The 72,089-nt window shown below is 42.6% G+C and overlaps 2 long non-coding RNA genes across 2 annotated transcripts in view; both read left to right on the plus strand.

The window, feature by feature from the left end:
• The first annotated feature begins 24,258 nt into the window (after nucleotides 1–24,258).
• Nucleotides 24,259–56,308, plus strand: LOC125090979 (uncharacterized). Its single transcript, XR_007124538.1, has 3 exons — nucleotides 24,259–24,300; nucleotides 27,537–27,602; nucleotides 56,059–56,308. It is a non-coding gene; the product is annotated as an uncharacterized LOC125090979 (long non-coding RNA).
• A 7,253-nt stretch (nucleotides 56,309–63,561) lies between these two features.
• Nucleotides 63,562–72,089, plus strand: part of LOC125090901 (uncharacterized) — a 17,278-nt gene continuing 8,750 nt past the window's right edge. The window contains exon 1 of the long non-coding RNA XR_007124515.1: nucleotides 63,562–63,677. This is a non-coding gene — a long non-coding RNA (uncharacterized LOC125090901). The remainder of the gene's footprint in view (nucleotides 63,678–72,089) is intronic.

The following is a 72,089-nucleotide window of genomic DNA, read 5'->3' on the forward strand; positions in this document are numbered from 1 at the left end:
GGCATTCTCCTTATATGTGACAGTGGGAACACGCAATGTTATGCTCTGCTTTAGGTTAAATGCCAAGCCAGATAGTTTACACACATACACTATTTCCAATCACCCCGGCAGTCCCTTTAGGTAGTAATTGTTATCCCAATTTTACAGTCAAGGAAACTGAAGATCAGAGATTATATGGTCAGTCCAATGATATAGTCCCGATGCTCAGTGACTTAAAACCACATATGTTTAATGAGCACTGGATGATGTATGGAAGGGTTGAATCAGTATATTGTACACCTGGAATTAATATAACACTATACATTAACTATACTGGAATTAGAATTTAAACACACACACACACACACCCAGATTTTTACTTATTTTTCATGCTACATATCTACCAGGTTTGGTGCAGGGCTCTCTCACTAGTCAACAGGGGACTCAGGATGACGGGGAAGTCACCATCTTAAATAATGCCAATCTCAGTGGTTGAAGGAAAGGAAAGTTCTGGAAGGAGGTCTTCCATAAGCAGTTAAATTCTTGCCCTGGAAATGACATTTGTTACCTCTGCTTACAGTTCATTGGCCAGTACTGGTTACTAGGTCCCAACCAACCAATCATGATGCACCAAATGTCACCCCCAGCCACCCTTGTCTTCCCAGCTGAGGCCCTAGACATCTCAGAGGAGACACAAACCATTCCCAATGCACCTTGCTGTGCTCCTGGCCCACAAATCCAGGCCCACAAATCCATGAGCACCACAAAATGGCTATTTTACACTGTATTTCGGCATGGGTCATTCCACAGCAATAGAACACAGTTGAGAAGCCTCTCTTCCAGGCTTAGTCAGACCTTGCCTCCTCTTGCGATCAGGACACACATCTCTTCTCCCATTCCTTCCGGAAGCCCCCTGTCCTACCTCATGGGCCAGGTATGTGTGGCACATCATGGAGGAGGAGTATGGCCCACCACCGAGGCATGACACTCTTCTTATAAGTCATTCTCAGGACTACTTTTCTAAGACCCATTTTGTAGGAGAATAAGTCCCGATCTCAATATCCTAGCACTATGTTGTTTTCCTCCAGAATCTCTCAGAAGATACACATTTTGAGGCTCTATTGAAGCCCTCGTTTCTTCAGTGGTAAGCTAGTGGTGGCTTTGATGGTAGATTTAAATGAGCTGCCACATGCGAAGTAATGCCACTGCGTCCAGTTCTGAAGGAATGTTGGCTGTCGTCCTTATGTGCTCTTCTAATGACACCCCTCTCCTTTTCTGGAGGCTTTAAAATATCTTTGACTGTCTGGCATCACCTAGAACTCTCTAGAAGCCTTAACCTCACATTCTAAGCACCGGAATTTCAGCTGTCACTTTTGGGGAGGTTGAAACCAGGGTGTGTGACATCAGACTAGGTCTGTTTTTAAAGACTGACAGAAGAATGACCGGGGTGAGCTCCCACAATTTAGGTCAGGAGACACTTTCACACCTTCCTTCCTGTGGATGGGGCTCCTGTTAACCTTACAAGAGGCTCAGGTTTAGGTAGTGTCAGCAGATTTATCAGGGGCACATTGGAGGCTCGTGGGAATCAGCACTTTTGCTTCACCAGGATTTCCAGGAGAGACTTCTACTGCTTCATTTCCTCTGAGTTCACTGGAACGGAATAATTTCAAGGAAACAGTCATTCAGACCCTTGAGCTTCTCATGGCCCTTGGACTAAATCGTCAATCAACTCCTGCTCACTCAGAATGCAGCCCCCCACCAGGATCTTCGAGAAACTTCTGAAGACTATAGTAGACATTTTGGTTATTTCCAGACAGGGAGCTTGTTTTCTGCTTCTCTCTTTTTTATTTAATCCATGTCGGTAAGGGCTGAGAATAATAAAGCTTGTTATATATGTGCATTTCTGAAATGAGGAAACAAAGTCTTAGGGAAATGAAAAAACTCTCTCAAAATTAAAAAAAAAAAATCTGTTAGTGCAGTGGAGGAGAGACCTCAACGCAGTAACTCGGTTTCTACTCCAGTGCCTTTCTGCCATGCCATGCTTCCATTTCCCAGAAAATATTGTTGCAGATCCTGTACCAGGATTGGAGGTTGATTTGTGAGAAGGGAAAAGGTGGAATCTAAACATGCATAGAGAGGGGAGTGCCTGGGTGGTGCTGTTGCTTAAGCATCTGACTTTATTTCAGCTCAGGTCATGATCTCAGGGTCATGAGATCGAACCCCACATCGATCTCCACACTGGGTATGGAGGCTGCTTAAGATTCTCTCTCTGCCCCCCACACCTCTCTCTCAAGCTCCCTCCCTCTCAAAATATTATAAAAATAAAAAATAAAAATGCATGTAGAGATAGGATTAAATAAGCCATATTGGATCCAATGACAGAGTGAAAACTGGATGGCAGTTGTAAGGTAGTCCGGTCAAGCTGGTTGTGTTTAGGCATGGGGACTCATGGTTGGAGGACAGGAAGGAAATGCCCCTGTGGGGTCAATCAGGTACATACAAATGGAAGAACATGTGTAATGTCATTCTTGAAGAATGATGACAGTCTTAATGTCAGGGAATTATGATAATCTTAATGCTTCTTTTGGGTAGGATGATAATCAGCCAGTATGATTGATAGTTGCTGCCCTTGCTAAGTGCCTTTCTTTGCTAAGTTCCCTCCCCTGGATCACCTACCACTCGCCCTGCCTCTAACAGTTAAAAGGTTAATATGTGGCATAGGAGGAAATTTCCAGGACCCTTTTCTGTGTGAAGACTGGGCTCTGATCTGAATATTGTATTCTAGTTTGTGATTTTAATGTATGCATTTTTATGCTGTTTTAAGCCCCTTGCCAAATGGGGTTGTATATTAATAAATGAATTAAAAATACATTGTTTGTCCAATAATTTCAAAGAAAGATGTGTTGTATACCTTAGTGTGAAATAAACATTAAAGCCTAGTATAACCGTCATTTTATCAAAAGGTGAAGAAAAAGATTCCCATGACACAAATTTGGCATTTAGTTACTATCCTTTAACAATGGCGGATAACTGAACAGCCCATCACCCTACCTTCTGTCAACTTTCCCACATTTAACTAATAATAGGGACCCGAAGGCTCCTTAGTGTTCATGGTGTAGATTAGACCCTGGATACGGTCTATGATTGAAATGTGATGTGATTGAAGAAGAAAACACAAGAACCTTTTCATCACAAATTCCACGTACACATTATCAAAGGCAGGACTCTTGGCACATTTTTCAGGGTCTCTGCAATGTGTAGGAGGATACAGCCATCAGCTTATTTGTAGCTCTCAAACTTGAGTGGGCATCAACGTCACATGGAGGGCTTGCTAAACGCAGACTGCTGCTCTCCACACCTCCCCCGCCCCGAGTTTCTGACTCAGTAGGTCTGGGATGGGGCCTGAGAATTCGTATTTCCAACCAGAGATGTAGAAGCTCCTGGTTCTATGCCTGTGCTTTGAGAAACACGGGCTTATGGTAATGTGGCCACCAGGTGAGTCCCTTGGTGGGAATTAAGAAGATCAGTGCACCTTGGGAGGAAAAGAATTGTGGATGAGTCGGAAGGCTCCTTTCCTGAGGTTTTGTCAGAAAGGCCAAGTTTGGAGAAGTCACGGGACTAAGAGATGCCAGGTTCATCCTGGCATCTCTTAGGACTTCAAGTGCAGTTGGACTTCAGCAAAGGGACATCTGGAGATCTGAGTTGCTACCAGGGGTGACCTATGGGAAGTGGTCATGTGTGAAGCTTGGCAGGACTGCAGGCACTAGGCTGTCCTTACTGAATACCAGTACCTTCCTTGTAACACCAAAATCTTCTGGTTCTTTCTACTACACCTGGAAGGTCGCCTTCTCAGTCTTGTTTTGGGGTTCTTTCTCTTCCATACATCCCCTAACTATAGGTATTTTCATGGCTTAAATTGTCCGTCTCTCTGGGTCATCTTGTACATTCATGCTTTTAATTATCACCTAATAGTAACCTCTCTCATGAATTTTAGAACTGCCTTTTCTAAATTCTTCAAAAATATATCTTAGAGGGCCCCCAAATTCAATGTATCCAGTATTAAAAATGCTGGACCCACAATGAACCCACGATGTGTCTTCATTCATGGTGGTTTCATTCACCAAATGGTCCTAGCAAGAACCCCAGGCATCCTTTTAGATGCTCCCTTCTCCTTCCTTCTGCCCCCTCCACCAGTTCTCCACACACATAACTCTACAACCTGACTGTCTCTTGACTCTCTCTCTTCTTCTCTATTTCCATGGCCACACGTGGCTCTGAGATCCTTATCAGTACCTCCAGAGACTACTGAACCTCCCAGCTTCCTGAACCGCCCTCCTACTGAGTCTTCTGTAATTCCACATACGTTCTATTCTTGCCACAAAAACCTAATTTTAATTTTTCCAGCTCAAGAAATTTGAATTGTTCCATATCTCCTTCGTAATAAACCCCAAACGTTTTAGCAAGGCATCCAAGGCATTGCATGATATAAACCCAAGCTACTTGATCAAGCTTCCTCTTTCTCTTTGGGTTCACATGCCCCAAAATTTCAATTATGAACTAGCACTGTTGCTGAATTTGCCATGTTCTTTTATTCTCTTGTCCTTGGCTAGTTGCCTTTTCCACGTGGAATATGTTTCCTACCCTCATCTTTCCCATCAATCTTATTTGCCCTTTATTTTTAAAAAAATATTTTATTTATTTATTTGAGAGAGAGAAAGAGAGAGAAATCACAAGCAGGGCAGGGGGGAAGAGCAAAGGGAGAAGGAAAAGCAGAATCCCCGCAGAGCAGGGAGCCAGATGTGAGACTTGATCTCAGAACCCAGAGATCATGACCTGAACCGAAGGCAAGCACTTAACCAACTGAGCCACCCAGTTGCCCCTTATTTGCCCTTTTAATACCCAGCTATGAAGGCTTCCTCCACTGTGCCAGACTGAGTTGGTTATTCTCCCCTCGTGGTTTCTTGGCAAATCAGAAAAGGCTTGATGATAGCCTACAACCCATTATAATTACTGTTGTATATCTGTATCCTTCATGGTTACCTCTAGGGCAGTGTCTACAGCTGTCCTGTCCCCAGCATCTAGCATATCTGGCACAAAGTGGATGTCAATATATGTTTGTTATAGGAATGCTCTCAATTTCATGCTCCAAGAAATACAACCCAAAGGGATGTCAATACTATGCCATGGTACTTCTTTGTGTGAATAAGAGACAAGTCAATATATAATTTTCACATTTTTTAGTCGCATAAAATAAGCAATGTTGGGGAATTACCTAGGAAATGTATTCAATTTTCTTCTTTTCTGGATCATTTCCAGCATGTATGCGTGTCAACTAGTCCTCTTGTCTGTAATCCTCCTCTTGGAATAAGATGTTCATTTCATACTTTTATTGCATGCTTGTCACGAGTTGTAAGCTCTATAAAAGAAGCACCCTGCATTTATCATAAAACCGGAAACTATAATTAGGAAGAACACAAATGCACTGGGATTGACTCCAGACAAGTGACTACCACCGAGAGGCAAACCAAGAACCTGAAGAGCCTTTTTATCTGAAAGGGAGAAGGATCCCCTCATCTTACAGGTGGGTCAGGGGTGGCTCTTAGCAAAGCAGGACCACTATGAACAATGGTGGGAACAGCCTGGTCTGGAACCTAGGGTTTCCGGACCTATTTACGGGTGAACTCACCATAAACTTTCCTGCTTGGTGCCCAACCTCCAACAAGGTAAAGACATTCTTTGCACCACCAGCAAGTTGAACTCTCTCGGGCATTAGATGCCTATTACCGAACACTTGAATGGCAGTCAAGTACAAGGGGGAGTGATGTCATTGATGACCATCCATTGGCCCAGAAGTCAACATTAGAACAAATGAATGGAATTTAGAGAGAGGCAAGATTTCACATTAAATCAGGAAGATACTCATCTTAAAAACTAAATCAGTTACGCTCTGCTTGGTGTTAAGGCATTCCCAGGATGGGAAGACAGCATGGAGGGAGGGTGATTTGCCCTGAGTAATATGAATATAATTTATGTCTGGGGAGGAAGGGGGGAAGGGGTGACCTGGGATTCTGTGAGGAGATCATTCTGTACAACCCTAATCTCCTTACCTCATCTTGCCACTGTAGAAAATGCCGCACCCTGAAGACCATGGTCAATGGTCATTCTTTGGAGAACCACCATCTTGAATCATGAGCAACCATGTCAAGCTTCCCTCCTCTGCTCCCTTATACAGGGCTTTGAGTGGGTGTTCAAGGGAGGAGCCTCCTGCAAGAATTCTCCAGGCAGAGATTTGAGAGAGGCGGATTGAAATAGCAGCAGAAATGCTCAGTTTTGTCCTGATTTTCATGGCTTGTTGAACAGCCATTCACATGTTTCTTTGTATGAGCGATATAATAACAAGCTTTCAAAAGGACAGACAGCATAATGAATGGATTGTAAAACATGCTCATAAAAACAGTAGAGTGTGTCTAGAAGTGTGTGTTATCTGCTTTTGATTTACTGTGTACCCTGTTTTGCATTTTCACATCATTTGCAAGTTTTCTATTAAAAATAAGCATTTAATGGGCATGCAATTAATTTTAATTTTTCTTTTTCTCCCCGAAAGGTGATAAAAAAGTGCGGGGTGTGTGGGGCATTTTGCAGTCCTGACAGAACGTTGATATTATAGCCGTGGAGTTCATTACAGTGTAATTAATGCATGTTAAGTATCTTGTAAATATTATGTGGTAAGAGCTCTAAATAAATACACACTCCAGCTGGAAAGATCTGCTCCACCCCTGCCACAGGGAATGAGATGTTCCTAATTAATGCCTTTAGAAGAGGATCCCATGTCACCTTGGATCGTCTTGGGAAATTATAGCTTTGGTGTATGGAAGGCGGCCGTGAGTGGTTAATTGTGGCGACTCGGCATGCCGGGTGCCTGTCCCACCTGGGCTAAGAGGCTTGGACAGACCCACCTGGCCGCCTCTCTTCTGAAGCAGCCTTTGTTAGAAAGTGTGCTGGGCTATTACAGTTGTGCTGCCGGGAGCCCTTCCAGCCCCAGGATGAAAGGCTTTCCAGGAAGATCTGCTGGCAAGGGCTTGTCCCTTCCTCTTGGACCCCGTACTGAGCTCTTCAAGCCAAGACGTGGGGCTCTGGTGAGCATGGAGCATTGCTCTTGTGGATGGTGTCTGTAGGCGTGAGTTTCAATGATATGGCCTGTTTGACCTTCTGCTTGGTCTATAGATGACCTCTGCCAGGTATGGGGGTGTGGCACTTGGGATCTCCTTTTGGTCATTGCCAAGACCCTGAATATCTCCATGGTCTTCTCCCCCAGAGCCCTTTAGAGTAGAGGAAAGAGACAGGTAGACTCTTGCTTATGTGGATCTGTTTCTTTTTTCAAGTCAGCTGGGCTCAGGCTGGGCTGATAGGTCATGGACCGAGACTATGGCATTAGGAGAGTTCTAGGGGTAAAAGGTTTAACATAAAACAGCTCTCGGTTGTACCTAACGCCTTCTGCACAGGGCATGGTGACTCTCCCTTTTTACAAATATGTTCACAACTCAGCCGTTGGGACTTCTGTGCTTTTCCTGGATGTCAGCATTTGCAGACGGGCTTGGCTGTATGGAGGGGCATTTCAAAGGCTCTGGAAGATTCCTTCTCTCCTACCTTCAGATCAATACCTCCCCCAAACCTCTCATCTGGTATCTGTACTTCCTAAAGATTAAAACCAAGTCTCAACACCCTCAGTGAGAGGTGGTTTCACATGTAAACCTTGGGAGTTGAGGTTCAAACTCATGTAAATGCAGATATAGAATAGATCTTCTGGTTGAAATGAAACCGTAGCGGGATGATCATGAAGTTTTTAGATTCCTGGGAAGACTAATACCTAGAAGAGGGGACAGGGTCCTGCTAGTGTAGCTGAAGAGACCAAAGACAAACTTGACCCACTTCAAGCTGAGGAAGTCCAAATACATATCCTGAGACCAGGGACCTGGATAGTCACTTCACTGGCAATGCCAACAAGAAAATGTATGAATTTCCTGAGTATCAATAGCAATAGACAAACCAAGGGAGGGTATTGATCTCATGGTGTCAGTTGCACGCAGGGTCTGTTAAAAGTCTGGGCAGAAGTAGGGGCAGGGAGATGATCCTTATAAAGTACTAAGGGCACAGCCTGGCAAGAACGAACATTCAGTACCTGCGGGTGTTGTCATTATTAAGGAAGATGCTCTCTTCTCCTACAGGGTAGTGATGTCAGAGAAATTCAGAGCTCTAGTTCTGAGGGAGCCATCAAGGGGACCTCTTGGATATAGGTTAGGGCTGATTTTTTTAATAGTTACATCCACAGCTATGATTTATTACAGTGAAAGGATACCAAGTAAAATCAGCAAAGGAAAAAGGCACAGAGGACCAACTCTGAAACCAGGCACAGGCTCCCAAGCTCTCCCAGTGGGATTGAACATGGCGTGCTTAATTCCTCCAACGTTGAATTGTAACAATGTGGGTGAAATTGTGTCTACCAGGAAGGCTCATTAGATACTCAGTGCCCATGGTTTTTATTGGGGGCTGGTCCCATAGGTACCCTTTTCCTAGCATATACCAAAATTCTGGACTCTCTGAAGGAAGGCTGGTGTTCAGCACAAGTTACAGTTGATAATTTTCTAAAAGATTTTATTTATTTATTTATTTATTTATTTGAGAGAGATAGAGAGAGCAAGGGGGAGGAGGGCGGAGCAGAGGGGGAGGAAGGTAGGATAAGCAGACTCCTTCCCAAGCATGGAACCCAATGTGGGGCTCGATCCCACAACCCTGAGATTGTGACCTGAGCCGAAACCAAGGGTTGGACACCTAACTGAATGAGCTACCCAGGAACCCCCAGTTGGTCCTTAAGCAACATGGACTTGAACTGTGGGGACCCACTTACACATAGTTTTTTTTCAATAAATACCGTACAGTATTGGTAGCATATTTTCTATTCTTTGTGATTTTCTTTTTAAATATTTTTTGTTATTTACGTAGAGTTGACATACAATGCTAGATTAGCTTCAGGTGCACAACATACTGACTTGACAATTCTATACATTATGCAATGCTGATCACAGTAAGTACAGTTGCCATCTGTCACCGTGCAATGTCATGACAATACTATTGACTATATTCCCTATGCTGTCCTTTTCATCTCCCTCATTTGTTTATTGTATAACTGAAAGTTTGTGCTTCTTAATCCTAATGGAAGATCTTTTTGAGTGTTGTTGAAAACAAATCATCCTGACTATTGTTTAAAATGGCAAGAAGGGGCACCTGGGTGGTTCAGTCCATTAAGCATTTGACTCTTGATTTTATCTCAGGTCATGATCTCAGGGTCTCAAGATTGAGCCCCTTATCGGGCTCCACATTCAGTGGACAGTTGGCTTGAGATTCTCTCTCTCTCCCTCTCCCCCTCTCCATGGCAAGCTCTCTGTCTCTCTCTATCTCTCTCAAATAAATCTTTAAAAGAAAAATAAAATGGCAAGGAAGACTTTGCAAATAGGGGAAAAAGATTGAACCCAATTCCAAATACCATAGGGACAATGAAGGTCAAGAGCACATGTGCAGAGGAAGGTATCAAGAGTTGGTGGAGAGAGGAATTTGATTGCTTTGGTGAGGGGGGAGGAATTCTTTTAAAAAGTGGCTTAGCAGGTCAAGAACTAGGACTAGTCTACAAGAGGACTGACTAAAGTTAAGTCAAGGAGGAAAGACAATCCCTTCTCTCATTCAAGAAGAGTCATTATTCTTTCTTCTGGGTGGTACAGGTCCCTTTCTTTCTTGATCATCTTTTGTCTACTAAGGACCAGCTGGACCCTCTGTTGAGACTTGGTAGTAGAAGATACTTCCTGGAGGGTGTGTGCCACTAAACATTTCAAGAATACCTACTTCTTGAAAATGCTGGGTTCTACTTCGTGAAGATGGGAATTTGCTCTTAGAAGGACAATGGATTTACAACACACACAAAAAGAAGGTATCAGTCAGGATTCAACCAGAGAAAGATAACCAGTATGGCAGATATATATGGAGGTATATTAATGTATTTATGACAAGACTTGTGTGATTGTGGGGGCTGGCTAAGTCCAAAAGCTATCAGGCATGCCTCCAGGAAGGGAAGATCATGTATAGCCTGAAAGCTGCCATTCATAGGAGGAATTTTTCCCCTCCCAGGGAAGCCCCAGACCTGTCTTTAAGGTTTTCTGATGGACTGAATCAGGCCCTCCCAAATTATGCAAAATAATCTTCCTTATGTAAAGTCAACTGATTAACAACACCTAGATGAGTGTTTGATTGAGTGGGGACTGTAGCTGAGCCATTTTAACACACACTCACACAAACACACACACACACACTCACACATACAAAATCACTTGCAATAAAGCCTTGCTTAAAGAAAATGCAAAATTTGGAAATAAGGCAAAACAGATGATAGCATGACCTTTTAACACCATGTTAGAGTATTTTCTCATGTGTCCTCAAGAGGCTCATCTAACTCTCTTGGGACTGTAACTGGGTTTGACCAACAAGTGATTCAGACCCAAACATTTCATCGTCCAATGGAGTTAAAGAAAAATTTGTGGAACACTGGTGAGGTGATGGTTTTCTTTTGTTCTGCTTGGAAAAGAGATAACCCCAAAGGTTTTATGGTCCTACAGGATATTAGGTAGTTTTGCATCTAACTTGGTGGTCTTCCCCCCCACCCGGGTTATAAAAATCCTAGTTTCTCCTATTCCAGAAAATCACTTCTGTCATTCTGCTTGTTTCCTCAGTAAAGAGTTAAATAAAACTCTGACAAGTATTCATTATCTATTTGTATGAAAATTATGTTTTTAACGATTTGAGAATTATGCTCTGACAGGTTTGGAAGGGAAGTGTAGGCAGGGATGGGGTGGTTGTGTAGGAAAGAGACCATGGGGAGAGAGAGAAGCGGGTAGGTGTTTGTGGAAGGTCTGCCTGGCTGGCTGGAGAGAGACCCTTGATTTAGTCCTTCAGATGGTAAGGACAGGCTCTGCTAAGAATTTCAGTTGAATTAACCAGCAACAATTTTCCATAAAAATGTCCTTCCTACCAACCCCCAAACCCAAGAGAGTGAGAGAAAGGGCATTCTCACACAGTTTATGCGTAAACCAAATAATGAGCCCTCCACAGTGGTCCAGGAACAGTGGTGTAATTGGAATCACAGGCAAGAGATAGTCTGGACTATCTCATCCAGTGCCTTTTATGGTCTATGAAATTTCCTCTACTGGCCATTCCTTTGGCTTCTGCTTGCACAGCTATATCCTAAGTGTTTTTATCAGGTAAATGGATCCCATATTAGGACAAGAGTTTTTGTTTTGGTGGTGGGAAAACCACATAACAAAATTTCCTCTTTTAACCATTTTAAAGTATACAATTCAGGGGCATTAAGTACACTCACAGTGTTGTACAACCTTTGCCTGTGACTAGTTCCAGAACATTTTTGTTGCCCCAGAAGGAAAGAAACCCTCTACCCGTGAAGGAGTCCCACTCCGTTTTCCCCTATTCCCAACCCCTGGCAACAACCTTGCTTTCTGTCTCTGTGCATTATGGACTGTTTTATTGTGTCCCTTCAAAACTCACATGGTGACACCCTAACCCCCAGTGGAATGGTATTAGGAGGTGAGACCTTTGGGATATATTTAAGTTTAAATGAGGTCATGAGTAGGGCTCCATGATGGATTAAGGTCCTTATAAAGATTAGAGAGTCCTAAGAGAGATTAGAGCTCTCTGCTCTCTCAGCCATGTGAGAATACAGCTAGAAGGCAGCTATCTACAAGGGAGGAAGTGGGTTTCCACCATTCATTGACTCTGCGGGTGCCTTGATGTGGGACTTCCCAGACTCCAGGACCATGAGCAATGTATGTCTCTTGTTGAAGAGACGTTCTGTTATAGCAACCTAAACTAAGACTATGCATTTGGCTATTCTCAATATTTCATATATCCATGGCCTTTTGTGTAGTATGGAATTGTTTTTTTTTTTTTTCCCTCCATGAAATTTATTTTTAAATTTTTATTTTTTTTTTCAGCATAACAGTATTCATTATTTTTGCACCACACCCAGTGCTCCATGCAATCCGTGCCCTCTACAATACCCACCACCTGGTGCCCCCAACCTCCCACCCCCCACCCCTTCAAAACTCTCAGATCGTTTTTCAGAGTCCATAGTCTCTCATGGTTCACCTCCCCTTCCAATTTCCCTCAACTCCCTTTTCCTCTCCATCTCCCCTTGTCCTCCATGCTATTTGTTATGCTCCACAAATAAGTGAAACCATATGGTAATTGACTCTCTCTGCTTGACTTATTTCACTCAGCATAATCTCTTCCAGTCCCGTCCATGTTGCTACAAAACTTGGGTATTCATCCTTTCTTTTCTTTTTTTTTTTTTTTTTTTTTTACAGCTTTATAAACATATATTTTTATCCCCAGGGGTACAGGTCTGCGAATCGCCAGGTTTACACACTTCACAACACTCACCATAGCACATACCCTCCCCAATATCCATAACCCCACCCCCTCTCCCAACCCCCTCCCCCCATCAACCCTCAGTTTGTTTTGTGAGATTAAGAGTCACTTATGGTTTGTCTCCCTCCCAATCCCATCTTGTTTCATTTACTCTTCTCCTACCCCCTCGACCCCCCATGTTGCATCTCCTCTCCCTCATATCAGGGAGATCATATGATAGTTGTCTTTCTCCGATTGACTGATTTCGCTAAGCATGATACCCTCTAGTTCCATCCACATCGTCACAAATGGCAAGATTTCATTTCTTTTGATGGCTGCATAGTATTCCATTGTGTATATATACCACATCTTCTTTATCCATTCGTCTGTAGATGGACATCTAGGTTCTTTCCATAGTTTGGCTATTGTAGACATTGCTGCTATAAACATTCGGGTGCATGTGCCCCTTCGGATCACTACGTTTGTATCTTTAGGGTAAATACCCAGCAGTGCAATTGCAGGGTCATAGGGTAGTTCTATTTTCAACATTTTGAGGAACCTCCATGCTGTTTTCCAGAGTGGTTGCACCAGCTTGCATTCCCACCAACAGTGTAGGAGGGTTCCCCTTTCTCCGCATCCTCGCCAGCATCTGTCATTTCCTGACTTGTTCATTTTAGCCATTCTGACTGGTGTGAGGTGATATCTCATGGTGGTTTTGATTTGTATTTCCCTGATGCCGAGTGATATGGAGCACTTTTTCATGTGTCTGTTGGCCATCTGGATGTCTTCTTTGCAGAAATGCCTGTTCATGTCCTCTGCCCATTTCTTGATTGGATTCTTTGTTCTTTGGGTGTTGAGTTTGCTAAGTTCTTTATAGATTTTGGACACTAGCCCTTTATCTGATATGTCATTTGCAAATATCTTCTCCCATTCTGTCAGTTGTCTTTTGGTTTTGTTCACTGTTTCCTTTGCTGTGCAAAAGCTTTTGATCTTGATAAAATCCCAAAAGTTCATTTTTGCCCTTGCTTCCCTTGCCTTTGGTGATGTTCCTAGGAAGATGTTGCTGCGGCTGAGGTCGAAGAGGTTGCTGCCTGTGTTCTCCTCGAGGATTTTGATGGATTCTTTTCTCACATTGAGATCCTTCATCCATTTTGAGTCTATTTTCGTGTGTGGTGTAAGGAAATGATCCAATTTCATTTTTCTGCATGTGGCTGTCCAATTTTCCCAACACCATTTATTGAAGAGGCTGTCTTTGTTCCATTGGACATTCTTTCCTGCCTTGTCGAAGATGAGTTGACCATAGAGTTGAGGGTCCATTTCTGGGCTCTCTATTCTGTTCCATTGATCTATGTGTCTGTTTTTGTGCCAGTACCATGCTGTCTTGATGATGACAGCTTTTTAATAGAGCTTGAAGTCCGGAATTGTGATGCCACCAACTTTGGCTTTCTTTTTCAATATTCCTTTGGCTATTCAAGGTCTTTTCTGGTTCCATATAAATTTTAGGATTATTTGTTCCATTTCTTTGAAAAAAATGGATGTTACTTTGATAGGAATTGCATTAAATGTGTAGATTGCTTTAGGTAGCATAGACATTTTCACAATATTTATTCTTCCAATCCAGGAGCATGGAACATTTTTCCATTTCTTTGTGTCTTCCTCAATTTCTTTCATGAGTACTTTATAGTTTTCTGAGTATAGATTCTTAGTCTCTTTGGTTAGGTTTATTCCTAGGTATCTTATACTTTTGGGTGCAATTGTAAATGGGATGGACTCCTTAATTTCTCTTTCTTCTGTCTTGTTGTTGGTGTAGAGAAGTGCAACTGATTTCTGTGCATTGATTTTATATCCTGACACTTTACTGAATTCCTGTACAAGTTCTAGCAGTTTTGGAGTGGAGTCTTTTGGGTTTTCCACATAGAGTATCATATCATCTGCGAAGAGTGATAGTTTGACTTCTTCTTTGCCGATTTGGATGCCTTTAATTTCCTTTTGTTGTCTGATTGCTGAGGCTAGGACTTCTAGTACTATGTTGAATAGCAGTGGTGATAACGGACATCCCTGCCGTGTTCCTGACCTTAGCGGAAAAGCTTTCAGTTTTTCTCCATTGAGAATGATATTTGCGGTGGGTTTTTCATAGATGGCTTTGATAATATTGAGGTATGTGCCGTCTATCCCTACACTTTGAAGAGTTTTGATCAGGAAGGGATGCTGTACTTTGTCAAATGCTTTTTCAGCATCTATGGAGAGTATCATATGGTTCTTGTTCTTTCTTTTATTAATGTGTTGTATCACATTGATTGATTTGTGGATGTTGAACCAACCTTGCAGCCCTGGAATAAATCCCACTTGGTCGTGGTGAATAATCCTTTTAATGTACTGTTGAATCCTATTGGCTAGTATTTTGGCGAGAATTTTTGCATCTGTGTTCATCAAGGATATTGGTCTGTAGTTCTCTTTTTTGTTGGGATCCTTGTCTGGTTTTGGGATCAAGGTGATGCTGGCCTCATAAAATGAGTTTGGAAGTTTTCCTTCTATTTCTATTTTTTGGAACAGTTTCAGGAGAATAGGAATTAGTTCTTCTTTAAATGTTTGGTAGAATTCCCCCGGGAAGCTGTCTGGCCCTGGGCTTTTGTTTGTTTGGAGATTTTTGATGACTGTTTCAATCTCCTTACTGGTTATGGGTCTGTTCAGGCTTTCTATTTCTTCCTGGTTCAGTTGTGGTAGTTTATATGTCTCTAGGAATGCATCCATTCCTTCCAGATTGTCAAATTTGTTGGCGTAGAGTTGCTCATAGTATGTTCTTATAATTGTCTGTATTTCTTTGGTGTTCGTTGTGATCTCTCCTCTTTCATTCATGATTTTATTGATTTGGGTCCTTTCTCTTTTCTTTTTGATAAGTCTGGCCAGGGGTTTATCAATCTTATTAATTCTTTCAAAGAACCAGCTCCTAGTTTCGTTGATTTGTTCTATTGTTTTTTTTGGTTTCTATTTCATTGATTTCTGCTCTAATCTTTATGATTTCTCTTCTCCTGCTGGGTTTAGGGTTTCTTTCTTGTTCTTTCTCCAGCTCCTTTAGGTGTAGGGTTAGGTTGTGTACCTGAGACCTTTCTTGTTTCTTGAGAAAGGCTTGTACCGCTATATATTTTCCTCTCAGGACTGCCTTTCTTGTGTCCCACAGATTCTGAACCGTTGTGTTTTCATTATCATTTGTTTCCATAAATTTTTTCAATTCTTCTTTAATTTCCTGGTTGACCCATTCATTCTTTAGAAGGATGCTGTTTAGTCTCCATGTATTTGGGTTCTTTCCAAATTTCCTCTTGTGATTGAGTTCTAGCTTCAGAGCATTGTGGTCTGAAAATATGCAGGGAATGATCCCAATCTTTTGATACCGGTTGAGACTTGATTTAGGACCAAGAATGTGATCTATTCTGGAGAATGTTCCATGTGCACTAGAGAAGAATGTGTATTCTGTTGCTTTGGGATGAAATGTTCTGAATATATCTGTGATGTCCATCTGGTCCAGTGTGTCATTTAAGGCCTTGATTTCCTTGTTGATCTTTTGCTTGGATGATCTGTCCATTTCAGTGAGGGGAGTGTTAAAGTCCCCTACTATTATTGTATTCTTGTCGATGTGTTTCTTTGATTTTGTTATTAATTGGTTTATATAGTTGGCTGCTCCCACGTTAGGGGCATAGATATTTAAAATTGTTAGATCTTCTTGTTGGACAGTTCCTTTGAGTATGATATAGTGTCCTTCCTCATCTCTTATTATAGTCTTTGGCTTAAAATCTAATTGATCTGATATAAGGATTGCCACTCCTGCTTTCTTCTGATGTCCATTAGCATGGTAAATTCTTTTCCACCCCCTCACTTTAAACCTGGAGGTGTCTTCGGGTTTAAGATGAGTTTCTTGTAGGCAACATATAGATGGGTTTTGTTTTTTTATCCATTCTGATACCCTGTGTCTTTTGATTGGGGCATTTAGCCCATTAACATTCAGGGTAAGTACTGAGAGATATGAATTTAGTGCCATTGTATTGCCTGTAAGGTGACTGTTATTGTATATTGTCTCTGTTTCTTTCTGATCTAATTCTTTTAGGATCTCTCTTTGCTTAGAGGACCCCTTTCAATATTTCCTGTAGAGCTGGTTTGGTATTTGCAAATTCTTTCAGCTTTTGTTTGTCCTGGAAGCTTTTAATCTCTCCTTCTATTTTCAATGATAGCCTAGCTGGATATAGTATTCTTGGCTGCATGTTTTTCTCATTTAGTACTCTGAATAGATCATGCCAGCTCTTTCTGGCCTGCCAGGTCTCTGTGGATAAGTCTGCTGCCAATCTAATATTTTTACCATTGTACGTTACAGACTTCTTTTCCCGGGCTGCTTTCAGGATCTTCTCTTTGTCACTAAGACTTGTCAATTTTACTATTAGGTGACGGGGTGTGGACCTATTCTTATTGATCTTGAGGGGGGTTCTCTGAACCTCCTGGATTTTGATGCTTGTTCCCTTTGCCATATTGGGGAAATTCTCTCCAATAATTCTCTCCAATATACCTTCTGCTCCCCTCTCTGTTTCCTCTTCTTCTGGAATCCCAATTATTCTAATGTTGTTTCGTCTTATGGTGTCACTTATCTCTCGAATTCTCCCCTCGTGGTCCAGTAGCTGTTTGTCCCTCTTTTGCTCAGCTTCTTTATTCTCTGTCATTTGGTCTTCTATATCGCTAATTCTTTCTTCTGCCTCATTTATCCTAGCAGTGAGAGCCTCCATTTTTGATTGCACCTCATTAATAGCTTTTTTGATTTCAACTTGGTTAGATTTTAGTTCTTTTATTTCTCCAGAAAGGGCTTTTATATCTCCCGAGAGGGTTGCTTTAATATCTTCCATGCCTTTTTCAAGCCCGGCTAGAACCTTGAGAATCGTCATTCTGAATTCTATATCTGACATATTACCAATGTCTGTATTGATTAGGTCCCTAGCCTTTGGTACTGCCTCTTGTTCTTTTTTTTGTTGTGAATTTTTCCGCCTTGTCATTTTGTCCAGAGAAGAGTTTATGAAGGAGCAAGTAAAATACTAAAAGGGTGGCAACAACCCCAAGAAAATATGCTTTAGCCAAATCAGAAGAGATCCTGAATTGTGAGGGGGGAGAAAGGGGATAAAAAGGGGTTCAGAAAGAAAGAAGAAAAAAAAAAAGAAACTATTAAAAAAAGAAAGCCGGTAAAGAAAAAATATAAAAAGAGGAAAAATATATATATATATATTAGATAAACTATTTAAAAAACGTTAAAAAAAGAAAACGGTAAAAGCTAAAAAAAATTTAGCAGAAGAAGAGAAAAAGAAAAAAAAATTGAAAAAGAAAAAAAAATTAAATTAACTGCAAGGCTAAAAAATCATGGGGAGAAAGCCATGAGTTCCGTGCTTTGCTTTCTTCTCCTCTGGAATTCCGCCACTCTCCTTGGTAGGTGAACTTGGTCCTGGCTGGGTTTCCCGTAGATCTTCTGGGGGAGGGGCCCGTTGTAGTGATTCTCAAGCGTCTTTGCCCCAGGCGGAGTTGCACCGCCCTTACCCGGGGCCGCGCTGAGTCATCCGCTCGGGTTCGCTTTCGGGAGCTTTTGTTCCCTGAGCGCTTTCCGTAGAGTCCGGAGGACGGGAATAAAGATGGCGGCCTCCCGGTCTCCGGCCCGGAGGAGCCAAGAGCCCAGGGCCCCACTCCTCAGTGCGCCCTCAGAGAACAGTGCCAAATGACTCCCGTCACCCTGGCCTCCGGCCGCGCTCCGAGCTGACCAATCCTGTGACCAGTTCAAGGCAACCCCGAGCTGAGAGTCACTCCTCGGCTCTGTCTCTGCAGCCGGCTTCCCCGTTCCAATACCGGTAAGCTCTGCGACACTGAGACACCCCCGATCCTTCTGCGACCCTGCGGGACCTGAGGCCGTGCTGACCCCGCCTGGGCTTCACCCCAGTTAAGCCTCTGGAGCGATGTCCCTCAGTGGAACACACTTTTAAAAGTCCTGATTTTGCTCCGTTGCTCCGCCGCTCGCCGGGAGCCGGCCCCTCCCCCCGCGGTCTATCTTCCCGTCGCTTTGGATTCACTTCTCCGCCAGTCCTACCTTGCAGAAAGTGGTTGATTTTCTGTTTCTGGAATTGCTGTTCTTCTTCTCTTCAATCTCCCGTTGGATTTGTAGGTGTTTGCAATCTTTAGATAAGCTATTTAGCTGATCTCCCGCTACCCAAAGTAGTCTCAGTCTGCTACTTCTCTGCCATCTTGAGTCCTCCTGGAATTGTTTTTTAAGATTTTATTTATTTATTTATTTATTCGAGAAAGAGAGGGAGAGAACATGGGAGAGGAAGAGGTAGAATCATAAGCGGATACTGTGCTGAGCGCAGAGCCCAGTACCGGCCTCAGTCTCATGACCCTGAGATCATGACCTGAGGCAAAACCAAGAGTTGGATGGTCAACTGACTGAGCCACCAGGATGCCCCATCCGAGTATTTCTAATGGAAGGGAAGGGCTGGAGAGCCCCAGTCCATAGAGGAGAAGGAGCAAAGACAGAGTGAACGACTTGGGAGCAGGTGATAGGTTCAGAGGCAGCTGATAGAGCCCATGTGCAGGTCAGGAAGGAGACAGGTGGTGGGCGGGGACAGCCCCGGTGAACTGGGCTGACTCCACCTGGCGACCTCCGTTTGTGACTTCCAAAATGAGTTCCAAGCATCCAGAGACAGCATCTCATGCTGCAGGAGGGATTTTAATGCATCCTACAACATAAAAGTGGCCCAAGGCTCTGAGCATACTGAGAAAGCGTCCTTCAGAGGTATGGACAGGCACCTGTCAGGGCGGGTCTGTACACAGGCTCTGCACTCTACGATCCCACTTTTACCCCCACGGATCTCTCTTCCCTTTCTTGGCCCCGCATAAAGGCCACATGGCATTCGACAGTGTGAATTTGCAGCCCCCACCTGCAAATACTCAAAGCCACAATTGAACTACCAGGCAATCTGAAACCCCACTGATTCACCACCATTCAGGCAAAGCACATGGGAGCCCTTTCAGGAGCCAGACATGCTACAATCAAGCCACTCCAGGCACGGGCCTCTAATAGTACAATAATCAGTGGTAATCACCGATACAGTTTATGTACAGGAGGGCCTAATAGGATTCGTGCCTCTGTGGTGAATACATTTTCATTTATAGGACTAAATGCAGGCATACATTACCTGTTTAATTAAAAACAAAATTCTCCTGCCAACAATTTGCTCCCTCTCCTGGGTGCATGCTACATACATTACTGATGTTTCCTTTAAATCTACTGATTACATATTCCTCAAGTACCTTGTCATTGTGTGTGACTGCCTACAGTACGTGTCATTGTGTGTGACTGCCTACAGTACGTGTCATTGTGTGTGACTGCCTACAGTACGTGTCATTGTGTGTGACTGCCTACAGTACGTGTCATTGTGTGTGACTGCCTACAGTACGTGTCATTGTGTGTGACTGCCTACAGTACGTGAAGGTAAACCCTTGCTCCTGCTGGCTCTTTGCTCAGACTGCGTCTTACTCGAGTACGAATAGGGGACACTAGGTTGGTGATGGCCCCTGAGAAGTGCGGAGCATGAACATCAGAGGCCAGAGGGCAGTGGCTGGCAGGCCAAACCCCGCAACAAGCATGGGCCAATCACTGTTTAAAGGAGTTTTTAAACAATTCCTGCGTCTTCACCAGATTCTCTTCTCCTGAGCCCCTATCCCAAGGCAGCTAGCTGCTCCTATAGGCAGCTTGGGAATGGTTTTCTCATGGAAGGAACAGAGATCTCTCCAATCAATAAACAGGACTCACTGACAGTCTTGCTGATCCCCTGCACAAGAGGATGGACTGGGGTTGACGTGACAAAAGAAGGTGGTGTCCCCTGCTGTCCCCAGAGGTCCCCAGGCCTGGGATACTTCCAGGTTTGCTCCTCCGTGGTATCAGAGGCTTCAGGTGCTCCATGTTTCTGATCTTGAATCCTTCTTTTTTACAAAGGCATGCATTTATTTAGGTCCTGAGCCTGAGCGACATGACAAGTTCCAAGTTCAGGGAGCTCAGTGTGGCCAGGGTGGGAAGGAGAGGACTCAAAAGAACAGTAACATAATTTCGTGTACTTTCCACCACTATTTACAGAAAAGAGTGGAGGTGATTCGAGAGAATGATTAGACGGGCTTCCAGTTATGGAGGGACTAAGTCTGGAGGATGTAAGATAGAGCACAGGGAATATTGTGCATGGTGTGGTCACAGCATTGTTTGGTGACAGATGGTAGCCATTCCTGTGAGCACAACGTGTTGACTTGTTGGACCACTGTGTCATATGCTTGAAACAAAAGTAACATTGTGTCACCTGTATTCACGTTAAAAAAAAATAAAAATGATAATAAAATTTGAAAAGTAAAAGAATGACTGAGGAACAAGATAATCATGGCAGGCTGAAATGGGTAAAAACAAGATGGTAGACCTGAAAGGGAAGCAGGAAGGGAGATGTTGAGGAATGTAGACTTTGGATTCACACAGGCCCGATTTAAACATAAGGTTTACCACTTCATGGGCAGCTCCTTAACATCTCCAGCTCCTGTTTGCTCATCTATGAACTGAGAGTAACAAGTCCATGGCAGGATAATACCTTGAATTGTTGACAGAGGCTTATCCCCTGTCATCCTCTCCTCCCACAACCCCCAACATTCCTCCTCCCACCCACCCCTCCCCCTTCCATTTTGCTGAACTCCTGGCCCTTCTGCATTTATATGGTATGCAGAAAAGGGTTCTCATGACAGGTCTACCCACTCAACTTTGGAAAGGCCTTCTTAGGTGGACCCTTGACTGTCATCTGGCAACTTGGATTTTAGGAGTTCCTATCACTTGAACAGAAAAGAGTGGGTCAGCATGTCTATGCTGTGCATACAAACAATGTGGATTATGCTGAATGTCTGCTTTCTGTCTAGGAGTCTGGGATTTTGGCATGTGTGGGACATACAGGGTGTCTACACCATCACAGCCCAGTAAAAAGTTGTGGCACTGAGTCTCCAAAGAGCTTTCCAGTAGACAACACTTTTCATGTATCATCGTGACTCATTGTTGAGGGACAAAGCACGTCCCATGGGACTCCGCTGGGAGAGGATGCTCAAAAGCTTGCTCCTGATTTTCTTGTACTTGACCACATGTGCCTTTTGTTTTGAATGTGTCCTTTCATAATAATAAATCATAGTCATGAGTATGGCTATTTGCTGAGGGCTTCTAGCAAATCACGGAGCCTGGGGGTCGTGTTGGGGACCCCTTGCACCACACTGTGTCAGCTAGAAAGTTCCTCAATTATGTGCCCTGAGAAGGGATGGTATAGCAAAGGCCCAGGTTGAGAGAACCAGATGTGTCCAGTGATGAACATTCATGATCAGCCTGTCATCCCTGTATCTTGTGATGGTTGAAACACTAACTCAGTGGGTCATGTTCAGTAATACCCAAACCAAAGTTATTAAACATTCAGGAAATGTTTGCCATTATTTTTAATATCAAAGAGAGTGTTGAACAAACTTGAGCAAATGATAGCGATTACAATCAAAGCAAGCTGTGGGGCCATGTGTGTGTACTACAGTGGGCTCTAGCTTTGTAGGCAGCCCCGGGGAAGGGAGAACCAGATCAGCTTCAGCACTCACTGGCTTCATTAACAAGTTCTACTGCAACATCAGAGCCAATTCCTGACACTAATAAATGAAAGACATTTCTCCAAATCGTCCTTGTGAGGATAGCCCTGCCCCAAAACTATAACTTCTTGGGAACGTCTTTTGTGATATCACTAGGAAACTCTTCATTGTGTCCATTGGAAGGCTCTCTTCAGCTTCCCAATCTTACATAGCATAATATTCACTCTAAGTGATCTGGGAAGTAAGCTAGCAAACACCACCCAGATGATGGGCTCTGTAATAAAATTATTCTTAGGGGCATGGGAACACATGATGGGGTATCTACCTTAGGCTGGGAGGGTGAGAGCTGGGAAGCCAACTTGATGAGGGTCATCAAGTTGTGAAGGATGCATGGGAATCATCACGAAGTAGGAGGAATGAGAACTAGAACAATTGTTTTAGAGAAGAACATTAACTGACTGAACAAACATCTCCGGGGTGCCAGATATCTGCAAGTGTCTAGGAATCTGGAGGTAAAGAGGGTAACTTCAATCCCAATATGTTCAGATACAAGGGGAGAGCCTGATCTGCTCAGAGTTGATGGGTGAGGCAGCCCTTTGGGGAAGAAGGAGAGCAAAGAGTTTGCAGTAGACAGGATTCAGGTGACAGAGGCCTTAAGAGCTGAACTGAGAAGTCTGATAAACTAGGGCCACTGGAAGAGGGAGATCACGCCTGTGCTTCGGCATCTGTGTATAGAAGGACTTTCTGGGCACAAGACTGAAGGTGGTGAAGGGTCAGAGGTTCTGATCAGGGTATGTGTTCATCAGCAAGAAAGGGTCAGAAAGTCCCCATCCCAAGAAAGATCTTGGGATGGTGCAAAGAGGGATTTAACCTTGATTGTTGTTGAACTGGATGGGTATGAGGGAATGGAGAGTCAGAATATACCTGGAGGGTCAGCATTACCAAATGGTTAAGAGCTGCCCAAGTCCCTGAAACCACATTGACCAGAACTGAATCTCACTCTGACACTAACTTTCTTGGCCTTGGGCAAGATACTCACCTCTCTCTGCCTCAGTTTTCTCATTTATAAAATGAGATATTGATGATAAATTCCTACTTCTCAGGCTGGTGTGAGCATTTTATAAGTTAATGCATACATGCTCCCGAAATAGTCTCTCACATATCAGCAAACTTAAGGAAGGAAAGAGAAGAGAAAGAGATCAAATATGGAAGTTTGCAAGCCTCTTGATCCCTACTGTGTGAGTGAAAGAAAGGGTAGCTTAGCTGGGGGGCAAGTACCATCAAAGTGATGATGAGAATCACAGAAGCTAACAGACAAGAGAGTAAAAAGTAAATAGAGAAAGCAAACACCAGCATTGGATGGATGTCTCAGATGATCAGTGAGTTAAGGACTGAAAAGCATGTGCTCATTTATTCACTTGACAAATATTTGACATGAGGTTGGCATAGAACAAATCAACAAAAGCCCCAGCTCTCACGGAGCTCACATTCTCATTGGAGGATGCAGAGGGAGTCAGAAGAGATAAGCACATTGCATGTTTTGGCAGGAGTGCTATTGGAGACAGATAAATCAGGAGAGGGGCATGAGAATGCCCAGGAGTGAAGCAGGTCACTGTTTCCTATTAGCGCAGGTCGGTATTGTAAATTGAGGGGTTTAGAGAAGGTCTCACTGCAAAGGTGGCATTTGAACAGACTATTAGTGACTTTAGGTTGTAGCTGTTTGTGGAGTAAATGAGAGATAAAGAGATGAAAGCAGAAAGTGTGAAACGCTAGTTCAAAAACTGGACCTTAGAGAAAGAAAAATATTGGGCTGTAGCTGGAGAGAGACTCAAGGTCACAGGAGATTATGTATTTTAAAATGAGAAGACTGTAGCCTATTTATTATGACCCCCATTTTAGAGAGGAACAAATTAGAAGGGAGAAGAAATGACTTTCTCAATTGTCCACTGCAGCTGGTAAGTGACAGAGGCAGAATTCAAAGCTGGGTGGGTAGGACACCAAAGCCTGAGAGATTCCAGTGTGGACTTCTGTCAACATGACCTCATCCACGAATGTCTAAAAATGTATTGCTTTCTTCTTCTTTTTTTTAATGTAGGCTCCATGCCCAGAATGGATCCCAACATGGGGCTTGAACTCACAACCCAGAGATCAAGATCTGAGCAGAAATCAAGAGTCAGATACACAACCACCTGAGCCACCCAGGTACCCCCCAAATGTATTGCTTTTAACCTCAGCTGAGCTGTGAATGTCATTCCACATCTTTCTCAATATCTGTTCAGCTGCCTCCCTCATTCCCCATCAGGGATCATAAACATCTGTGCCTCTTTCTCCAAAACCATTTGCAGAGCTGCTGGAACACAGGAATATGGGGTCAAGGGATTAGAACGTACCATCAAGACAGTGTTAAAAGCAATGGACCCTTGAGTTTGGACAGGATAGAGACAGAAGCATGACTGGAAGCTTACTGAGACAGTGCAGGTCTCACTTACAGTCAAGCAGAAGAACATGAGGGACCATGAAATATAGGTAGGATGTCGCTGGAAAGTGATTAGGCAGCTCTCTGCTCTGGGAGAAAATTTTGAGCAAGGGTGAAAAGTTATTAAAATCTGAATTGGTACTTAAACTGTGGGTAGACCTACTGCAATAGTTCAGATTTAATTTTAATTTTTCAAAAAACTTGTATCTTCCATTATTTTGCTACACCTCTATCTTTGGCATCTTTAATCTCTTTTTTATCCCTCACTGAAGATCTGCATCTTTCTCCTATGCCTCACCTAGATGGTAGGTGATTTAAACATGAGGGGATTTCTATTTCTTCCCTCTGGCTTTAAGCAGAATCAATAAGAAGCAGTCCCAGAACTCCCTTGGAATAGACAACACGGTAGATTTTCCATGTATTTCTTTCATCAAATGCAGATATAACCTCATTCACTTGGACTTCATCTAAATACATCTTCCTTTATCCTAAAAAGAAAGTACTGGAAAAACCCTCATTAGCTTAACCTCAAAGGACAGACATGGAATTTGTTTTGTTTTGTTTTTTTCTGACTTTGTTATTAATTTGTTTTAAACAAAGTGGTTCTTATTCAGTTAGTTTTGAATAATGTTTTTTGTCCCCCAATCATAACAGATGAAGAAACCAGGGTACCAAGATTACTTTTCCACTTATTCCTCCTTTTTCAGTTAGTGATAAAAATTTCTAAGTTGTCATTGTTTATAACATTTTCAGCTGTTTTATAGTTAGTCCTATAGCAAATTGGATTCAGTGCTTAATTCCAGTATTTTGGCCGACATTTCCTCATTATTCACTTCTTGGCTTAAGTTTATTCTCTGGTAGCTTATTCAAGAAAGGCTCATGGGGAATACATTACATAAGCTCTTGGAAGACAAAGATGTTTGTGTTTTTAATACTTGAGTGACAGTTTGGCTGGGTATGAAATCCATAAATTACATTCTGTTGATATTGCTCAAGTGTCTTTATTTTGTTTGTTTATTTTTTGATTTTAAGTGATGAACTTTGGTATGGAGGGAAAGGAAGCCAGTTTTTTTTTTTTTTTTCTCTTTATAAGAGAAATGTGCTATTTTTTGCTGGTCTTTGCTTTTAACTTCTTTATCTTTGAAGGCTGGTAACTTATTATCTTAGTAATATTGGTTTTCTGCCAGGGTTTTCGGAGATACAGTGTTTATGTAAATTCAACTCTTTTATTTCTCAAAGGTTTTCTTGAATTATTCCTTTAAATATATTTTCCATTCCTTTGTTTTTCTCTTCTTTAGGGCACTGAGTACATATATGCTGAGAAGCAGTATAGCCTCTTAGTAGCTACATGACCTTGGGCAAGTTGCCTCACCTCTCTGTGACTCAGTTCCCTCATTTAAAAAGTGAAGTAGTAAACCTTAGAAGGTTGTTATGAAGATTGCATGAGTTCAGACATGTAAAATGTTCTGTATCACGCCTGGCATGTATTATGCACTGAGTATTAGCTACTGTCCTTTTTATCCACGGTGCCTGTTTCCATATCAATTATTTTCCAAGGCAAACCTTTTGGGAAGTTGCATATGAAGCAATGAATGATAGAAAGTTCTAGATGTGGAGTTAACTAGGTAGGAGTGGTTCCTCAAGCTGCTTCAGATAAGGAACAACAGGAAGTGAGCTGAGAAGAGCCTGATAAGAGCAAGGAGAAGTGAGCTGAGTGCTGATTGTTGAGGCCAGGATGGAAGGGGGTAAAGAGGAAGTTTTATAGCTGGAAGGAACCAGAAGTCAAGTGTGAGGAGTAACTAGAGGAGGATGGTTCAGAACCAGAGATAAATGCTGAGTTTACCTTTAATAACTTAGCATCAGTTTCGTAAGGGGTGACTTGGCCTCACTGAGAAAGATAATGGAGCTGGAAACCACACAACACAGAGGGAAGGGACACACCTGATCTCTGTGGCAGGATCCTGAAAAGGCCACGGGTTTTCGCCCTACCTGCTGATGGAGCTACTTTGCACCCAGAGAATTGGTTCACCTGTTGAAATGGTGTAGCTAAGTTAACTGCATTTGTCATGAACCATTCCACTTGCTTTTCCCCCACTTACTCGTGTGCATATTTATTCCAAGGCATTTTAGTCTGGGGGATTTAAATATGCTTTTCCTAGCTCAGCTCTCTTGGAAGAGTCAAGAATGAGACACAACAGAGCTTAAGAATTCGAGTATCATCCTTCTCTTGTGGCTCTTTGCTCAGCAAATGCTGAACTGAAATTCCTGTGGACAGATGGAATGGAAAGGAAACCAAGTATAGAAATAAACAGCCCTTGTCATGGAAAGTCTGCGTTTGTAAGGATTGTTTTTTTGAGATGAGCAGCCTGAGATGATGACTTCAAGTAATTGAGGCAATATTTCAAGTGATATACACATATTCCTACTTGATAGATCTTCTTCTCTAACTAGCCATCATCCTATTTTATAATGTTATCATATTTTTAATTATATTGTACATACTTGTTTACAGCTATTTGCTATATATCCAGGGTGACATTATAGTAAATTAGTTTTTACCCATTGCCTCTGACTGTTATTTGCTTCAAACTGAGCCATAAATATTGCACCTGAGAAAACTTGTTCAGATTATTTATCATGCTGGTATGTGACCGCAATAGCAATGCCCTGACCAGAATGTCCTGACTTACAGGAACCCTTGGAGGGGGAATGTCTATATCCACACTACGGGACTCTTGCATTGGTACATGCTCGGAGGGCGGTGTTGACAGCTGGCATGACTGAGTATTTGGAAAAGTGTGATACCAGGGCTCCTAGCTCTTTAGCAACGCTTGTGGCAGTTGGGACATATAGAACGAAAAGCAGTTGGTAAACCAAGTAGGAGAAAGTAAAAAGTGCCTGGTATTGTGGCCTGTCCATAGGAAATTTCAAGAAATGATAGCATCTCTTCTCCCTTCCATAGGCACAGAGGGAAGTGGGCCAGAAATGGACAATACCAGGTTCTTGAAATGCCTCACCTTGGCTACATGTAAGAGCAGCCAGGGCCTCTATTAAACCCTCAACTGGGTAGGAATCTAATGGTGTTTCTCTTATTTGTCCAGCTGTGGCTTCCTTCCCTGTGTTAGGAACAGGGCTCCTTCCTGTTCCACTGTGATCAAGGCCCACTTACAGTATCAGTTGTAAGAGATGTTTGAATTTGTTGAGTGTGTTTGATGGACCAGACGATGTGTCAAATATTCTGTATATAACATATCATGTAATCCTCACATAAGCCCATGAAGATAAGACTCAGAAGTGTTGAGTCTTTTGCTCAAGGTCACCATGTAGGTATACCTGTGGAGCCTGGACTGGAACCCATGTTGGTGTGACTCCAATCCCATGCCTCGGACCATCTAATTCTCTTCCTGTTCCGGCTCTTTTTGTATGGAATAGAGTGTTGACCTGGGGGCCCTGGTCTCTAGAGATCAGCTTTTCTATCCCTCCACTATAGTATTTCATTTCTGTGTCACCAAGCCTTGGGACTCTGCCCTCGGTACTTCCTGGGCCTCCAGAAAATGTCACTCTATAGCTGGCATTTTGGAAAGAGGCACAAGAAAAAGGGTGGCTGGGGATTCAGTGGTGCCAACCACCCATGAATGATGGAAAAATGGTAAATGACTACCTTATGACAGCCAGCTACCCTGGGATCATGCAGCAAGGAACTGTAGGAAGAAGTGAAAGAGAGATTAGAGCAATAATGACACTGATGTATGGAGATCATCGCTGGAGAAGTGCAGGTGTTAGTTCTTGTCTTGGAAGAAAGAGACAGAATTAAGGGGCAGAGCTATGTCTACTGAAGGATGCTAAAAGCCAAATAAGTCATTGCTGTTAAATAGGGTCAGTAACTGGGAAGTCAGGGACTATATCAGAAGCAAATAAGGGACAACCTATTTACTGCTGGTGAGTAATGAACCTCTGGCTGGGGCTGCATTTATAGGATTAAGGGTCTTCCTAATTGTGAGCTTGACAATTTTAGGGATCCTCTGAGCAACTGAATATTATGTACATAAGCATTTGAACTTATGTAACCAGAGGTCTGGACTATTGCCTCTTCTTGCCTCAAAGTTTAAAAACAAGAGTCATGTCCCATAGCCCTCCACAGAGCTCAAAACCACCCTACTTGCATAATAGATGTTTAATAAATACCCCGTTGACTTCTGTGGATAAAGAATAGCCCCAATTCTGGGTCCTCCACCTCCCTCAGAGGAAAATTATCATGTGGCACATGGAAGCAATAGGGCATCACAGGGATGTCTGACATTTTAAAAGCTGATTTCAGATGCTCAGAGAAATCTGGTAATGCATTACTTGTCTGCCCCAGCAGTATATATGATCGTCACAGCAGGCAGCTTCCTGCAAAACTCTGCCTTCACATGGGGTTAGCTATTTGAGGGAGGCAGGCTGAAATTCCAACAAAACTTTTGGCAAGAGAGAAGCGTGGAACACAGAATCATTTGTTGCTGAACCAAATCCCTGGACACAGGGAGCCATCAAAGGAAGTCGCTGATCAAATATACCAGCAATTGGGCTCAGAGACGGAGAGGGCTGAAAAGAGCATTGCTCCCACTCCTGCAAGGCAAACAACAAAAAAATCTAGACATGTTGAAAATTAATTGCTTTTTTTGAACCCTCCTAAAAACCAAGAGAACAGGGCAGATAACAAACTCGAAGTCTGGAGAGACATGGATATTTGCAGGGAGAAATGGGATCTGAGCTCCTGCCTACCTGGGCAGATGTCACTTGATGTCACCGAAATGGGTAAGCAGATTCTGCTAGAACTGTTTACATATTGCTAACACTGATTCGTGTAGGCTAGTAGGCAAGTGGGGCATCTCTGGAAACTGTAGACATAGGGAAGTTCATGCTAGCTTGCAGGCTTTTCTCTAAGAATCCCCCCAGACTCTCCTAGGGGAAATGGGAAGGATCCTAAGAATTCCTCCTTCATGGTGTTGTCTGAAAGAGGGAACAGCAGCTATTGCTAAAACTCCATTCGGACCTATATACCTCTCTTTCTCTAAGGAATTAAAGTCTTCATTGGCAGCAGGAATTGGTGGCAACCCATTGTAGCGAAGGTTGGAACAGAAAAATAATAAAAGAGTTCAATCCAGGAAAGAAGGAAGCTCTGCTAGGCTTCCTCCATCTGGCATAAAGCCAGGAACATTTTGGAAGGCCACACCCCTGGGACTCAGTGCCTGCTGCAAACTGAAGCTTCATCAAAGCAACAGAGAATGCCCAAGACCCTACCCCCATGCTAGCAAACATTGAGTAGAGTTTATAGTGGAATAAAAAACAACAGCAGGATACATCTGGGGGAGGTATAGCTCTCTCCGGGGACACCCAAAGCCATGTGGGTGACCTGAAGCCATGCAGGGAGTAGACACTGGGGAAGAACTGCCCGTCACATTAACGTACATCCTATACACAAGATATTTCTAGAAGAATTTGAAACCCATGACATGCCAGGCATAACCATAGTGATGACCAACTTGAAACTCAGCCCAAGCATGAAAAATATTTATCTCAGTACTTAATGTTCTACCTAACATGTATCGTCTTCAACAGTTACAAGGCATATGAAAAGGTATGAAACAAACACAGTCTGAAAAGACAAAGCGATCATCCAGAACCAGACTCAGATACGAAGATGTTGGAATGATGAGACAGGGAATTTTATTAGCACCACGCTCTAACCAACTGAGCTAACCGGCCAGCTGAGACAGGGAATTTTAAATACCTATGATTAATATGTTAAAGATTCTAATGGAAAAAGTAGACAACGTGCCAGTTCAGATAGGCACTTTCAACCAAGAGGTGGAAACTTTAAGGGAGAAAAATACTGGGATTAAAATATTCCTGCATTTATGAAGTTGGGCTACAAGCCTGAGGCTTTCCTGGAAACAGAGCTTCCCATGACTAATTGATCCAAGTGTGGACTGGCTTTGGAACAGATTCCCACCCTTTTGTGTCCTGGTGAGATTTTTGCCCAGATCCATCTGTGGACACTTGTTTTAACCTTCAGGAGACTCCTTCCAGAAAGAGACACTCAGTACTCTAGTTTCCCACCCCTCCTTGCATGTAATGATCTAGCAAGTGGAAACGCCCATCACTCCCCCAAAGTCTATTTGAGGCTTCCAGGTCTTTGCAGTTGCTACTTCTAAGTCCTCTGATGTCGTGACAGTTCTCCTTCCCTAACTGCACAGCAAACTCCCATTCAAACTTGAAAGCCCAACTTTGATGTCGCTATGCTCACTTTCTTCCTGAAGTTCTTCTCCTCCATTCCCACACTGTAAATTATTTTAGAGCTGCATTTATCATCCTATGCTAGTTGTTTATTAACTTAGATCATCCACTAGATATAGTGGATAGTGAGCATTCTGAGGCTAAGTTGCCATAGCTATTTCTATATTTTTATGACATTAAATTTAAGGATTCATCAATGTTCCATTTTATTGTCCTAATGCTGGACATCTGGGTTTCTTTCAGTTATTACCTATAGTAAATAATTATGTGATTTCTTCTCAACACAAGATGCTTTCCAGGGTATCGGGTAAGTGGCTGTAAGGCATGGACCCTTCTGCTGTGTGTTTATCAACTGGCGGACAGGTAGGAGTGGTCAGATGGAGTGTGTCAGCAGAAAAGAGGTAGGAAATGAGACCTAAGTGGAAGGGCGAGGTCAGATCATTTAATTGGGCCTCATAAGCTATGCTAAAAAAACACATTTCATTCCTCATGATATGGGAAGCCATTGGAAGATTGGAGTCAAGAAAAGAAATGGGCATGGTATCAAGGATAGATTATTAGCAGTGGGAGCAGGAAAATCAGTGAGGGGGAAACTGTCAGATAGCCAGAGACCTACTGTGGGAGAAAGAGGCAGTAGCTTGGCTCTACCATGAACCGGCTGAGTGATTTTGAGAATATAAGGGCATTTTTGTTTCGGTTTTCATAACTACAGACTCATCAGATACTTGAAGAGGAAAAAAAAAAATCACTCTCTTTAAAATTGACAACTTAACCAAAAGATTACTGTTGGTTGCCCATCCTTTCTTGAAAAAATGATGCAACTAATGATGGGGTTTTGGGAATCCCAGGCTTGACAGGCTGAGCTGATCCAGAGAAAGAGAGAAAGAGAGAGAGCATTGGGGCCAAAATTGATCTCAGCTCATGTCTTGATCTCAGGGTCCTGACTTCAAGCCCTGTGTTGGGCTCCATGTGGAGCCTACTTAAAAAAAGAAAGGGGAAAAAAAAAAGATAAGATGAGGTAATTAGGGCGGGTCCCGATCCAGTATGACTTGTGTTCTTACCAGAAGGGAAGAGACAAACGCCAAAGAAAAACAGAGCCCAGAGAATGGAGTTATGCCATTGCCAAGCAAGGGACTCCAAGGATAACTGGTGAACCAGGAGCTAAGAGAAAAAAGATGTGGAACAGGTTCTTCCCCGGAACCTTCGAGAAGGCACAGCTCTTGGTCACACCTTGATTTCAGGTTTCCAGCTTCCAGAACAGTGGGAGAAACCATGTCTGGAATAATCCTTATATTCTGGATAAGTAATTTCATTAATGTATGGGTAAATTCAATACATTTGAATAGGAATACAATGCGTATGGGCTTTGCCTAGATGGGACATTGGCTTTGTTCCTGTACATCTCAGGATTTTATTAACAGGGTATGGATGTTCAAAGAACATGGAGTTAGTCATTGTTTATAAGTCTTCACCTGCTCTCATCTCTGAACCCATAAAGCAAAATTATTCGGAGACATGGGACCTGGGGTGCATTTAAAATCCTCAGCCAAGTGTCATTCAGGAATGCCTTCGTACATGTAGAGTCTTAGTGGGACGCTCTGTCTGGCTACAGAAAGCCAAGGTCTTGAAGAGCAGAAGCAGTTCTTGAAGAAAGAACTTGAAGCAGTTCTTGAGGAAAGAACCACATGATGTGTGATGGCTACTTTTCAGCTTTACTCTTGAGTTGATAAATTTCACTAATGTGGTCATTTTCACTGATAGAAGGCTCTTGTGAGAGCCAATTTACAATGACTGGAGAAGCTGAGATTTTGCCAGAACTCTGTTAGGCCACAGGCCACATCTGGATCCTTGTATGTTATCCACTGCAGGCGTTGACCTAATGTGCTTCTGTAGGGCTAGATTAATTTAAGGGGACTTCTTGGTCCATGCCCCACTCCTCTTGCCCGCTCGCTTGTCTAGAGCTCTGACCTTCCTCAAAAAGGGAACCTATGTAGGGAGAGCTGGGAGAATCTTCTGCCCCTTGGCCTCTCTTTTTAGAATCTTGGCTTGTCCTGCTCATGACCCCTGGGACACTCACTGAAGTTCCCTGATTTGGAACCGCAGGACTTAGAAGTCTGTTTCTAAGGCAGGAGGCAGCTCAGATGAACACAGTGACTTGTATCAATGAACATAGACACACAGAGGAGAATACCCTGTATCCCAACACCTTGAACTTTTTGTCCTTTACCTTCATCCCAACACCTTGTCCTCACTTGGATGAAAAGGAGCCCATGAGAGCACAGTCCGTCCTTTGTTTCCCTTCCTTTCTAGCTCCTGCTCTTGCGTACTGTTTTCTCAAAGAACAAGTCCATGACGAGTGTTTGTGGAATAAATGTTAAACACACCCGTGAGCACACTCGCACAGGCGCCCTGAGGTCTTGGTTGCAAGGACTCTGCCACGCCAGCTGGTTTGCCCCTGCAGGAGGCATGGGCACCATTTGGCTGATTCAACCAAATGCCTTGTGTTTGGTGAGCTTTAGCGCCACTGTGAAGGTTTGTTTACGTAGCACCCATTTTACACATTATTTCCTGCATAACTTCGTTATCAAAACAAAACAAACAAACAAAAACAACAACAACAACAACAAAAAAGAGCTGGAACAGCTCTTTCCCCAAAGGAGAGAACCAACTCTCTTTCCTTCTTCCCGCATATTCGGAAAGCGTCTAGAATATCGTCTTATTGTCAGTCTGATGCTCATCTAGAGCTGGCTTCTCATTCCCCTGATGGAGAGCACCTGCAGGTGAAAGGGCTAAGGCCCTTTGCCTCCGCCCGGCAACTGATGACACTGCCGTCTGAAGCTTTAGTCTCTCTCACCTGGGGACAGGTGAGCTACAGGCGTCATTTAGCCCCTGGACATGGTGGCTCATCAGTGTTCAAGATTCGAAGTTGACAGCACTGCTTGAATATGAACTTTATAGAGATGTTTTAGGAAGCCACCTCCATGTCCCCAGTGGGCGACATTCTCTAGGAAGTCCACTTATTTTCACTATCGAATGCTGCAATAATGCTTCTCGTTGCGATGACCATCCTCTTTAATATTAATGAGCTGTCCCTGTTGGACACGTTCCTTGGGGACTGTGGGGCCGCTGAAGCAGGAATGGTATCTTCCTTACTCAGCATCAGGGCTTGCTGTGAACTCTGCCTGAATAGTACTCCAGCTTGGAGCTGGTTCCCTAAAAGCCACTAGATAGGACCGACTGCATTCATGGCAATCGTCACCCTTCTCTCCAACCGTGCCCTTTGCCATGTGACTGTCCTGCTTCTCCCACGAAGAGGCAGAATCTATTCCTGGTCTCTTGATTCCAGGCTTAGCCTTTTGGGCCTTGCTTTGATCAATGGGAGTTTAGCACACCCGGCAGAAGAGGGGGCTTTGCAAAAGCACCTGCATGCTTGCCCTTGGCCATGCCCAGAAGGGAGACATGCCTGGGCCAGTCTGCCGGACCCAGGAGGAATGAGATTCATGGGAGCAGAGACATGCTGCTTCATCTGAGCTCAACTAGCTTAGCCATGGAGGCATAGAGACCTCAGACTGTGTGATGAGCCACGCCCCAGATGACCAACAGATTAGTGGGAATCAGTGACTGTTTGAAGCCACAAAGTTTGGGGTAGTTGGTTAGTTTGGCATTAGCGTGACTTGCTATAGACAGAATGTTTGTGCTCCCCCCCGCCCAAATTCATATGTGTAATTCTCGTCCCCAGTGTGATGGTATTTGGATGTGGGGACTTAGGGGTTTTGAGGGTGGAGTCCCCATGAATGGGATTAGAGATTTTATGAAAGAGACTCCAGGGAGCGCTTGACCCTTCACCCATGCCAGGACACTGTGAGAGGACAGCCATCCATGAGCCAGAACATGGGCTCTCAGCAGACACTGAATCTGATTGTGCCTTGATCTTGGACTTCCTGGCCTCCAGAAGTGTGAGAAATAAATGGTTGGGGGAGAGGGGACACCTGGGTGGCTCAGATGGTTAAGTGTCTGACTCTTCATTTTAGCTCAGGTCATGATCTCAGAGTCGTGAGATCGAGCCCCAAGTCAGGTTCTGTGTGGGGCATGGAGCCTGCTTGGGATTCTCTCTCCTCCCCATCCCCCATTCTCATATACTCTCTAAAAAGAGAGAGAGAGAGAAATGGTCATTGTTCATAATCCACACGTTCTATGGTATCATGTTACCATGGCCTGAATTACCAATACATACCCCAGTTAACTGGTACAGTGGGAGATTCCAGAGAAAGTCACTGGTCAGAGTGGTCTGGAATTAGTATTTGAACTATGTGCATAGACTCAGCTGTGGGCCTGACCAAGATGCTCTCAGTCCAGTTACTCTGCCCAAGTTCCATCTCGATCACTCTGTGCTGGTCCAAGCCATCATCGTCTCTCACCTCGGTTTCTAAAGAGCCTCTGACCATCCTAAATGCTTCCACGCTTTCCCCCTGATATGCTTGCCACACAGCTGCCTAAATATACATTTAAAATCTAAAGCAGATCAGGGGTGCCTGGTGGCCCAGTCAGTTAAGCATCTGACTCTTGATTTCAGCTCAGGGTCATGAGATCGAGTCCTGCATCATGCTCTATGCTGAACATGGAGCCTGCTTAACTTCTCTCTCTCCCTCACCCTCTGGCCCTCCTGCCCTACTTAGTCTCTTTCTGTTTCTCAAAAATAAAATCTGAGCCAGATCATGACACTTCTCTGCTTACAGTGCATGAATGGAATCCAAACTCCTATATACACAAGCCTCTGCCTCCTTCCCCTTTTCCCCTAATGTTCACTTGCCGGGCGGGTTCCCTTTGTCCCCTCTGCCACAGGCTTTTGACATCCTACTTCCCACTTCCTCTTCTCCACACTCAAAGCTGATTCTTCTCCTGGGGGCTGGACCCTTCCTAGTCCATCTTAGATACTCTTCGGCTAGGGTTCTGCATCACCAACCCTCCCTCAACATTGGCAATAAGGTCCTCACCTGTACCCCCTAAACTCATTATTTAATGCCCTTCAGACAACTGATCACCTTCTTACACTCTGCTTTTGCATGCTTCATATCACATGGGATTCTCTGGAAGTATTTTTACGTGTTTCTTTACCTGTTTCTCCACTTAGACTACGTGATCCTGGAAAGGAAGGAGTGTGTCTAGCTTGTTTATTGATGTACATCCAGTGCCTGGAATCATAGTAGATGATCAAAAAGTGTCAACTGAATGAATAAATGGAGGAAGTAAGGAAAGAAACAAGAGAACAGACTCGGAATTAGGATTTGGTCTGTGGATCTGGCTACGGACATTGGTGGGCAAATATCTGAATCTGGGACTCCATCTGAGCCTGTGCCCAAAGGTTAAACAAAAGTCTGGAAAGATACATAAAAAAAATTGGAGAGATAAGTAAAAGTTAGGTGTTAGCAAGCATTCCAAACTATTTGAGGAACTTGGCTTTGTGTGTGTGTCTGCTTAAATTACAGTGGAATTTACCCAAAATACAATGTACAGGTCTTAAATGTTGAGTTTGGTTAAGTTTGGGCAATTTTCTTCTACCCCAAATAAGATGCATAACATTTTCATCATGACAGAAAGTTCCCCCCTGGGCCCCATTCTTTTGTCTTGGTTACCTGTCACCATGCCCTTCCCTATCTGGTGGTTTCCATGAACTAGACTTCACAGACACGGAATCATAAATACGTTCTCTGTGCCTTTTTATACTCAATACAATGACGTTGACATTCATTCAGGTTGTTGCTTGTGTCTGGGGTTTGTTGCTTTTTGCTAAGTAGTATTCCATAATTTATCATTTCTGCTGGTGGTGAACACTTTTTTTTCCCCCAATCTGAAGCCATTATGAGTAGTAAGGCGGCTAAGAACATTCTGGTATAAGTCCTTTTGTGGTTACGTGTTTTCATTTCGTTTGGGTAAATACCTAGGAGACGGATTGCTCGACTCACAGCTGGTGAATGTTTAACTTTTATATCAGAATTGGTCAAATAGGCCCTCAAAGTGATTCTACTATTTTATGACAATTCTACCTCACATGTCCAGTTCCTTGATATCCCCACCAACATGGATATGGGCCATCGTTTAGAAAATTATAGTCACCCTAGCTAGTGTGTGAGGGAGCTTTTGGTGGTTTTAATGTACCTTTCTCTGATGACAGATAGACTTGCTAGTCATTCATATATCTTCTTTTATAAAGTATTGATTCAAGTTCCTGGCCATCTTTTATTGGATTATCTTCCCATTTTGTTGATTTGTATTCCGAATATGAGTTCTTTGTCAGATATATATATATATTGTAAGTATTTTCTCCCTGTCTGTAACCTGTTTTTTCATTTTCTTAATGTCTTCTGGTTGAGCTTAAATTTTAATTCTGATAAACTGTCATTTATCAAACTTTCTTATTGTATGTTTTTGTAACCCAGCTAAGAAATCTTTGCCTAGCTAAGATCATAGATTTTCTCATACCTTTTCTTCTCATAATATTATGGTAGAAATCGTTCTTATGTGAGGGCCTAGGGGCCATCTTGGATTAAGTTTTGCGTGTGGAGTGAGGTGGGCTTGGAGATTAATTTATGTTCACACAGCATTCCAGTTGGGTCCGTCACCATTTGTTAAAAAGACATTCCTTTCCGCATTGGATTGACTTGGTACCTTTGACTGTATTAAGTGGGGGCCATATCTGGATTGCCTATCCGGTTACAGTTTTCCAAAGTTCCTGGAATAGTCATTGCATGAGGGTTCCTGCTGTACCACATCCTTGCCGACACTTGGCACATTCATTTATTCTAAAGTTTAGCCATTCAAAGGGCTCCAGAGTGATACTGTCCTGTGGTTTTATTTATTTACTTAAAATTGTATTTAAGATATACAATATGTTTTGATGTACATATCACAGTTTCATGATTACTACACTCAAACTGATTCACATAATCATCTCCTCACATTGTTACGTGGTGTGTGTGTGTGTGTGTGTGGGTGTGTGTGTGTGTATGTGGTGAGAGCACCAGAAATTTACTCTTAGTAAATTACCAGTATTCAGAATGATATTGTTAACTGTAGTCATCACACTGTACATTAGCTATCTCTACGTGCTCATCTTCTGTAACTGCAACTGTATTTTTTGACCAATGTGTGATTTTTATTGTTTTCCTGATTATTAATCTTTTAACTTTCTTATTGGTCTTTTTGTATAACATATCAAATATCTGTTAAAAATCTTTACTCTTATTACTTAGTTGTTAATAACTCTCTCTACATGTGATATATACACACACTGTTAAATATATAAATATGTGTAAAAATTACATATTGCAAATATTTTTCTCCAGTCTGTGGCTTGCATTTTCATTTTCTTGTTGATGTTCTTCATACTGATAGCAAACATTTATGTTTTCAATGAAACCCAGTTTATTATTTCTTTTACTTTATGTATGCTTTTTCTTAAATTAATCCTATCTAAGAAATTTTTGTTTCCCCTTAAGGTCAGTATACTTCTTCCTGTGTTGTTTTTTTCCAGGTAATGTCTACACGCAACATGGAGCTTGAACTCATGACCCCAGAATCAAGAGTCACATGCTCTACTGACTGAGCCAGCCAAGGTACTCCTTTCCATGTTTTCTCTTACATGTGTTATGGTTTCAGTTTTTACATTTCAGTCTGTGATGAATTTCAGGTTAATTTTTGTGTACGGCATGAGATCAAAGTCAACGTCCAATTCTTTTTCCCATTATGAATGTTCACCTATTCAAGAACCATTTGTTGAAAAGATTATCTTTCCCCACTCAGTTACCTTGGCACTTCTGTGAAAAATCAATTGGTCATGGGGCACCTGGCTGGCCAGTGGGTTAAGCCGCTGCCATCAGCTCTGGTCATGATCCCAGGGTCCTGAGATCGAGCCCCCTGTGGGGATCTCTGCTACGCAGGGAGTCTGCTTCCCTCTCTCTCTGCCTGCCTCTCTGCCTACTTGTGATCTCTCTCTCTGTCAGTTAAAAAATAAAATCATTAAGAAAAGTCAATTGATCATGTATGTGAGGGTATACATCTGGGTTCTATTTTCTGGTCCACCTGTCTAAACACGAATACTTCACTGTCTTCTTAAATAATTTTATAGTAAATCTTGAAAGTAAATGCTCCAATCTTGTTCTCCTTTTTCAGAACAGTTTTTGGGTATTCTAAGCCCTTCATGTTTCCATATAAATTTTAGATTTTCTGTATCCATTTCTACATCAGAGTCTGCAGATATGTTAAATGAGATTCCATTGAGCCTATGGATTAATTTGTAGGAATTGATGTCTTAATAATATTGAGACTTCCAATCCACGAAAGGAATATATCTCTCCATTTATCTGTCTTCTTTAATGTCTCAGAAGTATTGATAGCTTTAGCATATAGATCTAGTACATTTTTATTACATATTTACATAAGTTTTGAGTTGTTAAATGCTATTGCACATTATTGCTTTTTTTTTTTTAAAAAGATTTTATTTATTTATTTGACAGAGAGATCACAAGCGGGCAGAGAGGCAGGCAGAGAGAGAGGAGGAAGCAGGCTCCCTGCTGAGCAGAGAGCCCGATGCAGGGCTCGATCCCAGGACTCTGAGATCATGACCTGAGCCGAAGGCAGCGGCTTAACCCACTGAGCCACCCAGGCACCCCTCATTATTGCTTTTTTAAAAAAAATTCATTTTCCAGCTGTTGCTAGCATATAGGAATATAATTTATTTCTGTCTATTCACTTATTAACTATAGTAGCCTTTGTGTATAATCCTTATGATTTTCTGCACACACAATCATGTCATCTGCAAATAAAAATAATTTGCTTCTTCCTTTCCAATCCTGGTGCCTCTTTTTTTTTTTTTTTTTTTCCCTCTTTATACTCCTGGGTAGGACTTCTGGGGAAATGTTGAATAGAGGTAGGGGAAGTGGACATCCTTTCCTTACTCCTGATGGTAATGTAGAAAGCATTAACCATTCACCATTAAGCATGATACTATTTTTAGGTTTTACATAAATATCCCTTATATCGAGAAAACTCCCTTCTATTCCTACTCTGATGAGAGTTTTTATCATCAGTGTATGTTGAATTTTCTCAAATGATTCTTCTTCATCACGACATTATCGCGTAGGCTTTCTTCTTCATTTTCTTTTCATGGTGTATGACATTGATTGATTTTCCCATGTGGAATCAACCATGCAGCCCTATGATCAACTTCACTTGGTCATGATGTTTTATTCCTTCTCCATATTGCTACATTTGGTTTGCTAATTTTTTTAAGGGATTTTGCCTCTCTACTTCTGGGGGTGGTAGGTATGGTTTTATTTTCTGGTGATATGTTTGTCAGGTTTTGGTATGACAATCATACAGGCTTCATAAAATGAGTTGGGAATTTTTCGTATATTTTCTATGAGGAAAGACAAAATGAGACGTATGAGAGACATAATAGAAATAAGAAAAAAAGAAGCTATATGAGGAGTATAAATGATATGGATTGGCTGTGAATGATGAAGGACAGAGAGAGAAAAGTTTGACTCTCAGGCTTTAGAAGTTGGTGTTAGGAGGTGCCCTGCACTGATTTTGGTGAGATGAGCTTGAGTTGTGTTTTGACGTGAGACATCTTTGAGAAATACAAGGGAGGAGATATGGAAGGTGGGAAGCTCAGGGGGGATATTGGGATGCTCCAGGTGAGTTCTAAGAGTGAGTAGGAATCTCTCCATGATCAGAATTCAGTCTTTGGCTAGAGTTGTGGGTTGGTCTAGGGCTAAAATCAAAATTGTAGGTTCCATGAGGGTGATTGGGTCTCTAGCCATCTCATCTGACTAATCTTGGATTCTGGGTAGAGGATTCAGAAACTGTAGTCTGCAGTCAGCGGTGGATACACATATATCTGTTTCTAGCAGCATGACAGATTTTATAACCCTTCTTTTGAAAGCAACTAAAAATATTTTATTGAAAATATTTAGAAAAGCATCTCTGAGCTGGCAAGAAATTAAGAAAATCTCGAGGATAAAAACAGAGTGAAAGTTGGAATACAGAAGGTATTGGCTGGTGGCTTTGGCCTTGGCAATACCACCAGAAATGCCTTACATCCCCATGTAGCTTCGGGGGCCTAATGACAGACCTTAGTGTCAGAGCGTAACTCAATGAGGCAGCTAATAAGAGAACTCCATCCAGAACTGCTACCTCTTAAGGCTCCATTCTCACTATACGGATAAACTAGAAATATACGTTCTCCACTTAAGGAGACATGAGTGAATTCTTGCATCTCTCTTTGGGGCCGATGAAACAGAGATAAACCTGCCTTTGAATGTGCTGTTATGAATTGACCTTCATATAGGTTTGAAGCCCTGATTCCCCAAATCTGGTTAGCCTGAAACATTTCAAGCTGAGAATTTATTTTAGAGAGATCCTAGGTGGGTAGTGTCATGTAGACCTCCGGTGGAAACCTATGTCAATACTTGTAGAATGCATCTTCAAAAGAGGCCTCAAAGAACTTTCACAGATGACATTTCATGGGAGATGAATTCATAGTCAATATACATAAAACACACAGAAGCACCATCATCTGAGCCAGAAGAGCCACAGGCAAAAGAATCAGACAACTCATTATTCAAATGCCAGAATTAGCAAACACATACTGTTACGTAACTATGATTAAAATCTTTAAGGAAGTAAAAAAGAGATTGAGACTGGGGTATAAAATAGGAAACTACAGAAATGACCAAGTAGATCAGAAAATGGAACAAATAGAACTTCAATTTTTTAAAATTTTATTTTATTTTTTCAGTGTTTCAAGATTCATTTTTTATGCACCACACCCAGTGCTCCATGCAATATGTGCCCTCATTAATCCCCACCACCAGGCTCACCTAATTCCCCACTCTCCTCCCCTCCAAAACCCTCAGTTGGTTTCTCAGAGTCCACAGTCTCTCATGGTTTGTCTCCCTCTTCAATTTCCCCCAATTCACTCTTTCTTTCCTTCTCCCAATGTCCTCCATGTTATTCCTTATGCTCCATAAGTAAGTGAAACCATATGGTAATTGACTCTCTCTGCTTGACTTACTTCACTCAGCATAATCTCCTCCAGCCCCATCCATGTTGATACAAAAGTTGGGTGTTCATCCTTTCTGATGGAGGCATCATACTCCATAGTGTATATGGACCACATCTTCTTTATCCATTCATCCACTGAAGGGCATCTTGGCTCTTTCCACAGTTTGGCAACTGTGGCCATTACTGCTACGAACATTGGGGTACAGATGGCCCTTCTTTTCAGTGTTCCAGAATTCATTGTTTATGTACCACACCCAGTGCTCCATGCAATATGTGCCCTCCTTGATACCCACCACCAGGCTCACCCAACCCCCCACCTGCCTCCCCTCCAAAACCCTCAGTTTGTTTCTCAGAGTCCATATTCTCTCATGGTTCGTCTCCCCCTCCAATTTCCCCCAACTCCCCCAGTGCGTGGAGCACTGGGTGTGGTGTATAAACAATGAATCTTGGAAAAATAAAATCAAATTAAATTTAAAAAATAATATATAATTATATATGCATATGTATGTAAAACATTTGCTATCTGGCCCTTTAAGGAAAAAGTTTGCTTACTCTCAAAACAGAGGAAAGAATGCACACTCCATAGCATAAGCCCTGGGTTCGGTATGTACTGACTTAGGTTATTTGTGGCCTCTTTCCCCATATGTGCAGTGAGCTGGTGGAACGACAGAATCCCCAAGGTGCCTTCAGTTCCAAGATTTTACATGAAATATACAAGACAGTGCCATTAAATACAAGATGCCTATTTTGATGATATCAGCACCCTCACACTCATGTAAATGATGACAAATAATAATTACAAAGATGAGATACAAAAGGGCTCCCCTAACAAAGAACTCCCCAGAGAAGCCACAGTTTGAGCAGAAGCTGGGAAGTGGGGTGAAGGGAAGCTACGTACGCCTGGAGAGGACAATAGACACTGGGTTCATACCAAGCATTCATTAGCCCTGTTCTCTGCCTAAGGGAGCTTTGTGACTCAGATCACAAATTTCTCATCTATGACTAACTAGCAAAAAAAGGGAAAACACCCATGGTGTGTGTGTATGTGCATGTAACATCTGATTTGACTACAGCAGCAAGAAATTGGTCTTTTGTGAATTGATGTGATTTAGAGACGCCTACAAAATAAAAGTATGGTACTCCAGGAAGAGATGAATAAAATACCAGTGTTTTATTGGAATGATGCTGTGCAGCTGAAAAATTGTTGAGTTCTGGAAATGGAGAAATTGCATCTTTCAGAGTGCCAGCATGCGAGAGTGTACCCTGGAAGTATGCTATTTGGCTGTACTTCAGCTACCATTAAGCATACCTAATATTTTTCTGTCTTGCCTGTGCCGCCATGCTGACTTGGAAAGGTCGTTGGGGAAAGTGTGCACCAGCAAAACTGGCGACTTGGCTGTTGGCATAGAGCATATCCCGTTCTAGCCTTGATGTGATTCCAAACTGTGATCCCGTATCCTCTCTTCCATGAAGGGAAACTCGATCCATTTTCATACTGTGTGAAAATGTTGAGTGATTGAAATGCTAACACAAATCCTTTCCAACCCACATTTTATATGAAGAACATCTGCTTGGAAATTTTCTGTTCCAAGTATTGGAGGGAAGAAATGCTGCATTCCCGGAGGAGGAAAGTTTCTCTTTGGGTGAAGGTGAATCAATATGGAGACCATTAGTGAGGCCAACACTTGTTTCCACTTCCTGCTCTTATAGAGAAAGAGTTTTCCCTTCTTTGGTTGGTATCTCACACTTGTACTTGAAATAGCTCAAGTGTGGTGTTCCATATTAAATCAGTGTGGCAACTAAATTTCTAATGCAGAAATTTCTTGTATAAAGACTCAATTTTTAGAGAAAGATCTCATTTCTACCCATTTTTTTTAAGTAGGCTCCATACCCAGCATGGAGCCCAATGTGGGGCTTAAATTCATGACCCTGAGATCAGGACCTGAGCTGAGATCAACAGTCAGACGTTTGACCAACAGAGCCCCCCAGGCACCCCTTTACTCAACTAAATCTTTCTTTCTTTCTTTCTTTCTTTCTTTCTTTCTTCCTTTCTTTCTTTCTCTCTTTCTTTCTTTCTTTCTTTTTTTCTAAAGATTTTATTTGAGAGAGAGAGAGAGAGAGAGTATGAGGAGGGGAGAGGGTCAGAGGGAGAAGCAGACTCCCCACTGAGCACGGAGCCCGATGTAGGACTCGATACTGGGACTTCAGGATCATGAACTGAACTAAAGGCAGTTGCTTAACCAAATGAGTCACCCAGGTGCCCTCTTACCCAACTTTCTGATTGGGTCCATGTTCTGTTTGCAGTCCAATGAGACATGAGACCCGATCTCTCGTTGTGAAGGACTAACATGTCAGATTTACCCAGGTTCCCGATTGTAACCAGGGAATGGCACGGTATTTTCGAGTTTCAAAGTTCCTGCTACCACTCTTCTTGTCAGTAAAATGGGTTCTTTCAGGAAAGCCGGAAGAATAGCTGACTTAAGAAAAAAACTCATAGTGCTAGACAGGTATTACTTTGGTAACTTGTGGGGAACAAACAGGAAGTTTGGGAAGAAAATGAAAGGCAGGAGGAAATGTAATATAAATCTGTGTCCCATGGAGAGGAGTGGATGGATAAAGGGCTTTGCCAAGTCTCAGTCCCTTGCACAACCCTTTGGAGAATATCATATCATTTAGTCTGACCTCCAGGTCACCCCTCCATTTCAATCTTCAATGAGCTACGTTCCCACTGTGCTTGCCACAGCCCCACAAACAGGACTCAGAAAATACGAGAGCAAGGGACATGCCTTTGAAATTTATGTGGAAAGTTTAGAACCACAGAAAGAAGCTCCACTTCACAGAGTGAAGAACTCTACTCAAAGAGGTAGAACTAGGTAAAATACTTATAAATGTTCCTTTTATGCTTGGCTCAGGGCACTTTGCTGGGCTAGGGCCAAATATTAAAGCAGCAGAGGCTGGCTGGGGAGCTTCAGTGGCTGAATTGTCAATATTATGGCTGGAAAGCAAGGAATGATTTCACATTCTTGCTAGCAGAACGCCATCTAAGGTGGCTTGATTGCATTCATCCAGGAATTGTGTTAGTTAATGTGAAGTCCTTGCTGATGAAAGGGTCTCAGACTATTAGAGAGGAAGACAGAGATCTTGCCTAGCTTGGACCTGTGAGTCCCAAGGAAATCACACAGGGACATGGGGACAGTTGATACTGTTCACAGAGGATGGTAGAGCAGAGCTGAGAGAGCTGGATGGTTGTAGCAAGTGGCTGGAGGTGGTAATACCAGTAATGCTGGTTGTGAATGTCCACTACACAAGTAGCAGTGTAGACAGTGGCATCCTTCCCAACAGGCTCTTGGTGGACCATAACTGGACTCCAGGCTTTTGTCCTCCCTTTATCTCTGCTCATTTCCTCAAGCTTAGTTCTCTAGCATTCTCATCGTTCTTGGAGCTATCCAATAGCTGTTCATAAGTTTTCTCTGGTTCTTAAGTTTTTCAGTATCAATTTCTATAATTGACAGTCAGGTTCCTCCCTGGATGATACTGATGGGTGGTCAAGAATAAGGGCTTGGCTTTGTGTTACATGCAAGGTGCAATGATCACATTGGGTCACCCAACCCACGATCTCTGGACAATTAAGTGACTTCTACAATGGATCAGTCTAAGGAGCCTGAGAAGTTCAATGTTTGGGGGGCAGGAAGGCTGCTTCTAAAAAAGTGGAAAAGGATAAACTCAAGTCTCTAAATCCTTGGTTCAAGGACAGACTGACAAAGACCCCATGACAGCTGGTTTAAAGACAAAGAAAACGAAACAAAAACTCTAAATTCCTGCATTTATAGATCTGAGATAGGCAAAAATGTGATAAAGAGATTCTTTGGTTGCTGAATGTTGGTGACATTTGAATTAATGTCTCACTAGGTCTCTTATATGAAGGTTGAGGCATCGAACAAGACAGAGTGACATGCCAAAAACTAGAACAGATTTATGGTAGGATTCAGAGGACCCTGAAGATATGCAAACTCTAAACCCCCATTTATTGTCCTCCACCAGCCAAAGAGATCCCTCCCCCAGTGTTTGAAGAAGTTGTTTATCCTTTATTGATGACTCCCTAATTCCTTCCACTCTCGGTTTCCAGACCTGGAGTCAGATCCCTGCTATGCCCTAGGGTACTGTGAGAATGATTGCATAATAAAAGAATGACAGGAACTTGCTACTTTATAAAAGAAAACAAAATTGAGAAAAATACAGCCAATGGATCCTCAGCAAGCTTGACCTAAGAAGGTATCCCGCAATATTAGATCAATCCTGAATTTACTGACATGAGTAAACTCATCAGAGGTTCTGGATGTAATCTGCTACTCCAAAACTAGTTTTACTTCTAATTTTTGGTTCTTGTTGGTTGACTGAAAACTCGACTCAATATTTGTCCACTCTGAGTGAGGTATAGATGTGAAAAACTACTTAGTACAATGTCAAGGACTTCAGGGCATAGGGATTTGGCAGCGGATTTATCATATGGCTTTCAACCATCTTCCTAATAATATCCAAAGCAAGAGAAGTCTTATCCTTAGCCTTTCACAAAGGGACCTGTAACCGTTTACAGGGATAAATGTCTTGGCTTTCTGGGTATTATTAAACAGTGGCTTTGAGTCAGTACTAATTCTGGGGATATAACTGCTCATTGTATTTGAGCAGTCAGAGTCAAATTTTAAGCCAAATCTACCTCATAGATATACAATGGGCTCCTAAAACTTCACCAAAGTTATTTTTCCAATTCTTATATGTTTGAATAGTTATCTGTACATGTCAAAAGAATTATCATTGGCAATTGGAAGAATGGGCTGTATAGGTGTCCTTGAAGTTCCTCTCATTTAACCAAAGAGCAAATCATTTCTGAAAAATCCCCCAAAATAGCATCTCAATCAATGACATGGAACGGTAGGGGTTTGTCATATGCCAGGGATGTCTGGATTTCAAAGAATGGCATTAGATGATTATACGTGACAGGCCCTGATATAGTTTTCTTAGTGGGTTGGCCCCTGGTCTGGCAAATTTTTTGTCTCCAGCTCAGTAAGAACATCAGAAGCGCTTTTCTTCCTCCTGGTAGGATCATCATCTTCATAATCTATCTCCTGTTTGAACCATCAGTCTGAATCTGTGCTCCACAATTTCTTCCTGATGAGTTAACATTGACAAAAGCAGAAGACTAAAATGTTTAATTCGTGAAGGCAATAAAAAAAAGTCATGGATAAGCGTCTCTAATGTCTTTGAGATGCTTGATAATTACTGCTCCCTGGAGGCCAGGGTTGATGGTAGGGGAACATGACTTCCTAGCATGAACAGGGACTGTGGGGTTATGGGAATGCAGAAACATGTGCCATCGGAGGCAAGGTTGATACAATTGCTATAATGGGTGGGGAAGGCTTAAGTAACAAATAAAGTACGTTGACCTGCGGTATCTATTATGATAGTTATTGGTGACGTTCCTAAGGTGAAGCACATGAGAATCTGGATAAGGCGTTGCTTCATTTGTATAATCAGGAAAAACTCAATTTGGTGAATGGGAGAAGATTCACAACCATTTCAAAATCCAGGTCGATTCAAAATCTAGAGGTATTGACAGGGGGAGGTTGGGTGCCCTTAAGAGAAGGATCTAAAACATCACTAAACATAAATGGATAGATAAGTGATAGGTAGATAGGTAAATAGAAAGATAGATAGATAGATAGAGATATTTCCTCAAATTCTCCCTAGAATGAATCTCTATCTCTGTGTCAAGGTAACTGGACACTAGGGAAAGGAGAATGCCTAAAATTTTTGAGGTCTGTTGGACACAAAGTGAAGCTGACCTCAGGGGATCTGGTAAAGCCATCCTGGTCCCATAGCTAGAGTCAGAGCTTGGGTTCAAAGTAGAACCAGCCTATGATGCAGCCATTGCACTTGGGTATTTACCCAAAGGTTGTACAAATACTCATTCAAGGGGATGCATGCAGTCTGATGCTTATAGCGGCCTTATCAACTATAGTCAGAATAAGGAAGCAGCTCAAGCGTTCATCAACTGACAAATGGTTAAAGAAGATATGTTATGATTGCACTACTGGGTATTTACCCCAAAGATACAGATGTAGTGAAAAGAAGGGCCATCTGTACCCCAATGTTCATAGCAGCAATGGCCATGGTCACCAAACTGTGGAAAGAACCAAGATGCCCTTCAACGGACGAATGGATAAGGAAGATGTGGTCCATATACACTATGGAGTATTATGCCTCCATCAGAAAGGATGAATACCCAACTTTTGTAGCAACATGGACGGGACTGGAAGAGATTATGCTGAGTGAGATAAGTCAAGCAGAGAGAGTCAGTGATCATATGGTTTCACTTATTTGTGGAGCATAACAAAGGGGACAGGGGAGATGGAGAGGAGAAGGGAGTTGAGGGAAATTGGAAGGGGAGGTGAACCATGAGAGACTATGGACTCTGAAAAACAATCTGAGGGGTCTGAAGGGGCGGGGGGTGGGAGGTTGGGGGAACCAGGTGGTGGGTATTGGAGAGGGCACATATTGCATGGAGCACTGGGTGTGGTGCAAACAATGAATACTTTTACGCTGAAAATAAAAAATAAATAAATAAATAAATAAAAAGAAAATTATGTTATGTATATATGATGGAATATCACTCAGCCACAGAAAAGAATCAAGTCTTGCCATTTGCAACAATGAGTATGACGCTAAGTGAAATAAGTCAGAGAAAGACAAATACCATGTGATTTCACTCATATGTGGAATTTAAGAAACAAAACAAATGAACAAGGGGGGGAGGGGTGGGAGAGAGAGCGGCAAACCAAGAACCAGACTCAACTATAGAAAACAGTGGGATGGTTACTAGAGGGGAGGTGGGTTGGATTCCTTGGGGGTTGGGGATGGATTAAATGGGTGTTCGGGATTAAGGAGGGCACTTGGGATGAGCGCCCAGTGTTGGATATAGATGTTGAATCACTAAATTCAGTACTTGAACTCATTTTACACTGTAGGTTAAATGGAATTTAAATAAAAACTCGAAAAAAGAGAGCTTATTGAGATAATCAGGGTTGGAGCCCAGAATCAGATTGGGTTCATTGGGCCATCAGAACCTGCATGTGGTTCTTTCATCACTTTCAAACATAGCAACTGACATATTTGGCAACTGCTAGGTTTCTCAATTTTATTTTCTCAAGGTAGTGATGAAGGGTCAGGACAGTAAGAAGAGCCCAACGGAGCCTCTCTGAGATACTCAGAACCAACAGTCAATTCTGGAAGAATTGCAGAAATTAGCACCACCATCAAATACCTTGAATGATGCAGAAGTGGGAGGTCTGATCCCATCTCCCTTCAATGAGCCCTTCTGGTCTCCAAAAAAACCAGATGGGCCTTTAGAGATGATAATGAACTCTGTATACTTAACAAGGTGATAACCCTAAATACAGCTGTTGTGCCAGATGTGTTCTATTTACCAGACGGACGAACCCAGGCTCTGGACCTTGGTAGGTGGCTGTCAATGTAGGGAGGGAATGTTGGATGCTTCATACTCATTTGTAAGAGACACACAAGCCGTATGTGTTTACATAGCAAAGACAGCCTTTTACCATTTCTGGGTCTCTTGGGGCTATAAAAACCTGCCTGTTTCCTGCCATAATGCAATCTAGAGATCCAAATCATCTTGAGATTCCAAAAGGTATCATCCTGGCCCAGTCTATTTTTGACACTGCAGGTTATTAACCGACTTAGTCATTAGTGGCAAGTATTAGAATACACGGACAGGTGTATGCATGCAGAATGAAGAAATAATCCCCATGAAGACTGACTGTCTGAGACATTGTTGTACTTGTAGATGGTCAGTGGTATAGACCTCGTTCTTCCTATCGCTAAGAAAGAGACATGCAGCTTGGTGGGCCCCTGGATTTTGGAGGCAGCTGACATGCCCCTGGAACATTTTGAGCCAACAGATCCAATGGTGGTGGAGATATGTGGGATATATAAGGATCTTGAGAGGAGCCCCCTCGAAAGTCCCAAAAGGGAAGTTTTGGCACAGACCCATTCTAGGAAAAGTTTCCTAGTTTCCTAGTTCTAGGAAAAGACCATGAATTTCAGAGCTGAGAACAAGCTCTGGTTCATCTGAATTGCCTCTTAAAACTCTCTTCCTATTACATGGCTGAGTTGATGCTTTGCTGTAGCTGCCCCCACAGAGATGAACTTCAGTGAGCTCACAAGTTCCCTAGGACCCGAGCTGGTGCCTGGTCTATGCATCCTCGTACCACATCCTATGGAGAAGAGAAATCTCCCTAGGGACTAGAGTATGAAGCAGTATTTCTTATTATTCAATTTGTAAAATGATTTGTCAAGGTGATTTAGGACCCCATGAGGGGAAGATTAGAATATTGATGTCTAGGAGTTTAGGGGAAGTCAAGTGAATGGCTTTCCCGGAATGGATCCAGAATGTGAAAAAAAAAAAAAAAAAAAAAGGTGTTATCCCCTGTGAAAGCCCACAAAAGACCTTTACTGAAAAGCTCTCTATAATTAGGAATATACCAGTCATCGCATTTCTTGGTGTTTGCTTAATGAGTTTAGGAACAAAATGTTTACAGAGGAAGCCAGGCAGGTGTATCTTGCTTAAGACCTTGGATTTGAGCTCTTCCAGTCTGACCTGGCTTCTGCCATGGCTGTGCCCCATTAATCAGTGACCAACACTGAGTCCCATATAGCAATATAGCTAGCAATGGACAGCAGCCAATACCATGCAGGTCTGGTGATTTTATAATACTTCCATTGATCCTAGAGTGGGATACAATCTCTATTCACTAAATAGACCCTTATTTTGGATTTTGATTTTTTTTCCCCTTGTCTATTGTGCTTTGGCCAGTACATCTGTGGGCCTCCTAAATGTATTCTCCACTGGGACATGGTAGCTCAGTCGACATTGGCTCCTGGACAAGCAACTGACTTTCCGGTGAAAGAAGCATGGTCATGGAGGATACCAGTGGCGTTCTTTGTTCTGATCATGTACTCTGAGGTAGAAGCCAGATGGACCAGTGGAGCAGCCATCAAAGACTCAGTTATGACACTATCAGGGCCACAAGTCTTTGCTGTAGTAAGGTGACCGACCCCAGTTATCCAAGACAAAGAGGATTGTTGCTGGGCACAGGGAGAAGGATGGCCAAAATCTTGTGGGCTCCTCACCCCTCTTGCCTACACGAGATCATCTAGGACCCTGGGATCTTAGGACTGAGGCTTTAGATCCACCCAAAATGAAGCAAATTATCATCTTCCAACTTCATTTGTTTTCCAAAAGTGATGAAAATCCCGAGTGTTACGGAGACCAACATTGACGGTCTTGCCTGGAGAGGACCATTCGACATCAGCTCTCCCACATCGAAGCTGGCTGTTGTAACTGGTGAGACTTTGGCTCCTCTCCTCTTGTGGGGTTACAGTGCAGATGTGGCTATATTTTGAACATGTGAGACACAGTTACAATTATTAAGTGGAACCATTTTTAATGGAGGCGTAATAAAAGGAAGAAGGATAAAGGCTATCTAGGTATTATATGAGCAAGCCTCTGCTTCATTTCTGGCTATTCAGTTCCAAAGTTCCTCCTTTCAGGGTTTTCCTCGCTCTGAAAATGAAAGGAGGAACGTATTCCCTCTCCTCACATTCCAGAAGGTAGGGTATGGGACATGCTTCAAACTAGGACAATCAAATGATATACAGCCCAGTACTTTAAATCTTGAAGTAATGGTGTGTATAAATACAAGGAAAATGACAGATTTCTCTGGGCACCAGTGGCAGATGTCCAGCAGTGGAGACACAACGTCACTCTAATCAGACTGCTGTGTTGTGTCGTGATCTCGACAATGTGTGTTCTCGCCTCCTGTCTTCCAAGCTTGATGCCCCAAGTCACTCTCTTTGCTGCTGAAGTCATGCAGTGTTGAAGTCATGCAGTGTTGGTGTCTGCTGTTTGTAACCAAGAACCCCGGGAAAGAATCAGGCAACTCCAAGTCTGTGTAAGGCGATACGGGGTATGAAGTCGGAGGAAACAGAGCTGGTCTTATTGGTAAGAGACTGGGGGCCTCTCACAGATTGTGATAGGAAGTGAGGCCAATGGAAAGTTACACACGGAGTTGAATCTGCAACGCTAGTTCCTCTGTGGACGCTTTATTCTTGAGTTCCTGGAACAAATTTTGGAAGACAGGAAAGAACAAATTAGCTGTTAGCCATCGTGTGTATTTTTATTTAAGTCCTAACTGGATGGTTGTGTATGGAGTTTATTTCAATAGGTTTTATGTGAAGTCTAAGCTTTAAGACATGAATTTTTTTTTTTTTTTTGGACTTGAGTTGAAAGAGAGGCTCCTTTTTAACTGTGACTGAGTCTTATGGAATTTATGCTAATATACAGCACATAATGTGTACAAAGATGTTCATTACGGTGCTACGTGGCAGGGAAAAATTGATAGAAATTCATGTCAAACAATAGAAGGAACACGAGGAATATGGGGTGAAATATTATGAATTCACCAACCATCTTACTCACAGAGATTTCAATAACTTACTAAAATACTTTTGATCCTGATAATCAGGATATAATGTGGGTTGAGAAAGATAAAGTTGTATCCAATGTGATTTCAAATCTGCAAATACATTTACGAGTACATGCCCATAAAAATTTCTGGAAGGCAATACATGATTGCGACTGCTATTTTATTTTTATTTTATTTTTATGTATGTAAGTAGGTATGTATGTATTTTTTAAGTAGGCTCCACACCCAAAGTGGGGCTTGAACTCATGACCCTGAGATCAAGGGTCACATGCTCTCCCAACTGAGCCAGCCAGGTGCCTGACTATTTTTTAATCAATTTTTTGTATTGTTGAAAAGCTCTACAAAGGCATGTGTAATATCTACAATGAGATAAATATGATATATGACATTTATTGTAGTTATTAATGGCCGAGTAGAACATAATTGTTGCATGAGATATTAATGGGCAAAAGCAACATTTGAGTAATACTTATTGATTATACAGTAGTATTGCATCAAGGTTAAATTTCCTGATTTTGATTACTGTGTGTATGCAAGCCAATGTCCTTGCTCCTAGGAGATACACACACTGTTGTATTTGGGGGCAAAGGGACAGGATATCCTACAACTTATTTTTAAATGAGAGAGGGTGGGAAGGAGGGAGGAAGAGAAGTAAAGCAAATGTCGTAAAGTGTTAAAATTGGCGAATCTGTGTGAAAAGGATACAAGTGTTCATTCTACTAGGCTTCCAACTTTTCTTTAATTTCGAAATTATTTTTTAATTTTTTAATTTTTTTTAAGATTTTATTTATTGATTTGACAGACAGAGATCACAAGTAGGCAGAGAAGCAGGCAAAGAGAGAGGAGGACGCAGGCTCCCCGCTGAGCAGAGAGCCTGATGCGGGGCTCGATCCCAGGACCCTGGGATCATGACCTGAGCTGAAGGCAGAGGCTTTAATCCACTGAGCCACCCAGGTGCCCTAGAAATTTTTTTTTAATTAAAAACATACATCCTGGGGTGCCTGGGTGGCTCAGTCGGTTGGGCGGCAGACTCTTGATTTCCCACTCAGGTCATGATGTCGGCGTCCTGGGAGGGAGCCTGGTGTGGGGCTCAGGGCTGAGTGGGGGCTCTTCTTGGGATTCTCCCTCTCCTTTTCCCCTCTGGCCCTCCTGCCTCTCACACTCTCACTTGCTCTAAAATACATAAATAAATCTTAAAAAACATATGTCCTATGATGATATTATCAGCAATTAGTGACTAGATTTTTTTGTTTTGGGCGGAGGGTCCTCTTCTCTCCTAAGACGGATCAGCTTGTTGCAAAGACTGTAGGCGTTGAGGTAAGACCCATGAGGCAGAATCCTAGGTCTGAGGTTGATAAAGCACATAACCACAGGCAGGGCATTTCCTCTCTAGAGACTCAATTTCCTCATCAGGAGAATGGGGCTAATAATATTCGCACAGTGCCGATCCAAACGCTTGTGAATCGCCTCATGCACCATTTCACCACGGCCGCACAAAAATTTGCAAATTGCTCTTAGCAACGAGTCATACCTGCTCTCAGTGCGGACTGGGCGCTGAACCGCCTTGCCTCGACGACTTACCAGGCTCAGAATCTTCCACTGGTCTCTGCGCTTTGAAGAGGCAGAACAGTGCAGGTGTCCTTCAGGCACCAAGCGGAGAGAAGACCTCCGGATATCTGAGCGAGGAAGAAAACTATTTACCCCTCACTGATCGTTGTACCAATGGGGTTTTTGTTTGCTTGTTTGTTTTCAAATGGATCATTCATTTCATCTTTGCCACCGGGCGCTGAGGTCGAAAACCCTAAGAGAGTGATGTGATAGGGAGGGAGGGTGAGGCAGGAAGAGGTTAAGAAACTCCTCTGAGATCCCACCGCGGGTGGTGCAGGCGTCCATGGATCGAGCCTGTGGCTGTCATTCGCTGTCCCTGCGCTCTGCTTCTCCACCTTAACATGAAGGAATGACCCGGGGATCTTGTGCAGATTTCGATCTGGGTGAGGGTTAAAACAGTAAGCGGTGCCAGCACTTGCAGGCACGTGTGCTCAGATGCTGCATTTCTAACTGGCTTCAGGGTGCTCTGGATGGGGCCGGCTGGTGGATGTAGAAGGGACCTAGAGGGTCAACCCCCGCTCATATTTGTTTACATGGATCCTGGCAATCTAGACAGACTCCAGGCTCCACCCCTGCCAGCCTTAGCCTCAGCCTGTGCCACCCCGCGCCCCAGGCGCGCTGTAATTCGCACATAAGTCTGTTGTCTCGTTGTGCTTTGTCCCGTTGTGCTGCCTGCTCTCCAGCATCGATGCCTTTATCCTGCTCCTTCTGCTGGAAAGGTTATCAGCCTCAGGGTGTCACTACCATAAGTGCTTTCCTGACCTTGCTCCATTCAGCGTCAGCTGTCTCTCCCTCTGTGCTCATCCAGGGCCATGCACAGACTCTCGTTTTTCACACTTAACATTTTGTGCTGCTTTGTTTGAATTTCTGCCTCTCCCACCAGATGGTGAGCTAGGCAAGGGTTCATGTGGTGTTCTGTGTCCCTAGCACCCAGCGAGGGCTCACCCCATTCAAGGTACTGGATAAATATTTGTAGGGTGAGGGATAAAAGGAAAATGATTGGGCCCAGAGTGAACAGGGCAGCAGCAGACATCAAGCCATATTTTTTCTGCTCTAATAGTAAATCTTGCAAACCGTTTGGATCTTTAGAACCGTCTCTCCCTTCTCAACAGTGGGACAAGTGTCATCTCCATATACGTATACATACATCTTGTTGTATTTATGTCTTAAGTACATTCTAAAATGAACATAGAAATACATTAAACAAGGCTGATCTAAAACGAGAAGAAGTCAAAGAGCTCACATTTTTTTTTCTTAAAGATTTTATTTATTTATTTGACAGACAGAGATCACAAGCAGGCAGAGAGGCAGGCAGAGAGAGAGGAGGAAGCAGACTTCCTGCTGAGCAGAGAGCCCAATGCAGGGCTTGATCCCAGGACCCTGAGATCATGACCTGAGCCAAAGGCAGAGGCTTTAACCCACTGAGCCACCCAGGCGCCCCAAAGAGCTCACATTTTATTAGCACCCAACAGTGGAATGTCTCATAGGCTCCGGGGTGAGGGGTACGCACTCACCCCGGAGATCCTGGGCTAGAACATTAAGTCACTAAAATCACTGGTACACACTTTAACGGTACTCAGGTGAGTATGAATCAGATGAAATAAATAAGGAGAGAAGAAATAGGTCCAGGTAAGTAGAGGATATCCAGGTCCTGGGTGTTTAGGTTCCTCTGGAGACAGAGCCAAAAATTATACAGGGTGACCTAAAACCCAACCCAGGAAATATCTGAGGCTTGATAGAAAGTGTCTTCTCCTCTGAGGGCTAATGCACTGGGTCCTGAGACTCATACTGGAGGAATGCAGGGCCCTAGAGGATAATTCAAGACTCACCCCCAATACACTCTGGCTGAAAATTAAAACACTTTATTTAGCATCAGGTAATTTGAAGCCTGAGTTTAATAGTCTTTTGTAGGTACAAAGAGGTCTCTTCTTTCATTTTACTTTGTTACTGAAATTACACATTTAACCCTTTCAGGCGCTCACGTCCTTGGTGGATGAATTAGAAAGCCTCTCCAGGACAAGGTTCGACCCAAAAGTGGAAGCAGGAGCATTTGATTGGGCTGCTAAAGATATGAGGCCAGGGTGTAGGGACCCGAATCCCTTTCTGGCCCCCAGGGGTGAGGTTCACGGTATAAATAAATATGGTGGATGATCCCAGAGGTAAGCCTTATTTGCTCATACATTTCCAAACCATGGGACTAGGCATGCATTTGGTGCACAAGGCATGCCCTTGGAACCCACTTCTCTGCCTTAGCCTTTTCCTCCTTCTCCGTGTCCATCCAGAACTCTCTCACAGAGCTGGCCCCCCCTCGAAAGCACACAGTTCCCACCAGGATTGTACATACTTACCTCCTGATAAGCCACAGCTCAGCCTGGCATGACAGTAATTCTCCCTGCAGGGTCTGTGGGTGTCAGTGATCTTGGAGGCTCACTATGACCTCTGAGAAGCTATGTGATGCAGGAATCCAGCTTCAACATCGACACCTTGATCAGAGTGTGGGTCACTGAGAGAGGCTTCCCAGAGGTGCTCAGGAGTTAGTCTACACTCACTGTCCCTTTTATCCTGTGGTATTACTGACCCATAGTTCTCTCCCACTGAGGTCCTTCTGAAACAGATCAGACGATGCTAGAACTCTGGTGGTTCAGCCATATGAGCCTCTCTTGAACCCACTCCATACTCTGCCCCCAGCCTCAGTTGGAAAAGTTGTGCCAAGTGGGTCCAAGGCTCAGGTCTAATTTGCTTTGTCTCTCTTCTCTCTCACCAACTACTTTGCAGACATGGGCATTACCCTCCTTGTTACCTTCCTTCTCTTCCCTACCCCTAGTGGATTCTTCTTGTCTCAGTGAGCATGTCTTCCGAACTCTACAAAGGAGACATGGAATTATAATCAGATCGACGTCAATGTGCCGGTTAACCGTTGCTGCCTCACCCTCACTCATCTTGACATCTCCTCTCTGACTTAGATGCCCCACTTCTGAACTCCTACAGGCCCCGAGCAGACTGTGTTGCTAACACATGAGTGAGTGTGAGATGAAAAGAAAAAGTCTCATGCCAGATGGCTCGAGTCCAAATTCTGCCCAAACCCTGCAATTTTGTGCAAACTACTTCACTTCCATTTTTTTTCTTTTGGCCTCAGTTTTTTTTTTTTTTGTCTGTAAAATGGGGATATTAAATATGTCCTCCTTCCCAAACTATGGGGAGGATTAAATGAGGTGTATATATAAGGTGCACAAAACAGTACCTGAAAGAGAGCGCTATAGAAAACGTTGGTTGGCTTTGTAATGTTTGACACCATATCTGGTTCGATGCCTCCCTGCCCAGATCTCACTGTAATTTCTTTAAGGTAGGGTCTATGTCTTGTACATCTTTAGTCCCAATTTGTGCCCAGCGACTGACACGGGATAGATTTTTGATCAATGCTTGTGGAGTGAATCAGTGAAACCAAAGATTGTTGAGGAAAGGAACATAAGACAAAATTTTATTCTTTTCTTGCAGAGAGAAAGATACTCTCAAAGTAATTTTGTGTACTTGTCAGCCATCCCCTAATTGTTATACAGTTCCAATTGGTAATCGATATTGCTCAGTATCTATGTTTTGAACATCTATCTCATCGTAGATCCTATAATCTCACTTTGCTTATCAGCTGTCTGTAAATACCCTCTGAGTTGGGGAGTATCTTTAATGGAACCCCAGCCTGTGATCCTGAAGGCAGAACCAGAATTACTGCCTTCCTCTCTCTACTGCATTCCCATATTCTGACCCTCATATGGGGGCTGGGTTGTTTTCCAGATTCCTGCAGGCTCTTGTCCTACAGAGGGGCTGGGGACGCATGGCTGTGTGTGGCCTAGTGTCTCTTTCCATACCTCTCTGTTATCCATGGCTGGCAATGTTTTCTCTCATCTCTTCACATGTCCTCACTTCTGACTCATGTATAACATGAGGACATTGTTCATACAGTAAAGGAGGGGGCAGGTGAACTCCCCCATGAGAACCAAGACAGACTGGAAGGAGGACCAAAAATGCCAAACCGCCCAGTCAGCTTTGTAAGCTACAGAGCTGCCTGGGCCGCATTTCACTGGAAGATTATACATTTAGTGCCTCAGAGGCCATAAAAGTCTACTGCGGAATGGGAAAAACCCTCAATTTGCAAAGAGCCAATTCCAAAGGGAAAAATATTTAATGCTTAGAGTTTATTTTTTATTGTAAAGTTTGGTGACAGTGATATTTTGTATCAATTAACTCCCGAGTTAAATTACTTAGGAACAATCTATCAAATGGAAAGGTTCATCGTCTGAGTGAAAAAGTCAGTTCATTGTGATTATCTAATTCTGCTTAAAGAACATGATTAGGTACATTTTAATAGCAGTATCCAGAGGCCTGACTATAAACTTATACTTCTCATTAACAAAACTTCACGCTTGGCTAGCAGGCCTTGAACTGTGATCAGCGGCAATAAGAAAACACTGCTTTTGGATCTGTTAAATCATCAAGACAGCACAATCTTAATTAGACATTTAAGCTAAAATGAGTGTTTAAATACTGAGGCTTTCTTTAACTCTTTCTTAATTTTTTTTTTCCCTATAAAACATGGGCATGCCATTTCCTGCCTGAGTCAACACAAAAAGCCTTTGGGACAGGAGCTGGGAGGTGGGGGAATTTCACTCTCTCCACCCATGTTTCATCTGTAAAACCACTGATCGAATTCAGACAAATTACATCGATTATTAGTGCCTGATGGCTGATTGAACAGGTTTCCATTTTGTTGATCTATCAACCAACCGTCACTCTTTTCCATCTGGTTCTGCAGCCATAGCCCACTTAAGGTGCCCTTAAAGATGGTCCAAGCACCATTTTAAAGACACAACAGACCCCATGGCCCACATAAAAGCATCCATCCTTTTCATCCATCCAATAAATGTCTTAAGTCATCACGGGACTTACAGATTTGATAGCCAGCCGTCCTTCCTTTTAATTTTGCTCTAATCAAGAAAAGTGACATAAACACGGGGAGATTTGGATTTCTCCCCCCAGTATTTCCGATGGGGCTTAATGATTACACAGCATTCGCAAACCTATTAAAGTTTATGGCCACACATCTTTGCAAAATGTCTCCAAACTCAAATTCCTCTTCCCCGCTCAAATCTTGCCTTGTTTATGAACTAATTAAAACTGTAGGTATTCATGATGTAACTCATATCTCAGCCAAATGCTTAAATAACTACACAATTGTGTGTATGTGTGCGGCAGTGGGGAATGCTACAGGAAGCATAAAGATACACAGTTATATGATCACAACAGACAATGGTGTAAAGGAGGTAGACGTGGAGTCTCTATTCTTGCAGAAGGGGACACCTGTGAGGGTCAAGAGAGAAAGACCTACAGAGGCAAAGCCAGTTCTTTCTAATGAACCCCAGGAAGACTTGTAATTTGAAGCCACCAGGTGCCTTAAGAGCACCCCCTCTGTACCCCGTGCTGGGAGAGAATCACGCTCCCCACACGGCAGGACAGGAGAACCATATTCTTAGGAGAAACTGAGTTGGAGATGCTGCAGGACTGGAAGTGTCTGTTACAGAGGAGGGCATCTGGAGAATTAAGTAAACCTCTCTAAATAAATCCAATCATTATCTCTCCACGATCTTCAGGATGCTGGCAGCTAGGCATACATGCTGCACACAGCAGAATAGAAGCAGTTTCTCCAGAGAAATTGAATTTCCTTGGAGAAAAGATTATACAAATACCAAGTTGGGGATGAGGGAAGTTTCTAACAAAAGTATCAGCTGGGCACTCGATAGTAAACTCAATCAGTGGAAAAGCCTCATTTGTGCTTGCAGAAATTCCAATTTGCTCTTCAGTGTCTCCTTAAATATGAACAGATGGTCAAGGATCAATAGACTTGTAGGGAAGGTTTCCTATACACAAAAGAGAAAACTTGAATATAAAGAATTGGGGAGAAAATGCAGGAAGCAGAAGTGAACTCCAAAATGACTATACTTGATATCATCCCTGAGATGACAAGATAAGGTACCCTTGAAACGATGTAACAATGATCTGAAAAGAAATCTTTAGAGAATCAAGAATGAGCTCTTGGAAATTAAAAATATAGACGAAGAGTTGGAAAATAAGAAACGAAATATAAGAAAATGAGATAATCAGTTGGAATCAGACAGAATATTCGAGGAGGTCAAGAAAGACAGAGTAAAGGAAAAAGTGCAGAGGAAATGATCAAAGAAACAATGTAGAAACATTTCCAGACTGGAAGGACATGTGAGGCAAATCATCATGAGAATTCAGCACAAAGGGAATAAAAGGAATATTGTTAAAAGCTTCCAGAAAGCAAATCAAAGGACCAAGAATAAACAAAGGCATCCAGCTTCAAACGTGAACATCGGTAACTTGAGGACAATGGAATTGTGCCTTCAGAAGCAGCATAGAAAAGTATATCTAACCTAGAATTCGACAGGCAGGCAGATTATCATCGTTCGACTATGGATAAGAAGGTCTTTAACACGAGAGAAAGCTGAAGGATTTCCAGCACGGCCAAGGTTAAGTCCCTAAGGACAGCCCTGTGGGAAGTCTATAGAGAAATCGGTTCAGACTGGAGCCTGAGGGATCTCCAGAAGAGCCATCCCTGGAAGACAAATGAAAATGGAGAGATTGTCAGATTGTTTTGAGAGACATATCTGAGGGGCGTGGCAGAGTTAAGCTCAGGGAAAACCAAGCCCATGGAAAAGCAAGATTAAATATGGGGAAATGGGGAAATAGGAAGTTGTTATTACATGGGAGGGAAAAAAAAAGTGGTCACTGTATACCTTTTAGCTCAGCAGTGATCATTATAAATAAATAATTATAATAATAAAGACACTGAACATGGGTTTAACGAAGTTTGTGATATATTGGAAATCTACCAGAAATCTCCAGAATGCATTGGGGAGATCAACTGAGGGAAAGAACTAGATCCTTGCCTATCAAAATTTTAAGTAAGTACATTATGTTGTAAAATGAATGATCACTCTGATATGAGGAATTTGAGAGGCAAGGCGGGGAGGTCAAGGTGGGGAGAGAGGGAAAATGAACCAAGATGGGACCAGGGAGGGAAAAAAAAAATCCGTAAGAGACTCTTAATCTCAGGAAACAAACTGAGAGTTGCTGGATGGAGGGGGGTGGGAGGGATGGGGTGGTGGGGTGATGGACATGGGGGAGGGTATGTGCTATGGTAAGCGCTGTGAATTGTGTAAGACTGATTATTCACAGACCTGTACCCCTGAAATAGATAACACATTGTATGTTAACAAAAAATAAATAAAATGAATGATCAGAGAACGGTAGATGTGTCTTATTTAGAAAGTGGAATTAATGAACATATCAGTAAAAGTGCTAGAAAAGCATTGCTTCCATGGGATGGGAGAGGGCTGGGGTTGGGCAGGGATCTGATATCTCTGAGGAAGGTCTTTTAGTTTTATATGATTTTCAGGACTTTAGGATATTTTTAAAAACTGAAAATGAATACTAGTAAATGAGGGCCTATCTAATCCTTCAGGCCCAATTGGGGCTCTAAGAACACTTGCCATATTTCTTCTGTGGCTTTGTCCTTGCACGGGACGAGAGACACTGGGGATCTACATACCATGGCTGAAGAAACTTTGGACTAGGCTCTGTCATGATGGGAAAAGGTACATTGACTCTTGCCCTCTGAGACCTCCGGCCCCTCAGTACTAAGAAGGTCTCAGTCCCCTCTCTTAATGATTCCATGTGTGGCCCCGGGGTTGATTCTAGGACCCTTGTTTGTGCTGATCATGAAAGCAAGGCTCAGGTCCATGATTCAGGTCCACGATTCACCGATATTCCAAGCGTGTTCATTATGGTTTCCAAGCTGGTCACAAAAGTGTAGTTGCTATGATGTTTTTGCTCACATCCAAGGAGGAGAGAGGTAAGTCTATTTATATGTCCCTTAAAATTTTTTCTCAGCTTGAGGCTGAGCCCATGGAGAGGCTGTTGAGCACCAGCTGTCTACGGTTTGTATTGCTAATTCATTCAACTTCATGCTTCATCCTCTCTGGAAATCACTGCCATCGCACTTACCGGCAAAACAATAATGCCAGAGTGCTTTCCTGCCGCAACTGCTGACAATATCAATTATTTAGTTTTCTGCCAATTCCTATTAGACTTTTTCTAACTGGAGAATTTACACTGTGTTATTGAATTAAAAACAGTGGAAGGCTTCAGGGAATTTAAACTAATTAGCCTGCGTTTGTAAACCCTTTTGTTGAAGATAATTTGTTTACATTACTAATTCAAACCTTTTAATTATGGGGGCCTGCACGGACCACGGAAGGTGCCACTGTGACCATCCTTGGCTGGGTGGATGCCAACATGGCAAAACTCATTTTCCTTTGTGATGAGGTCTGATGGCCCAGCCCACTGGCCCCTAACCTTGCGTGTTAGCATGCTTATATTAGCATGCTTATAACTACACTTGGGAGAAACAGCAGGCTTTTCAGGCTCCTGGTTGTGCCTTCTTTAGGGAGCAATTTCTCAACCCGTGTCAGCAGGGCAGTTCCAAATAACTGCTTTATCTTTCCCCGTTCTTCCTGCAGTTTGTCCTTGCCACCCCCAGTCCCGCTGATGGCTCTCAGACCTCTTTGGCTGCCAGAAGTCATGAGTGGATTCTTCGATGCTAAGACGCTCTATCAGTTATGCCGCGTGTGGCCTGTAATTGGATATTATCCATCTGCGTGTACTTGTCGTGTTAACTGCATGGCTTGGGGTAAATGCAGCCGAATCTGTCCTGGGAAAGGGGAACAGGGAAGACTGATGTCTTCTTCGGCTCCATATTTAAATTGTGTTTCTTTGTGGTCTTTCGATAAACGCAACTTTCTTGTTGAGAGTGGTTGGCAAGCAGTTGACAAACAGACGTGCATTTGCTGAGAGTGATTCTGAGAAATAATATCAATGTTTGTGAAAGCGGAATGTATTTTATTTTATTTTTTTTGAAGATTTTATTTACTTCGTTGACAGTGAGAACGAGAGATCAATGAGCAAGGGGGAAAGGTAGAGGGAGAAGCAGGCTCCCCACTGAGCAGGGAGCCTGACGTGGGTCTCGATCCCAGAACCCTGGGATCATGACGTGCGCCAAAGGCAGATGCTTAACCGACTGAGCCATCCGGTACATATTTCAATCAACTGAGTACTTGAGTTAAGATTTAAGGACTGGCTTATCAATTAACATTAGCAAGAGCATTGTAAGCACAGCCACGGTCCCTGTAAGTTTCTGTATGCAGGGCCTTCCTTGGCTGATGCCTCCTCAGATGTTTTAAATCCCAAAGTAAAGGTGGGTTGATAAATAATTGAACGTGTGGATGAAATTTTTAATTGCTTCTCATTTCTGGCTCCAATGAGTCCATTGTCACCTTCGGGTTACAAATTAATATGCAAGGCAAAGTATTTTAAAGCACCCTACTCCTGTTTCCACGGGTGTTGCCGACCTGGACCTCGGGGTTGCTCTGCAGTATCACCTTCTTGGCAGTGTCTGAAAGCAAAGAGGCCATCCCTCTTTTGTGGAATTCAGACCCCACGTTCTTTGTTCTGTGCTGAAGGTAAGGAAGGTCTCCCTCAGCATCCTGGAACATGGCGGGGCTGGCAGAATGTGGAGGTCTTTCGTTAAAATTCGCGGAAGGTGCTCGTCTCGCTTCCTCCTGATTGTACCTAGGGAGGATATTTTTCACTTAATTTCCGCGTGTTTGTGCTGATGGGCAGAGAAGCGCTGTCCCGGCCGCCAGCATCGGGGGCCTGCTTGATAGACATTACATCATGTAATTCCACATCATCCCTAATGGCTAGTGAGCATGACTCCTTTCTGCTGAAAGGGACAAAAAAACCAATGCAAAATGATTTGAGTAAAAAGGCATTTATGGCTCCCGGTGTAGGAAAGTCTGGAGGCAGATCTGGCTTTATACTTGCTGGGATCGGGTGCTCAAATGTATTTGCCTCCCTGAAAATCTCAGCTGCACCTTCCCGTGTGTTGACCTCATTTAGGGGAGGTCATTCCACATGGAACGCTGCCTGGGTCTACCCATGAGCTGGGGTTTTGTCTCTGATGGTTTTGTCAACTCTCCAGAACTTAGGGCCATGCCTGGCGCATAGTAGATGCTCAGTGATAGTTATTGAATGAATGAAAAAAGTTCTGTTTGGCTCTCGGGCCCAGTCTTAGAGCCTGGGGTTGGAATCGGGTCCAGCTAATTCATGTGGCTAAGTAACAGATGTTATAAAGTGAACGATTGTGTCTCCCCCAAATTCATGTATTGAAACATACCAACACATTGTGATGGCCCAGAGGTCTGGTCTTTGGGAAGCGATTAGTCTCAGGAATTATCTTATGAATGGGATGAGTGTCCTTATAAAAGGGGCCTCAGAGAGCTCCCTTCCACCATGCAAGGGAGGATAGCAGTGACAAGATGGCCATCTATAGACCAGGAAGTAGGTCCTCACCAGACATGGAATCTGCCAGCACCTCGATCTTGGACTTCCCAGCCTCCAGAACTGTGAGAAATAAATCTCCATTGTTTCTACGCCACCCAGTCTGTGGCGTTTTGTCATAGCAGCCTTTAGCCAAAGGGACTAAGACAATGAGAGAGTATGTTTCCACCAGGAACTGTTGCTGGGAAATACAGGGATATGAATGCCAAACTGTCAAACACTATTGATGCCCACTTCACTGTGGCCAACAGTAGTGTCCCATATGGATTTTCCAGAGACTGATACACTATCTGGTGTCATGGGGTCCTTGGACTTTGCTTCCTTTTGCATATATACTGGAGGGGATGGTGCCCTAAAGGAATGTTACGATGCTGTTGCCATAGAAAGGAGAAAGGAGATGGTGAAGCAAAACCAACAGTCTTCCCCAGAGAACATCATTAGGACAGAAGATAGATTTTTTTAAAAGATTTTATTTATTTATTTGACAGAGAGACAGCGAGAGAGGGAACACAAGCAGGGAGAGCGGGAGAGGGAGAAGCAGGCTTCGCGCCAAGGAGGGAGCCCAATGTGGGACTCGATCCCAGGACCCTGGGGATAATGACCTGAGTTGAAGGCAGATGCGTAATGACTGAACCACCCAGGCACCCCAGAAGATAGATTTAATTCAAGAGTTACAGAGCTGAAGGGCAACCGAGTGAATGGGGTAAAGGCTGGGTGAAAAGTGATCTCTCCCTGTGTGTCAGAACATTTTCGAGTTTTGGAGAATGTGACAGGCATCGTCTCCAGTGCTTGCGTGGGAACTACATTGTAATAGGGCCCAGAAGGAACCACGAGTGCCCACCAACAACCTCTGGGCACATCCGCCTCTCCTAGACTTCCTTGTGATTGTATTGGTCATGTGACTCATTTTGGCCAACAGAATATGAGCAGAAGGAAGTATGTTGTTCCAAGGCCCAGATGGTTCAATAATTGGTGGGTCCCCTCTGCTCTCTTCTCTAACTTATCTCTACCTGCCTATTATAGGATTCCAGGGAGAGCTTGGAGTCATAAAATAGAGCCACCAGGTGGAAACAACCAGGTCTCTAAATTGGTGCTTTGAAGAGTGCTGTATTATTTTCGTGAGACTGAGATTTAAGTGAGAAATAAAATGTGTTTGTGTTCAGCTGTGGAGAGTTTGGGGATTATTGGAACCAGCAGCTAGCCTTAGTTCTTCTTCAATAATCTGAAGCATAAAGGCAGAAGCAGGGAGGCACATTGGAGGGGCTTTTCCAATAATGCAGACTGAGGGGGAAGGTGGCTCGGAACAAGATGGTACCAGTAGAAGGGAACAGAAGAATGTTTGGATTTTGAATATATTATGAAGATAGAGCCAAAGGATTTGAGGGAGGATTCAATGCGGGGAGTAAAGGGAAAGGGAAGCCTCAGTGATGACTTCAAGACTGTTGGCCTGAGCAATTATAAGGATGGAGTTGATATTTAATTAACTGGAGTAGACTGGGGAAACAGAGCCAAGGGATGAAGGAAAGAAAGAAACCAGGAGTTGTGTTTCTGACATAAGTGTTTATGATGGATTCAACTGGGTTCTGACGTAGGGATGTTAAGGAGACAGATGGACATAAATCTGGAATTCAGAGCTGTCTGGGCCGGAGATAGGAATTTAGGAGTTGGCTATGTTTGAAGGTATGTTCAGCCCCAAGAACAGAAGAGATCACCAAGGCAATGATCATATGTGGAGAAAGAAAGCCAGTATTTGGTAAGAACCCTGACATTTGACATCTACAGAAGGAGAAAGTGAAGAGCAAGAAGCATAAGCCACTTAGAAATTGAAGCTAAAGCGTGTAGAAGAAGATTCATGAGAGAATGTTCCAGAAGCAAGAAGGAAAGAGTAAAGATTCATGTCAGAGGCTGCTGATAGGTCAAGTGAGAAAGGAAATGATCACTGACCATGAACCCAGCAATGAGGAGACCACGAATATCCCACACAAGAGCTGTTCCAGTGACAGAGACAAGGGGTGGGGTGGGGAACAAAAGTCTTTTTTTTTTTTTTTAAAGATTTTATTTATTTATATATTTGACAGAGAAAGAGAAAGATCACAAGTAGGCAGAGAGTGGGGGAAGCAGTCTCCCCGCTGAGCAGGGAGCCCAATATGGGGCTCGATCCCATGACCCTGAGATCATGACCTGAGCCGAAGGCAGAAGTGCAACCCACTGAGACACCCAGGCACTCCCCAAAAAAGCCTTGTTTTGACTATATTAAAGAGAGAAGGTTCAAGGAGGGGAGAGAGTTCAGAAAGAATGAATCCTGTCAACTGTTTCAAGGGGTCCCCTAGCCAATAAAGTACCCCCCTAATTTTATTTGGTGGGAAAAGGAAAATACTCTCTCTTGCTATACACATCCTTTTCTGCATCTCTCTTGTGTCTCTACAGATCGACATCACTCCGCACCCTGGCCCCAGTCACTCCCCTTGTGTCTCCTCTTTGATCCCTTCCCCAGCCAAGCACAGCATCTACTGTAGCCCCCATGCTAATCATTCATGAATGCATCCATTCAGCCCAACACCAAGTGCCTGCAGAGGGCCTCTTACCTGTCAGGCACTGTGCTGCTGGGGCCCACAGTGGCCAATAAAACAGCTTACAGACTAGAGCGGGGTCTTTAAACCTTTCTGTTTATGACTCCCCCAAGACAATTTTGGAAAAACTGTGATGTCTCTTTCACCCAGACTTCAGTTTTAAAATGAGATTTTATGTTTTAAAAGTCTTTTGTAGGGAGTACCTCGTTGGCTCAGTTGGTTGCGGGTCTGCCTTTGGCTCAGGTCATGATCTCAGGGCTCTGGGATGAAGCCCTGCACTGGGCTTCCTGCTCAGCAGGGACCCTGGTTCTCCTTCTCCCTCTGCCAGTCCCCCCTCCAACCCCCTACTCATTCTCTTCTCTCTTGCTCACTTTCAAATAAATAAATAAAATCTAAAATAAAATAAAAGTCTTTTGTAGGAAGGAAGGAGAGAGAGGCTCAGCAGACACTGTCTGGGGGTTACACCATACCCCATTTCTGAATACATTAAAATTCCAGGCTTTTTTTGTGACACACAAGGAGTTTTTCATGGTCATCAGGGAGGAAAGAGCTTGTGGGACCAAAGCAAGAGACAGGAGACTTTCTAGCAGTCAGGCCAGCGGGTATGGACAGTCCCTTGGGGTCTTAATTCCACGAACTTCAGAAAGACCAATTGGAATGAATATGGATTTGAAAATATTCCCAGTGAGATCCAGTTAGGATCAGTCACTATGGGAATACTTTAACTTTCTTCCTCAACTTTTTTTCAAGTATGACATGTCCTACTAACTTCTTGTGAATAGGCTGTTTCTTTATCTTCTTGTATACATATTTCCTTTGCTTTTGGGGACATGTCTTGAAAGAAGTTGCTGTGGCCAATGTTGAAGAGGTTACTGCCTATGTTCTCCTCTAGGATTTTGATAGATTCCTGCTGTATGTTGGAGGTCTTTTATCCATTTTGAGTTTATCTTTGTGTATAGTGTAAGAGAATGGTCAAGTTTCATTCTTCTACACATAGCTGACCAATTTTGCCAGCACCATTTATTGAAGAGACGGTCTTTTTTCCACTGTATATTTTTTCTTGCTCTGTCGAAGATTATTTGACCATAGAGTTGAGGGTCCATATCTGGGCTCTCTACTCTGTTCCACTGGTCTAAGTGTCTGTTTTTGTGCCAGTACCATACTGTCTTGGTGATCACAGCTTTGTAGCAAAGCTTGAAATCAGGCAACATGATGCCCCCAGTTTTGTTTTTCTTTTTCAACATTTCCTTAGCAATTCAGGGGTCTCTTCTGGTTCCATACAAATTTTAGGATTGTTTCTTACAGCTCTTTGAAAAATGCTGGTGGAATTTTGATCAGGATGGCATTGAAGTTATAGATTGCTCTAGGCAGTATAGACATTTTAACAATGTTTATTCTTCCAATCCAAGAGCATGGAATGGCCTTCCATCTTTTTGTGTCTTCTTCAGTTTCTTTCATGAGTGTTCTGTAGTTCCTTGAGTACAGATCCTTTACCTCTTTGGTTAGGTTTATTCCCAGACATCTTATGGTTCTTGGTGCTATAGTAAATGGAATTGATTCTCTAATTTCCCTTTCTATGTTTTCATTGTTAGTGTATAAGAAAGCAACTGATTTCTGTGCATTGATTTTGTATCCTGCCACATTACTGAATTGCGTTCTAGTAGTTTGGGGGTGGAGTCTTTTGGGTTTTCCACATAAAGTATCATGTCATCTGTGAAGAAAGAGAGTTTGACTTCTTCTTTGCCAATTTGAATGCCTTTTATTTCCTTTTGTTGTCTGATTGCTGTCGCTAGGACTTCTAGTACTGTGTTGAACAACAGTGGCAATAGTGGATATCCTTGTCGTGTTCCTGATCTCAAAGGGAAGGCTGTCAGCTTTTCCCCATTGAGAATGACATTTGCTGTGGGTTTTTCATAGATAGATTTTATGAAGTTGAGGAATGTTCCCTCTATTCCTGTACTTTGATGCCATTCACATTGAGAGTGATTATTGAAAGATGCATTTTTATGATGTCAATAAAAACGTACCTTTCAATAATCAGTCTTAACATGGATGGCCTAAATGCTCCCATAAAATGGCACAGGGTTGCAGATTGGATAAAATGACAGGACCCGTCCATATGCTATCTATAAGAGACCCATTTGGAACCTAAAGATACATTCAGACTGAAAGTGAGGGGATGGAGAAGCATCTTTCATGACAACGGGCCTCAAAAGAAAAGTGGGGTAGCAATTCTCATATCAGATAACTTAGATTTTAAGCTAAAGACTGTAGCCAGAGATACAGAAAAACACTACATTATCCTTAAAGGGTCTATCCACCAAGAATATCTAGCAATTGTAAATATTTTTGCCCCCAGCATGGGAGCAGCCAACTACATAAGCCAACTGTTAATCAGAGTCATATTGATATGAATACATTAATTGTAGGGGATCTTAACAATGCCACTCTCAGTAATAGATCATCCAAGCAGAAAATCAATAAAGAAACAAGAGCTTTGAATGACACATTGGACCAGATGGACCTAATAGATATAAACAAAACATTCCACCCTAAAACAACAGAATACTCATTCTTCTCAAGCACACATGGAACTTTATCCAGAATAGACCACATACTGTGCCACAAATCACTGCTCAACGGATACCAAAAGATTGAGATTATTCCCTGTATATTCTCAGACCACAATGCTTTGAAACTGGAACTCAACCACAAGAAAAAGTTTAGAAGGAATTCAAACACTTGGAAGGTAAAGACCACCCTGCTTAAGAATGTTTGGATCAACCAGGAAATCAAGGAAGAACTTAAACAATTCATGGAAACCAATGAGAATGAAGACACATTGGTCCAAAACCTGTGGGATATGGCAAAGCCGGTCCTAAGGGGGAAATACATAGCCATCCAAGTCTCACTCAAAAAGTTTGAAAAATCCCAAATACACAGGCTCTCTTTACACCTTAAAGAACTGGAAAATCAACCACAAATTAAGCCAACCCCACACATAAGAAGGAAAATAAGATTAGAGCAGAGATCAATGAGATAGAAACTAGAGACACAGTAGAACACATCAACAAAACTAGAAGCTGGTTTTTTGAAAGAATCAATAAGATTGATAAGCCACTGGTCAAACTAATCCAAAAAGAAGAGAGAGGGGACCCAAATTAATAAAATTATGAATGAAAGGGGAGAGATAATGACTAACACCAAGGAAATAGAAACAGTCATCAGAAATTAGTATCAACAGTTATATGCCAGTAAGTTAAGCAACGTAGAAGAAATGGATGCATTCCTGGAAACCTATAAACTTCCAAAACTGAATCAGGAAGAAATTGACAACCTGAATAGGCCAATATCGAGTAACGAGATCGAAGCAGTGATCAAAAACCTCCCCAAAAAACAAGAGTCCAGGACCTGATGGATTCCCTGGAGAATTCTAATAAACATTCAAAGAAGAAATCATACCTATTCTCCTGAAGCTGTTTTCAAAAAATAGAAACAAAAGGAAAACTTCTATGAAGCCAGCATTACCCTGATCCCCAAACCAGGCAAAGACCCCACCAAAAAGGAGAATTTCAGGCCAATGTCCCTGATGAATATGGATGCCAAGATTTTCAACAAGATCCTAGTGAATAGGATCCAAGAGTACATTAAAAAAGATTATCCACCATGACCAGGTAGGATTTATCCCTGGGATGCAAATGTGGTTCAACATTTGCAAATCAATCAATGTATACATGTTTAAATTAAAATCTAAATATTTTCATCATGAGTGTACGTAATTGCAAAAGATATAATTACCATTGAACTATAAACATTGTCATTGAAAAAATAAAATAATTATAGGGCATCTAGTTGGCTTAGTAGGTAGAGCATACGACTCTTGATCTCAAGGTTGTGGGTTCAAGCCCCACACTGGGCGTGGAGCTTACTTAAAAATTTTTTTAAAATAAAAAATGTAAAAAATGACTACCTTTAAAAATTATTTTTAAATTTTATTTATTTGAGAAGGAGAGAGAGAAGCAGAGGGAGAAAGAGAATAGACTCCCTGCTGAGCAGGAAGCTCAATGCTGGGCTCCAATCCAGGACCCTGGGATCATGACCTGAGCTGAAGGTAGATGTTTAATGACTGAGCCACCCATCCACCCTAATGACTACCTTCTTTTAAAAGCATCCAAGGACATCTACACATCATAACACTGTGGTACAAAACATCATCCATTTTTTAAAATGCACAAATAAGCTTTCCTTTTGTGGTAAGAACATTGAGGGTTTCCTTTACTGAGCCTGTATTTCCATTCTGTTCTTGATCCCACACACTGGATTTTATCTGAATAGTTTGAGCTTGAAAGACTTTTATTAGGTCTCTTATTTTTTGTGTGTGCCTTTATTATTATTATTATTTTTAAGGTTATGTTGTGTTTGTCACCATATAGTACTTCATTAGTTTTTTATATAGTGTTCCATGATTCATTGTTTGCTTATAACACCAGTGCTCCATGCAATATGTGTCCTCCTTAGTACCTGTCACCAGGCTCACCCATCCCTCCATCGACCTCCCCTCTGAAACCCTCAGTTTCTTTCCTGGAGTCCATAGTCTCTCAAGGTTCATCTCCCACTCTGATTTTCCTTCATGTTTCTCTTCCTTCTCCTAATGTCCCCCATGCTATTCCTTATGTTCCACAAATAAGTGAGACCTTAAGATAATTGTCTTTCTCTCATTGACTTATTTCACTCAGCATAATCTCCTCCAATCCCATCCATGTTGATTCAAAAGTTGAGTATTCATCCTTTCTGATGGCTGAGTAATATTCCATCGTATATATGGACCACATCTTCTTTATCCATTTGTTTGTTGAAGGGCATCTCAACTCCTTCCACAGTTTGGCTATTGTGGACATTGCTGCTATTACATTGGGGGTGCATGTACTCCTTCTTTTCACTAGACCTGTATCTTTAGGGTAA

The sequence above is a fragment of the Lutra lutra genome, chromosome 18, assembly GCF_902655055.1.
Source record: "Lutra lutra chromosome 18, mLutLut1.2, whole genome shotgun sequence".
Taxonomy (NCBI): Eukaryota; Metazoa; Chordata; class Mammalia; order Carnivora; family Mustelidae; genus Lutra; species Lutra lutra.